Raw genomic sequence first — 72,089 nt, 5'->3', positions numbered from 1 at the left:
GCTCCAAATCTGATATTTTGGAACAAAGGAAATGACTCTATTTACCATTCTTGCCATCACAATACGAAACACATAGGGATAAGTGTTTATAAACCAGAACAACAGCTTATTAATTAATTATCTTCCAGCGGGAAGCTAAATTATAACCAGAATAAAAATTTCATTATCTATAATAATGAAGAGAAGCTATTATTTGTGTAGAAACTTATGTATTTTTTTGTTCAGAGCGTTTTCTTTCCTTGCACACAAATTGTGTGTGAAGTTAAAACTTTCAAAAAGATCTTTTTGTGAGAATGGAATCAGAATATAAGTAATAAGGTAATATTAAGCCGCATCTCCCAGGTGTGGTGGTTGAAAACACTCTCAACAACCAAGGAAACAAATATTCAGCCAAGAGTTCTATCGTAGTCAGGGCTCAAATTTATCATCCCCATTGACCTCTGTGAATCACTTTTTATGCTTCTATGCCTGAACAGTCATTCTTTCATCTTTGTATAAGTCCACTGATAAACTGAAGTTATTTCATCGCTGAGAAGCAGTCTGTCTCTTAGGACACACTTTTTGTTCTCTGCTCTGATTCGTGTGCTAATTTTAATGTGATGCAATGTGGATAACATTCATTGACTGAGATCGCCCATATTCTCACACCCCACTATGCGTGAGAATATTATACAGAAATATAAATCTTTTCTTTAGTTTTGAGGGTTGAAGGAAATGAAATTCTATCAATTTTTATTTTTACACAAAATTAAAAATTACTGATTAACACAGTATCCTAGCTGTCACCTGATGTCTTTTTGCTCTTCTGAAAAAGGCTCAAACCTCCTTTTTAAACCCTAGAGGAAGTCAAAAACCCTTCCCAAGGTCTCTGTTAATTCCCAGGAGTTAGATCACTGAGGTAACTTGAGACTTCTACATCTTGATTCCCTTGATTTTTGTTCTCCATTCTGCATATTTTAACCGTCATGTTGTGCTAACTATAACATGAATCTAAATGAGTCCCAACCTCATAGCTTGTCTTCCAAAAACGAACAAAACAAAGACAGGAAGGAAGGGAGGGAGGGAAGGAGGGAGGAAGGAAAGCCAACTGTTTTGTCACTATAAATTTGACTAAATATGTTGTGGTAAGAATTGTTATTTTACTATTAACACTTCTAAATATCTTATCAAACAATCTTGTTTTTTGCTTTGTCAGCGCCATTTTTATTAAAATAATAAATAATCCATGCTTCTAGTTTTATAAGAGGAATAATATTGGCTTATAAAGAAAAACAGCAATCCCTTGTATCAACTCGCACCATTGCTGATTACTGTTCTCCCAAACTAACTACTTTCAACTCTTAGCCATTTCCTTAGCCAAGTAATATGTAATTACTTGCATATTTTAAAGTAATTTTCCATGTATCTCTTCCTTAATTTTTCAGTTTTAAAACTAACCTTTGGATAGGAAAGTTACTATAAAAGATAAAGATTTAATGCCCTGTACCTACTCCACTTATCCCCACCATCACAGACACAGAAAACTCACAGGCCTCCTCCCATCCTCCCAGTTTATTCATATAATCCTTTCTGTTAAACTGACCTTCAGCATTTATTATTATTATTATTTAAATAATATGCACTATATATCATAATATATATAATTCTTCTATAATATATATATTTATTTTTCAAATATTATTCCCACCTGAAACTAAGCCACCTAGTTTATTAATATTATACTTTATTATAAAATTTTCAATTTTACCTGGAAAAATTTAATAATTATATCCCTTTCCCATTTTCTTTGTTTTCCATATACTTATCACTAACTCATTCCCTATCTTCTCAATAAAACTGAAAATATATATCAATACATTCAAATACATTAGATATATCATTAGTATATTTTCCCCCATCCTCCCCAAAATCTTGAAAATATCTTTCCCGGATTATCAGTTTTCTTGATTCTCTATGTACTAGTTACCCTCCTGGAAAATGACACAAGTCTTATTATAGAACTCCCTTCCTAGGAATTACCTCTGCATCCTTCCTGGGTTAAATCATTTGTTCCTTGCATTCCATATCTTTCCCTTTTTTGGGGTATGCCCTTGTTTTGGTGGAGCATATCCTCTAGTAGTTTTTTGAGAAGGGATGAATGGAAGATAAGTTATTTGAGAAACCATCTTGCATTTCTGAAAATGTCTTTATCCTACTTTCGTATTTTGTTAATAGTGTTGCTGGATACAGAATAGGTTGAAGATCATTTTGTTTCAAAATTTTAACGTACTGCCATGAAATTTTCTAGTCTCCAATTCTGCTGCATGGAAGCCCAATGCCATCTTGACTCCTGATCTTTGGTATGTGACTTGATTTTTCCCTTCTGGAGGCTTTTGTGTTTTTTCTTTGTCACCAATGTTTTGAAATTTCACAATTGCTTGTTTTAGTGTGAGTCTTTTCAAAATCATTGTATTGAATACTCAATGGACCTTAATAATCTAAAAACTTATGTCCTTCAGTGTGGGAAAATTTTTATTTTTCTTTGATAATTTTCTCTCCTCCATTTTTCTTGTTTTCTTTTCTCTGGATACATTAGATGTATGTTCTTCTAGTTAATCCTTTAAAAAATACTTTCCTTTCCATTTTTTTACTCTCTTATCTCACAGATAATATTGTCTTTAGGTTTTGGGGGGGTTTTCTTTGTTTTATTTTGGTAATTTTTCATCTACTCATTGCATTGTCATCATTTCATTCTATAGTCTCTTTGCCTTGTATGTTTTCATCTCTGTCTTTGATGTTAAAGGCTTTTCTCAAACGTCTGGTGATCCTGGGATGTCCATTAAAGAATGAAGCACTAAAATGCTAATCAGAGCTCTTCACACATAAGTTCTCTGTAATGTGAACCTTTCACAAACTTACCTTTCCACCAATCTTTTTTCCTGGGAGTATAATCCTGGATGCCAGCATTCTGGGAGTCAAGAATGGCTTGATGGAGGAGAAAGATGGAGGATGGAGGAGAATCTCATCGTTTACTAGTCTGATTTCGCATCATCTCATTTTTTCCAGTGTGGCACCTCACTCCTTTCTCTCAGCTCTGTCTGATATCCCAAGTCCAGAAAGTAAAGCTCTAGTTTTCCACCAATGTGATAAAAGAGTCTAGGAATCTGTATTAATTAGGTTTCTCCAGAAAAACAGAACCAAGAAGATATGGATATAGATATAGACATAGATCAGAGGAGATTTATAATAGGAATTGGCTCATTCAATTAGAGAGGCCAAGAAATTCCATGATCTGCTGTCTTCAAGATGGAGAACCAGGAAAGCTGTTTGTATAATTCAGCCTGAGTCCAAAAGCCCCAAATTAAGGGGTTGGTGTTGTGAGTCCTGGTCAAAGTCGGAAGGCCCAAGAACCAGGAGTGCCAATGTCTGAGGGCAGGAGAAGATGGATATCCCAGCTCAATCAAAGAGAGCAAATTTGCCTTTCCTCTGCCTTTTGATCTATCCAAGTTCTTAACAGATTGGATCATGCCTGCCCTCATTGGTGAGGGTGATCTTCTTTTCTCAGTGTGCCAATTCAAACGCTAATCTCTTCTGAAAACACCATCACAGACATACCCAGAAAAAATGTTATTTTTTGACTATTGAGCATCCCTTAGCTCAGTCAAGTTGACACATAAAATTAACTATCACAAGCCCATCCCATGTCAACTTGATACCCCTATGCATCTCCTTAAACCATATTTAATCTCCAAAAAAGATAATAACAAAGTCATAATTCTACCTAATTAGTGGTAGTGATACACTATCCTGGGGATAGTGATACAACTATCCTGGGTATAACCAAAAACTCACTACTACCTTCCCCAGAAAAAGAGGTAAGTTCTTGAGTGATGTTTACTTTTCTACTAAAACCCCATAACTTAAATACTATGATGTAAAATTAACAATACTTAAACACAATGATATCAAGTCAATATAACTTATGCTAAGGAAATATGAGAAGAAAGAAAATAAATATATTTACTTAATCTATGTGTATATACGCACAAACTTATTCATAACGAAATAAGGAAATACTCATGACAATTACAGAATTTGTTTCTGTAACTGGTCACGAGGTCATAGCCGGTATTTATAACTATCTTCTTCTATTACCCATTCTGTACTCCCTTTACCTTCAGCAAGAACCTCAGCTGGTCATGGTTCTTTACCTAGAGTCACTCAAACCTTCATTCCTGAAGGCCGTTAGTAGTCCTGCCTAGATTGGGTTGTTGTAGGTTTCCACTGATCTTATTCACAGGTTGTGGTAGTACTAAGAGACAGCCTAAAGAATCTCCTGTATTCCTGATATACTCTTTCTTAACTCCTTTGTGGAGTAGTAGTCCAATTTCCTCTTGGGAATCAAGATAAATCACTACAACCTATGCTATAACTACCTTCTTTGCATGTTGATTCAGAGGCATGAGAAACCCAAAGTGGCTGAATGGCAGTCTTAAATTCCAATTCAATGAAATCATTATTGTTTCTCTTGGTGGAAGCTTTCCCGCCTCTGGGACTAAGACCTCTAGGCCAGCAGAGCATAAAGTAGCAGGAACAGAAAGCAAAAAGTTTTCTAGTGGTTAACTAGGGGTAATAGTGAGTGGAACCACCTCCATTTCCACCCCTTGATTCCTGAGTCTGTGAATCCTGGCTATCAGAGAAACAGCACCGTATATTAGACACTGATTCAGAGCATATAGGCCTTTGGAGAACGTTGCCTCAGCCCTGCAAGGTATTGCCACTTAGCTGGTGCTGTAACTAAGTCTTAAAAAGGCCGTTTCACCATTCTATCAATCTAGCTGCTTCAGAATGGTGGGTAACATAGTAAGACCGGTGATTTCCAGGAGTACAAACCTATTGCCATACTTCATTTGCTGTGAAGTGAATTCCTCTATCAGAGCAATGTTGTGTAGAATACTACAATGGTGGATAAGGCATCCTGTAAGTCCACAGATGGTAGTTTTGGTAGAAGTATTGCATGCAGGGAAGGCAAATCCATATCCAGAGTAAGTGTCTATTCTAGTAAGAACAAAACACTGCCTTTTCAATGATAAAGCAGTCCAATGTAATCAACCTGACACCAGGTAGTTGGCTAATCACCCCGGGGAATGGTACTATACTGGGGGCCATTTTGGCCTTGGTGAGTGGAAGTCCATGTTGCTGAGCCCATGTGTAACCACCATCCCTGCCACCATAGCCATTTTTTCATGAGCCCACTGAGTGATGACAGTGGTGGCTGGGGAAAGAATCTGACTGGTATCCACAGGACGGGTCATCTTATGCAATTGATGATTAAAATCCTCCTCTGCTAAGGTCACCTTTTTGTGAGCATTCACATGGGCACACATATCTTAACATTTTTTGCCCATTCAGAGAGGTCAATCCACATACGTCTTCCCCATATTTCTTTGTCATCAATTTTCATGTTCCTTCCAAGCCCCTGACCACCCAGCCAAATCACTGGCCACATACCGTGAACTAATATATAATAGAATGTCTGCTATTTCTCCATCCAAGCCAAGTGGATAACCAGGTTCACTTCCTGAAGCTCTGCTCACTGGGAGGATTTCCTTTCACCACCATACTTCTGGACTGTCCCAGAAAGGGGCTGTGTTGTTGCAACTGTCCATTTTTGGGTGGCGCGTGCATAATTGTGAAGAACCATCTGTAAACCAAACTTGAGTCTTCTCTTCCTCTGTCAGTTGTAGGGAACTTCCCATGAAGCCATAAATACAGGCTGGGAGAGAGAAGAAAGTGCAGCAGGGATGAGTATCATGGACATTTGAGCCACTTTTTCACGTAACTTACTTGTGCCTTCAGGACCTACGCAACCCAATCACGTATATATCACTTAATCTTAATCTTGGAGTCTTACTGTGCATGCCAAACCATATGGCTTTGTGCATCAAATAACACTCAATTTATGATGGGCGGCTCAGGTCTCCTGGTAACTTGGAGGTGTATGGTCAAGTATTCAGTCTCTACTAAGGCCCAGTAGCAGCCCAAGAGCTGTTTCTCAAAAAGAGAGTAGTTATTTGCAGTAGTTGGCAGAGCCTTGCTCCGAAATTCTAAAGGCTTGTGCTGCAATTCACCTTTAGGAACCTCCCAAAGGCTCCAAGTAGCATTCCTATCTGCCACTAATACTTCAAGCACCATTAGATCTGCTAGATCACATGGCCCAACTGACGGAGCAGCTTGTATGGCAACCTGGACTTGTTGCAGAGCCTTCTCTTTTCTGGACCCTACTCAAAACTAACAGCTTTTTGAGTCACTTGGTAAATGGGCTGGAGTAACTTACCCACATGTGGAATATATTGCCTTCCAAATCCAAAGAAGCCCGCTAGGCATTGTGCCTGTTTCTAGGTTGTGGAGGGGCCAGGTGCTATAACTTATCCTTCACATTAGAAGCGATATCTTAACATGCCCCACACCACTAGACACCCTAGAAATTTCACTGAGGTAGAAGGCCCCTGAATTTTAGTTAGATTTATTTCCCACCCTCTGACATGCAAATATCTTACTAATCAGAGTAGAATAGTTGCTACTTCTCCCTTACTAAGTCCAATCAGCATAATGACATTGATATAATAAATCAATGTGATATCTTATGGAAGGGAAAGACAATCAAGATCCCTGCAAACCAAATTATGACATAGGGCTAGAGCACTGATCTACCCCTGAAGTAGTAAAGTGAAAGTGCATTGTGAACCTTGCAAGCAAACTGCCTCTGGTGGGCCTTACAGACAGATATGGAGGAAAAAAGCATTTGACAGATTAATTGCTGTGTGCCCAGGCACCAAGGGATGTGTTAATTTGCTCAAGCAATGAAACAACATTTGGTACAGACACTTCAACTGGAGTTGCCATCTGGTTAAGCTTATGATAGTCCACTGTCATTCTTCAAGATCCATCTGTCTTCTGCACACGCCAAATAGTGAACTGAATAGGAATATGGTGGGATCACCACCTCTGCAATTTTCAAGTAGTTGATGGTGGCACTAATCTCTGCAATGCCTCCAGGAATGCAGTATTGCTTTTGATTTATTGTTTTCCTAGGTAGAGGCAGTTTTAATGGCTTCCACTTGGCCTTTCCCACCATAATAACCTTCACTCCACAGGGCATGGAACCAATGTGGGAATTCTGCCAGCTGTTAAATATGTCTATTCCAATTATGCACTCTAAAAGTGGAGAAATAATCACACAGAATGGGTTCAGGGACCCACTATGAAATGGAGGTGAGCTAAAACTCAATCACATGACTTCCCTAAGTCCCTACTGTGATTGGAGGACCACAGTGACATTTTGGGTCTCTTGGAATCAGTGTCAGTTTAAAACCAGTGTCCAGGAGTCCCTGAAAGTTCTGATTAATTCCTTTTCCCCAATGTACAGTTACTCTGGTCCAAGGCTGAAGATCCCTTTGAGGAAGGCTGGGAGAAGGATTAACAATATAGATTTTCTGTAGCATACTGGGGTTTTTCCTCAAGGGGACCCGGACTCTCCTTCATTCAGGGTGTCTGGGTCTGTAAACTGGCTCAAGTTTGAGAATTGCTTGAGAGGCCATGACTCTCTGTTTTTATGGTTTGAGTTAGACTTTTGTTCGTTTGACCTAGAACTTTTCTGCTTATACAGATCAAGTAAGAGTTTAATAGCCTTCCTATCTATTTCATTTCTATGAATGCTATGATTAACCAGCCAAAGCTATAGGTCTGTTCCTGTCAGACTATATGACTGCTGCTTTGACTCTGCTGCCCATTACGGTAACCACATCCACCTTGCCTTTGGGGATTGAGTGCCTCCACTTGGCCCCTGCCGTTCCAAGATCCAATTCCTTCCATTGCATTTAGGTTTTCCAATGGAGTGGCTACAGTTCTCACTGTAAGGTTTGACCTACAGAGAAGAATGATCAAAGAGCCCTTCAAAAATTCTAGGGCTCCTCCCACAAATTTATTTCTTAAAGTGTTGGTGAAAAGCATGCCTTCTGGACCTTCCCAGTGTGGAGAAGTAGGTCTCAAATGACAAATCCACTCCTACATTCTAATCTCCCTAAGCCTCTGAATCCCTTCCTCTATATTAAATTGAAGGAGGTCAGGCATTTACAATTTGCTCATAGTAGACCATCTTTTGGTTCACGTTTCAGCCAACCAACTAAACAAACTGTTGGAGCCCTTTTTAACTCTCCAAACTGCAACATTAAATGCAGAATCTCTGTTTAGTAAGTCCATATCAATAAATTTGGCCTGATCCAACTTTATGTTCCTTTCACCATTAACCCCCAACCTTAGTATACATTCCCGCCCATGTTCCCTGGATTTATGCTTGTATAAATTAGAAAATTCAAGTAGTTCTTTTGGACTGTAGTATACCTCTTGATGGGTCATACCTCGCCTTTAGGAGCCTGCTGGGTCTTGAGTTTAGGTATAGATTTGGAAGCAAAGAGAGGTGGTGGGGGTGGCTTCTGAGGAAAATCAACATTGTCTTGCATGGCAGCTGCCTCAGGAGAGGCCATTATCATTTCCTCAAGCAATGAGGGGTCAATGCCAACAGACAGAGGTGGAAAGGCAGGTATCACTGTGGGTGGGGAGAACACTGCAACCAGGAGTATGGAGGTCACTTCTGCTGGGGTTGGGGAGGCCACTTTTCTGGGAGTGGGGAAATCTCTTTTACTGGCAAAGAAGTTTCATCAGAATTTGGGGGCTTAATGCCCCCAGCTTAATCAGGATCTTCCCACATGGTCTCATCCCCACTAACTGAATCTCTATTTTTCCTTATCAATTCCCTCACTTGAACTGTGGACGCCCTGTGTGCCTGAGAGTTCAACTTTCGTAATTTAGCCAATAGGGGGATAAGGTTCTGCATTTGATTTTCAGAGATTTCAGCCCTGCAGCTACAGGAGATAAGGCTCTCCTTCAAAGCACACGGAGAACATTTCAGATCATTTATGCAACATTTGAGCTGGGAATTCAAATCCCTGAGCTCATATTTTTCTTTCATTCTTTATCTAGCAACATTAGGAGTAACCAACCAACACCGTTATATTCCTTAGTTTTCCAAAAATCTTTGAAAGTATCATATACAGAGTCCCTTAGCTCCTTATGAATGGTTGAATAGGAGTATCCAATGCATATATTTTGCGTATCTCTATAAATAGTTCCCACTAGGGACCATCAGTTCTCTCTTTACTACTAGAAATAGAGTCATAGCATCTTTAAATCTAATCATATTTAAGATCCAATTCCAGAAACCCCAGAACCAATTCAGAAAATTTGTCCTTAAAGCTCTGCTCCTCTAGAACCACTCTTAATACCACAATCCGTATTAGTCAGAATTCTCCAGAGAAAAAGAACCAATAGGATAGATATAGATAAGAGAAGATATATATGAATTGTCTCATGCAGTTTTGGAGACTGAGAAGTCTCAACCATGCTGTCTACAAGCTAGAAAAGCTACAACCAGGAAAGTCAGTAATGTAATTCAGTCCAAGTCCAAAGCCCTGACAACCAGGGGAACTGATGGTATAATTCCCAGTCTGAGTCCAAAGGCCTGAGAATCAGGAGGCCCAGGATGCAAGTCCCAGTCCAAGTCCAAAGGCTTGAGCACCGATGTCCCTGGGCAGGAGAAATGGATGTCCCAGCTCAAACAAAGAGCACCAAGTAGCTCTTGCTCTGCCTTTTTATTCTACTCAGGCCCTAAAGGAATTGGATGATGTCCATCCACACTGATAAGAAAGATCTTCTTTACTCAGTCTACTGATTCAAATGCTAATCTTTTGCAGAAACACTTTCTTAGACATACCCAGGAAAGATACTTTACCAGCTATCTGGGCATCCCTTAGCTCAGTCAGGTTGACATATAAAATTAACTATTACAGAATCTGATGCTTTGAAAGACTTTAAACTACTCCTATTTTCAGCCCACTCTGCCCTAGGAGAGGTAGGATGATCTGTGGTGCAAATCAGGCTTGCTTCTTGTTTGTTCTACCATGCAGATCTAACCTTCACCTCTCTCTAGCTTGTTGGTTACCACTTGCGCTTCCCACTCTATAGCTTCCAAATATCGACATCTTTGCTATATCTCCAGTCTCATTCTTTTTTGTCATTCAGTGTTTATATCTTTTTTTTCTTCCTTGACTGTCATTTTAGTGAAGTACTCTGAAGAAAACAAAGATAGAGAACTGTCCATCATATTTAACCATGAGTCTTTCCATGCTTTTCATATATTTTTCTTATCCTTTGAGTGATAATTTAGGATATATTATCTCTTGTGGTGAAGTCACAAGATTTCTTCATTTTCACTTCAGTTTCTTTTTTTCTTCAGGGACTATTCACAAAAGCGAGCATGAGCAGGCATAGAACCTTCCCTCAGAATGATCACATCTCTCCTTGTCTCCCAGAGCTGTCTGTCTCTCCTTACACTCAAAAGGCAGAAACCAGGTAGGGGACCCAGCAGTGGCCTGGGCCCAGGGCAGTACCTCATTGTGGTGGTCAGGCTGGAGGGAGGCACAGGTTGGGTGCTGGCATTCACAGGGGCAGGTGCCCAGGCACAGATAGGCATGGCCAGCCAGGACCACTGGGCATCTGAAAGGCAGCCATGTCACTTAGGCCACAGAAGCTAAGGTGCCCAGCCTACCTGCACTTTGACATGGCCCATTGGCCAGGAAGAGCCTCCAGTCTCCAGGCACTGTTCACATTCTCAGACAATCTTGTTCTTAAATGTTCTTTAGCTATACTGCCATGTTGCCTGAAGTTTCTCCTGTTTTCTCTTTTCTGACGACCCTGTCCCCAAGCTGCTGTTTTACTGCATGTGAAAGTGTTCAGCTGTATCACATATTGTCTTTTATCTCTAACTGACTCATGGAGACACGTTTTACATAATCTATGTTTAATCTAAATTGCCACTGATTGTAGATACATCATTATATCATTCCCCACTAAGAAGAAAGGCCACCAATTATAACTTGAAAACAACTTAAATTGTAAAACATCTCTTGATTTTAAAATAGAAAAAAATGGGAATTTTTGGCATCAATGAAATGTTGTAAAAAGTTTATTCTGGGTTTTTTTGAATAAAATATCTTTCCTTAGAGAGATTCTGGTGTCGACTAAAATAAGAAAGTTTTCATAATAATAATCTAATTGAGGAATAGCAATTTAAGTATTCTTATATTGAATTTAGTTCATATCTAGAATTTATCAAGATCTCTAAATCAGGATACAGTCAAGCACTAACACTCTTACTCCTGGAGGCTGGCCCCATGGCGTAGCATTAAGCGCACGCACTCCGCTGCTGGTGGCCCGGGTTCGGATCCCAGGCGCCCACCGACACACCGCTTGTCAGGCCATGCTGTGGCGGCGTCCCATATAAAGTGGAGGGAGATGGGCACGGATGTTAGCTCAGGGCCAGTCTTCCTCAGCAAAAAGAGGAGGATTGGCATGGATGTTAGCTCAGGGCTGATCTTCCTCACACACACACACACACACACACACACACACTAAATTAATTAATTAATTAATTAAAAAAAAACTCTTACTCCACAAATGCAGAAAAATTTGAAGCTATACAGTTTTCATGAAGGATATTTTGCATTGCTTTCAAGGTATTAACAGTGTTGTATTTAACTAGCTGTACTTTTTAAATTTTTGATTAAAAAATAAGTAACCATCAATTTAGCTTGTTATTAGTTATTGAATTTGTTGTTGGTTATTAATGTAGCATAAAAATGTGTGGAGTAGCATATACTTTTCCTCCATGTATACTTACAAATCAGATGTATTCATACATGTCCACAAATTTGCTTATAAAGTGAGATTTCATTGTTAACATAATACTATTTAAATAATGTGAGACATTTATATTATATTTATATTTTATGTAAATATTTATATATAATAGATATTTTATATTTATTTACAAATAAATTTATAAATAATGAATTATTGGAATTTTATAAAACATTTTATAAAACAGTATATAATCTAATATATAGTATATATTATTATATAAAATATGTCATATTATAATCTAATATATAATGTATCTTAATATATTAGTCTATAATCTAATTTTATATAAAGTGCTAAAAGACTACATATGTTACTAACAACATTTTTGCTAAAGCTTTTTATCTTTCTGTAAAATTATTTATTTGTCACCATGTTTTCCACATAGAAAATAGAAATATATAAAAAAGGTAAAATTTCAGATTTCTTGTACTACTTAAGTGCCACTGCTCCAAGTTATAAATGAGAAAATTCACTACAAAATTCACACTATCTTGTCATTTACAAATACATAATTTGAATTTTGTGCTCTTGTCATTTTCTTATCTACTCAGACATTTTTGTGGTGGATTTATATTCATACTATGCACTAAGAGTAAGTATTTATTTAAATAATATATTTAATATGAAGTTAGCATAAATTCCTTAGTGATTGAGATTTGATACCAGTTGTAAATAAGCAACTCACATACCTAATGGAGAATCAGGGTGTCACTTCAAATAGATCATTTAAAATGGCATGTGGTCTGAGAAAAATTTCTGTAATGTGGTGATAATATTAAACTATACAATATAGTTTGCATGAACTGTAGTTGTGTTAAGTTATATTGATGCCTCTCTTTTACACAGCTTAGAACAGTTTTATTCTAAGAAAATAACTTTCAGCATCCAGCACAACAGATTCTGAAGATAAAATATTCATAATATATCTTTTTAATCCCTGAAGAGAAGTCACTTTAAGGGGCAGTGGCCTGTGAGCAGTAGCCTCTGATTCGAGAATTGGAGAAGGACTTCCATTAATACATGTGAAGAAACTGGTTAGCGCCTTAGACACACATGCACACAAAGTATAAAACTGGATAAAATTGTCAAAAAGCATCCTTTCAGGCTTTGAAAATTGCCAAAGGCGGTTAACAAATTAAAAAGAGCATAATCTTGGAAAACTATAGAGCTTTGGGTAAGAACAACACTCTGCCCCAAACTTGCCTGAGGTTCCCCCCATCAACAGCTTCAGTTCAGTTGGAAGAACAGTAGTGTTACAAAGGTGGAGATGGCAGGGGATGGGGATAAAGGGGGAAGAGACCAGCGCCTTTGATTCCAGAGGAGTGAAATTGATTTGTGGTGGAACACAAAACTCTGTGATGTTGTCAGTTAAAAGTGACAAACTTGGTAGAAAATGAGAATGGGAAAATACCCACAGCATTGCTAGCCTATGATAGCAGTCCCAGTTGGAGTAAGCAGGAGACCAACCAAAAAATTCACAAGAATATCCTGGCAATGAGAGCCACATAAGGGATTAAAATGTTTGAACATAAGCTCTGCAGAAATCATTGACCACTAATCTATGCAACCACTAGTAAGCCAGGGGGAAAAATAAACTGAGCAGAGACATCAGCAACTATACACCAAGGAGGAGATACCTGCTCAAGACAAGGTTGACATAAGGGAAGCCATGCTGTAGAACAGAAACCCTATTGTAACTTTGAATGAACTTTAATTAACTAGCCCAGCTGGATACGCACCCTCTGGAGATCTAACTGCTCTGTAGATTTTACGACCCCTGCTTGTGCATGTACCTCCCAGCTGCGATAAGATGATAACTTTGTTCTTTTGAGTTCCTTAGAAATGTGATGACTTCTGAACAGAGAGTCTATGCTGATAGCCATCATCAAGAAAACTGAAAGATTTGGTATGGTGACTCCCAGTCTGTAACACCAGAGGGTCAATAGTCCTAACTCCCTCCCCTATAACCCACCAGCCTATACAAGTGCTGTAAGATTTTATGCCCCCTTAAGATGGTTCTTTTGGACATTAGTTGGCCATCTTCCCAAGAACAAGAAATGATGAACAGCTGTTAAAGATTTTATATCCAGAAAAATTATATATCTTTATAAATGATCTTCTTAAACGTAGATTATAGTAGTAAAATAGGTTAACTAAAAACACTCATATTATTTTTGCCAAAAATGAAAGACCATATCCTCCTAATAATGAATCTTAGCCCCAAAGAAATTTAGAAAGTTAAATATTCTCTCAAAAAGCCTTTCAAACCTTAGGTTTATAATACTTTCTTTCTTCACAGCTTCTGCTCTCGTCACCGTATATCTTCAACCAGTTTGACGTGGAGAATACATGCACTTAAGGACAAATAATCATTCTTTTAAAATATTACTACACTATATTTACCACAGTTCAATAATATTTTTCAGGTTTTTTTATTCAGGCAAATGTAGATAAAGGCAAAGAAAAAGCAGAAATCAATTTACCCTGCCTGTATTGTACAGATAATGGAGAACCATTAAAGGTTTTTAGAGTGGAGAATAGGATAAAAGATGTACTGTGGGGAGATTAATCTAGTAGTCTGTGTGTATGGGATAAATTAATGGTTGTGGGAATGAGAGTCAGTTAATAGATATCTGTTAAGAAGTAATTCTGTGACAATAGTGGAATGACCCGATCTGTACAGACAGATTGAATTAGAAGGAATATTAGATGCTTTATTGAAAGTAAAAAGTGAGGTAGAGAATGCTTAGACCAAAGAGAGAATGGCTGATAGGAAAAATGGGAAACTGTGAACAGAGGTCACTATGCAAAATTCTCTATGATCTGATCTCGAGTAACTTCTCCTGCCCTGTCCTTTTTCTCCTGTACTCAAAGCCGGTGCTCCTGCCAAACAGAATTGTGTGCTGTTTTCTAATTATGTCATGAATCTGTCATCACTGAGGATATTTACTTGAGACGTTCCCTGCACTTTGAAGTGCACAGAACTTTTACATTCAAGTGGATCATTCATTCCTTGAGTAACATGAAATAGACATTTATTAAGGTACTGCGTGGAGAGACAGTACTATATTCTGTAAGTGGCAGCTTAGTGGAGAAGTGATCTAGTAAAAGAATGATTCTAGTAGAGCACGGCTAGTGATCCCATAAAGGTATGTGACAGTATAGAGCAAAAACACCACTGCTGGCAGGTGAGCAAGGACCAGGGAGGCAGGAGTCAAAGGAAAAGGACAGGAAGGCCTCGTCTCAATGAAAACAAGTTAGATTTTATCCTTCAAGGTCCATTTTTCTAAATTTGTCTGATAACAAAAATCACCAAGGCTACTTAAGAAGGGTAAATCTTTCAGGAGATTCTGTGTTGATGAGCCTTTGAAGAATTTTAAACAAGGAAAACACATAATCAAGTTTGGATGTTTGTTAGAAAATGATGTAGGCAGATGTATATAGGAAGGATTGAGGGGTGTGGATTTTAGCAGCAGGTGGAATAGTTGAGAGAAGTAATTTAAGCATCTAGAGTTGTGGGACTGGAGATAAAGGGGAAGATCTTTGCAATACATATTTGAGATGTGGTATAAATGGCTCCTGCTCATTGAAACTTTCGTTGATCCTTTTTAGGTAGAAGGGTTCTCTCTCTTTTGAATCACTGCGTCTTGCTCATGTAGCTTAAAACATATTGTTGTGAATGATCATTATTTGTTTACATTTTGCATCACTGCCATCTTCCAGACACACATACACACACACACATGCATGTCTCTGTGTGTGTGCACAAATACTTATGAGTGTATTAGTTTATAAGTTTCTTTGAGGATGTAAGATCAAATTTATTCAAAAATTAAAGTGTTGTATGGAGTTGTTCTGCTTACTGAACATTTGAATTAACTAAACCTACATGATTATAAGGATAGCTCTTAAACGGAAACTTGGTTGAGGATAGGTCTGTATAATAGGCTAGAATTCAGCTTCAGGGTTCTGGCTGAGTCACTAACTATTCTTTTTTAATGATTTTACCCTTTTTCCCCAAGTGTAAAAAGAGAATAATAATGGTTACCTCCCTCAAAGGGGTGTTGTGAGGACTAGCCAGTTGACAGTTTTAAACTATTTTGAAGATGGATTGTACTATAAATGCTCCAAAGAAAGTTTTTAAAAGTACAATGGAATAAAACCCTTGAACCATAGCATTAGGAAAGTTAGTATGTCTTTTAGGCTGGCAATCTTCTACCAATAAAGAACTCTATGAAAATTAACTCCACAACATTCTTTATTTTCTTGCCTCTTTTCTTCTTTATTCTTCTGTAGCTAATATCTTCCTAGTGACTCCATTCAACAGGAAAGTTCCAGTTATGCCATATTTTGAAATAGATGTTACTGATAAAGAAAGAAATGCAATGAAGATTATAAAATGGTCATTAATCACGCTGGAAAATTTAGTCTCTTCAATGTAGCATTATATTCAGAATTTACCAGAACTATTTTAAAATTCATTTTATCATTGGAAATTCAAGGTTATAGTTGTAGTTGCATGGAAACAAATATTCACTTTGGTGTAGAAATATACTTTAATAATTTTCCTAACACATAAATATCAGAACTAGGTCAGAACTTCATTTTTTGAAAAAATTACCTGTCGTTTTCCTTCAAATGCCAAATGAAATATTCAAAACTCTGAAAAAGTTATTATTTTCTCATTCATTCTTACCGAGAATATTTACAGACTTTACACATTTACATACTCTATTTTAAAAACAAGAACCTATGTGCATATAGGTTAAAACAGAAGAATTGCATGCTGGGCAATTTTTGTGAGAAGGAAGTGTTCATAATGAAACAGAATGACCAACTCACACGTGCTTTAACAAGGCCAAGATACGTCTTCACTATTCTATGTTCGGTAATTTAGGATATGGCCCCATGATTCAGACTTTTCAATCTTTACTAAAAACAAGAAAACAAAAACTGAGATTAGAAAAAAATTAAAATAAAATTTCTAGGTAGAAATAAGCATTCTACAATTCACTAGTTCTTGTCACAAAGAACATGTCAGACATTAGCTATTAGATTTTCGACCTGAATAGTAAAGTCAAAAAGGGCGTATTTATTTCTTAAATATATTATAGTACATGATTAAAATAGCAGAGCAAAAAATCCCAAAGTCTAAAATATATTTACTTATTTTTAATAAGTAAATTTATTTACATCTAGTAAGGTGTTTTAGTCTTAAATCAGTATTAACATTGTTCATTGAAAAATGTCTTCTATTTTTAAAGATCACTGAGATGTTCATTACATATTCAGTAAATACCTAGAAGTTAGGTAGACATCATGGTGAGTATATTTGAATGATATGACTATATCCCTGGCAGCCAGTAATTTAAGTAGGAAGAGAATATTAACAGATGTGGACATATTAACAAATAATTAAGTGATATACTGAGTATTGGTGACAAGCACAAGTGTGTGATATAGAAAAACTAGAAATGAACTTTGTGGAGAAAATAGGCTTTAGAAAAATTACAATAAGTTCAATGGGCTAAAGGAAGATTAATGGACATTTCACGCAAAAATTAAGAGCAACTTGATGTTGGTTAAATTTATTCCTACATTTTTATTCTTTTTGATGCAATTTTACATAGGATTGTTTCCTTTATTTCTCTTTCTGAAAGTTTATGTTAGTGTATAGAAATGCAATTGACTTTTGTATATTGATTTTATATCCTGCACCTTTACTAAATTTGTTAATTAGTTTTAACCATTTTTTGGTGGAGTCTGGGAGAAAATATTTGCAAATTATATATCTGATAAAGGGTTAATATCCAAAATATATAAAGAACTTACACAAGTCAATAGGAAAAAAAAAAAAATCTGATTAAAAAGGAGGTGAGGAATTGAATAGACATATTTCCAAAGAAGATATATAAATGGCCAATGGATACATGAAAATGTGCTCAACATCACTAATCATGAGGGAAATGCAAATTGAACCACAATGAGACATCATCTTATACTTGTTAGGGTGGCTATCATCAAAAAGATAAGAGATAAGTGTTGGGGAGGATGTGGAGAAAAGGAAATGCTCATGTACTGTTGGTGGGAATGCAAATTTGTGCAGCCACTATGGAAAACAATATGAATGTTCCTTAAAAAATTAAAAATAGAACTATCATATGATCAAGCAATCCCATTTCTGGGTATATATCCACAGGAAGCGAAAACAAGATATCAAAGAGATATTTGCACTCCCATGTTCATTGCAGCACTATTCACATAGCAAGGTATGGAAACAGCTTAAGCATCTATGAATGGATGAATGGATAAAAATGACATGTATATATATACAATGGAATATTATTCAGCTATGTGAAAGAAAGCCATCCTGCTTTTTGAAACCACCTGGGTGGGCCTTGAGGGCATTATGCTAAGTGAAATAAGTCAGACAGAGAAAGACAAATATCACATGGTATCACTTATATGCAAAATCTAAAAAAACTCAAACTTGTAGAAACAAAGAGTAGAAAAGTGGTTGCCAGGAGCTAAGGGGTAGGGAAAATAGGAAGAGGTTGGTAAAAGGGGACAAACTTTCAGCTACAAGATGAATAAAGTCTGAGGATCTAATGTATAACATGGTGACTATAGCTGATAACATTGTATTTTATAGCTGAAATTCGCTGAGAGTAGAATGTGAATGTTCTCACACCCCCCCTCCCAAAAAAAGATAAATATGTGAGGTGATGGAAGTGTTAATTAACTAGATGAGGGGAATCCTTTCATAATGTATACGTATACCAAATTATCACAATGTACATATTAAATATCTTACAGTTTTGTCAATTATACCTCAATAAAGCTGGAAAAAAAGAGCAAGTTGAAAGTCAGAGAACTAAAAAATCTATATTTTATAAGTGGAGAGCACTCGGGATATACAAAGAATCAAATGGAACAGCTGTAAGAGACTTGAGTTAGGTATAGCAGGTGTAGACTTTAGAAAATTAGATAAACAGAATGCAAGGTTGTTGAGCATTTCTGTGTTAATCACCACTGTATTTCCAGTCCTTAGAATGGTTTCACCCTATAGTAGGAGCTCAATAAATATTTGCTGACTCAATAAATAAATGAAAGTTGGATTTGTAACTTGAAGTGGTAAGCAGTACGGATCAATCATAGCTCCTTGAGCAGAAGAGTGGCAGGATGAAATGTGTTTAGAAAGCTTATATTTTGGCAGTGGTTATTTGAGATGACACTAGAGGAATAATTACATGGCACTGTTGATGGAAACCTTTTTATTGGAGGTTGCTGCTTGAGTCAGCCATGTTTTGAACATCTCATCATCTATGCTTTCAAATGCAAAAAAAAATCCACCGTTACAAATACTATCAATGGATTCAATCTGACATTTATGCCTGTGATGTCTTGCTGACCTATCACAGCATTTGCATTATACACAAGCAATGAACCGAGGAGGAAAGGCTTTGTATCCACTACGTTTGGCAGCAAATCTATATAAAACAAATCCATTCCATATTTATATTAAAGTTAACATCAGTGTGCCCGTGTCTGCAGAAAATAGAGGGCCAAAGAAGAAAAAGTGTTTGCTCTTAAATTTTAGTCTTAAAACAAAATGAATACAAAAACTAAGACAAAATGACAAAAATAATAAAACACAAATATTCTGCCCTTCCATTAAAAATATGCTTGTTAACATAGAGCCTAATTTTGAAAGAAATAAGAAACAAGAGGCTCAATATTCAAATATTTGTTTTGATTAATAAAAAACAATAAAAAGTTAATTTCTTCTTATTTTTTAGTTTCATCTCAAATTCCTTGTACTAAATACGTTCAGAATCGTGATAATCTAGATATCCTGATTTTATCATTATTATAAATTGTGAATAATATTATTATGTTAGTAATAATTTATTTTTGTTACTATTAACAATACTTTACACTAAGATTTGTATAAGGCTCTATTTTCACATACATTATTTCAATTAGCCTCAGTAAGCAAGGTGTTTGGATGGGGCACATGTTATCATCATTTGATAGATAAGGAATCTCCTAATCAGAGATGCTAGATAATTCCGTGTTACCCAATCATAGAACTAGAGTCTTCTAAGTCCTCATTTATTTTACTCTGTCACACTGCTGTTCTTCCTACTGCTTTGCTTTCACTAGGGACTTCTTTTCCTTTTTTTAATCTCTGACCAAAATTAAAATTTACCACTGAAATACTGAACTTGTCCGAATTCATTACTGACCTAGTTGAGAATAAAACATTTTGTCTAAGCTTAAATGGATGAAATTCTAATTTATTTTCAACTTGGGAACAGAAGAACTGTATTACATAATTTAATTATTACTCTGCATAAACATATGCACTATAATATAGCCTGATCATTTCCCTCACTCATATGGTAAAAGGGAACTTAGAAGCAAAGGGGATCAACTGAGCAATCTTCAAAAGGTATTTTGGAAGCCATGTTTTTAACCTATGTATATCTCTAAGCCTTGACATAGATAGTTCTGTGCTTTCCTAACTAGTGACAAATTCAGATAATTACCATTCAATAAATATTGTGCTACTCTACAGAACTCTTCACTCTTCATTTTTTGAGTAATCAATATTGTTACCCAATTTTAGCTCCTAATACAAGAGTTTCAATAGGTGTTGTTTGCTATACAACTGGAATTTTCACTCTAAAGTGTTAGAGTTTAATTTTTATACAAGTGATAAAAAAATGGCAAAAATTAACTTCTACCCAAATAATAAGCTCCCCTCCTCTCATGTAACAGAAATAACATAAACATCTTGAGATAAATTATTAAATTATCATAAACAGAGTCATGTCAGAGACAGGAAAAAATCATCCTAAATACATAAAATCATTCTAGCAAGAATTGACTAAAACTTCATTGAAGTAATTAACATAATTAAGAAAAAAATGTATTTCTTTAACAAGAGCTCTGCTTGGCTCTGGAAACATCAGGAAAGAATCTTTTGTGCCTGCTTATTCAAGCACCATGATACTTGTTGCCTGATCTTAATAAGCAGAAAAATCCATATTTGGATATGAATGAATCAGGTTGTCTTAAAAGAATGATGCTTTTACACATTCAGATCACAGTGACTTTCCTTCTTCTGATTGTGTGCTTACCAAACACATTTCTGATTGTAATTTGACTTTTAGTCTAGCATATGTAGATAGCTCTTAGTCATATCTGGGCCTTTAGTGTAGCTTGCTGAGGGAGAGAAAATGTGCTGATCCATCTTTGAGTTCAGGCATTAAACATCTGTCTCTGGGGGCTTGGTTAATGTGAGCCTGCTCTATGAGACAAATCTATTCTTAGTGTGTTGATACATCCAGTCCTTGTGCTTGCCAAGGCTAAAGAACTGACTGCAGGCAGCTGCAGAGAACACTCAGAAATAATGAGGACAGATGAGGCATCCTGGAGGGAGCCAACGCCTTTCTTGTAACCCATGTGCCCAAGGCAACTTCTATTTCAACTTCAATATTGAGCATTTACCGCATATTCAGAATCATGATAACATTTCTCGAGAATTCAGTTAGAAAACTTGGGCCCTTTCCAAGGATCTTAAAATCTCATTTTTGAAATAATTTTCTTCTTGTTCTATGAAAGGCGATGATTGAGAAGTCTACATATGAAAGACAGCATAACCTTAGGATTAGAATTTCATCATAAGAGAAAAAGCACCATTCCTTTACTTTACATCAGCAGGCAGGAAGAAAACTTTTCCCATTCTATTTTCATACAGTGACCAGAGTGATCATCTTAAATCATATTTGCTAACTGCTCTGTTAAAAAGTGCAGACTTCTGTTGCACTTAGGACAAAGTACATTATCTTGAATATGAGCTTGCATCTGTCTCGTGCCTAACTACTCAGGCCCATCTCACTCTGCTCTACCCCTTTCTAACTACCCTTCAGTTACAATGACCTTGTTCTTGGGTCATGTTCCCTGGAAATGGACTCTGAGAAAGAGACTTGGGCTCACGAGATTTATTGTGGAGTTCTATTGGAGCTGCAAGGAAGTAGTAGGTTTAGGCGAAAGAACTTGAACATGGATACAGTTAAAACCAAAGCTTCAGTTGGTCCCACAAGGAGCTCTAGAGCTTCAATGTTGTCCTTTAGAGTTGTCCCAAATTGAAGTAAGGGGCCCAGGCCTGTTCCTCCACCCTGAAGGGATAATTTAGAGTGGCTCACAGCATCCACCATGTCTGGTTTATCTGCACAGACCAACATCTCTTCCAACTCAAGGGCTTTTACGTGTTTTTCTGTTCCTTTTGTCTGGAATGCTCCCCTCCTCTGCCACCCCACCACTATTGCCTGGAAGTTCTGGTTCATTTTTCAGGTCATTTTGGAAATACAAATTCCTCAGAAAGCTTTTCTTTGATCCCTAAGTCTAAATTACATTTTTCTTTTAAACTCTTTCATAGCAACCTGCTATTGGTTTTTATATAAAAGTAATAAAATGTGTAATTATTTTCTTCTTGTGTGGTATTTGTGTTAGTTTTGCTCTTCTTCATTTGTATTATATTGAAATCTTGAAAAGCACAGCTTTTGTCATATCTTTATAGTTAGCACATAGCCCCGGTGACTTAAACATCACTGATGCTTAACAAATATTTTTAAATGAATGAATGAGTTGTGGTTCTTCTTTCCCTTAGACTGTAGTAATTGCTGACATTTTCCATTCCCTATAGTGATTTAAATTTAACATTTTTTTATTTTTCTTGTAAATTGCATGCTGTTTATATTAGAATTGCCTCTGATATTCTAACATGTAAGTTCTCAAATTTGGCTTGCACTAGAATCATCAGGAGGGTTTGTAAGAGCCCAGAATGCTGGGGTCCACCCCCAACATTTTTGCTCCAGTACATCTAGTTTAGGGCTCTGTTTGTATTGATGATGATGCTGCTGTTCCAGGGATGGCACTTGGAGAACATTCTCCTAGGGAAACTTTCAGATGAATACAGCATTGCTTACAGTAATTTGGGAAATATTCTTATCCTTATGAAGCCATATTGTGGGATAGGACATGGGCAACCATATGCGAAACCCTATTTCAAATTTGAACGTTTTTGGCAAAGACATATGTAATGAGATATAAAATTGTATATATCAGATTATCAAAATTTAAAACAAGAAAAGTTATTGAAGTAAATGGGGAAAATACTACCCATTCTGTTCTGTAGAAAATAAGAGAAAAGCAAGGGAGATGTAGTCACCAATATGACCATTTTTCCTTGGCTATCTACGACAACCAGTTGACGGGAATGTAAATTCCAAGAGCACATTTTGGTGGGGGGATAGCATACAAATAGAAGTGAAAGGAGAGAGGCATATCACAGATAGGAGACCATTTTGATAAAAAAGAGTGGGAAACAGTTTTGTCAATCACCATAGACAAAGAGAACTATATTTAGACAGAACTTGGGGAAGCTTTCTGTGTACTGCACTGAATCAGACCGGGGTCTCCATTGCCTTTATGTGCACAAGTATTTGTATGAGTACACATATATACTTGTCAAGAAACCAATTCCACCAGTCAACAATTCAAGATATGACAACACACTGAACAACCAATGGGTCAAAGAAAAGAATCAAAAGAGAAATAAAAAAAAAATCTTGAGACAAATGAAGAAGGATATACTACATACCAAAACTTATTGGATGTGCAAAAGCAGTGTTGTTTTTTTTGTTTGTTTTTTGTTGTTTTTTTTTTGATGAGGAAGATTGGCCCTAAGCTAACGTCTGTTGCCAATCTTCCTCTTTTTGCTTGAGGAAGATTGTCACTGAGCTAACATCTGTGCCAGTATTCCTCTACTTTATATATGGGATGCTGCCGCAGCATGGCTTGATGAGCAGTGCATAGGTCCATGCCCAGGATCTGAACCCATGAACCCTGGGCCACCAAAGTGGAGTGCACGAACTTAACCACTATGCCACTGGGCTGGGCCCCAAAAGCAGTTTTAAGAGGGAAGTTTATAGCAATAAGAAAAGGAAAAATAAGTTTACAGCAATTAAGAAAAGAAGAAAAAACACAAATAAACAACTTAACTTTACACCCTGAGGAAGTAGAAAAGGAAGAACACATTAAACCGAAAGTTAGTAGAAGGGGGGAAATAACAAAGACTAGAGTGGAAATAAATGAAATAGAGAATAAAAAGACAATAGAAAAGATCAGTGAAACTAAGAGCTGGTTTTTAGAAAAGATAAACAACATAGGTAAACCTTTAGCTAGATTTAGAAGGAAAAAAAAGAGAGAGAGAGGACTCAAATAAATAAAATTACAAATGAAAGAGGAGACATTATAACCCATACCACACAAATACAAAGGATCATGAGACTACTATGAATAATCATATGCCAACAAATTGGATAACCTAGAAGAAATTGTAGGCCCACAAACTGGATAACCTAGAAACCCAAATTCCTAGAAACATACAACCTCCCAAGACAGAATCACGAAGAAATAGAAAATCTGAACAGACCATTTACTAGTGAGGAGATTGAATCAGTAATTAAAAACCTCCCAATCAAGAAAAGTCCAGGACCAGATGACTTCACTGGTGAATCCTACCAAACACTTAACTAATACCAATCCTGAGCAAGAAGAACAAAGCTGGAGGCATAAACTCCAACCTTCCTGATTTAAAACTATATTACACAGCTATAGTAAAACATATGGTATATTATCATCATAAAGACACACACAAATCAATGGAACAGAATAGAGAGTCCAGAAATAAATCCATACATATTCAATTAATTTTAGACAAAGGAGCCAAGAATACATAATGAGGAAAGGACAGTCTCTTTAAAAATGGTGTTGGGAAAACTGGATAGCAACATGCAAAAGAATGAAACTGGAGCCCTATCTTACACCATACACAAAAATCAACTCAAAATGGATTAAAAACTTGAACTTAAGAACAAACTATAAAACTCTTATAAGAAAACATAGGGGATAAGCTCCTAGACATTAGTCTTGGCAATGATTTTTTGAATATGATACCAAAAACAAAGACAACAAAAGCAAAAATAAGCAAGTAGGACTGCATCAAACTAAAAAGCTTCAGCTCAGCAAAGAAAACAATCAACAAAATAAAAAGGCAACTTACAGAATGGGGGAAAATATTTGCAAACCACATCTCTGATAAGGTGTTCATATCCAAAATATACAAGGAACTCATCCAACTCAATAGTAAAAAAATAAATAACCCAATTAAAAACTGGGCAAAGATCTTGAATAGGCGTTTTTCCAAAGAAGACATACAAATAGACAACAGGTATATGAAAAGGTGCTCAACATCACTAATCATCAGGGAAATGCAAATCAAAGCCACAATGGGATATCACCTCACACCTGTAAACAAGATTACTATCAAAAGGAACCCCTCATACACCCCTGGTAGGGATGTAAATTAGTGCAGCCACTACGGAAAACAGTATGGAGATTCCTCACAACATTAAAAATAGAAATACCAGATGATTCTGCTATTCCACTTCTGGGTATTTGCCTAAAGAACAGGAAAACACTAATTCAAAAAGATATATGCTCCCCTGTGTTCATTGCAGCATTAATCATGATAGCCAAGGCATGGAAACAACCTAAGTGTCAGTGGATGAATGGATAAAGCAAATGTCGTGTATATATATATCCGAGATATATATATACATGTATATAATGGGGTATTATTCAGCCTTAAAAAAGAAGGACATCTTGTCGTCTGCAACAACATGGATGAACCTGGAGGGCACTATGCTATATGAGAGAAGCGAAACAAAGGAAGTCAAATACTCCATGATATCACTTATATACGGAATCTAAAAACACACACAAAAATTAAACTCATAAAAACAGAGAGTGGAAAAGTCGTTGCCAGTGGCTGGGGAAGTGGGGGTGGGGAGGGCAGGGAATAGGGAGAGGTTGGTAAAAGGGTACAAACTTTCAGCTCTAAGATGAATAAGGCCTGAGGATCTGATTTACAGCAAGGTGACTAGAGTCAATAACAACGTATTGTATAATTGAAATTTGGTAAGAGAGTAGAACTTAAATGTTCTCACCAAAAAAAAGTAAATATGTACAGTAATGTATACATTAATTAACTTAACGAGGTGAATCCTTTCACAATGTATACATATATCAAACCATCGCATTGTACCCTTTAAATATCTTACAATTTTATTCATCAATTACACTTCAATAAAGCTGAAAAAAAATAAAGGCTCACTAATGAAAAAAAAAAGATACGACAACACACTATGGCAAGGATATGGAAGTGTATGGTAACTGAGAGGAGAAAAAAGTCAGGTCACCGCTGTAAGCGTCACCTGTGACCGGGAAGTGCCTGCATCTTCTCCTTGTCCTCTCAATCTGACATCCCTCCACACACGCGCTGTGGGTTCCAAGGCCCACTGACAATCTTTCTTATTGGCTCTTTCCTTCATATCCTAGTAAATAACAACATATTCTAGATTTTTAATATTAATTAGAGGAAAAGTGAAAATCAATATAAGAGTAAGACATTATCAATTTTCACTTGGTCACTGGGTTTAATAAATAAGAAAATGGAGTGTAGAAGATGGTATTTTTCTCTAACACCGAAGTAGTTGTTAATAAAGACTTCTAATGCTTAATTGAGAGGCTCTGAACTTTAATCAACTCCAACCGACCTCACTTTAACAACATTGCAGTTTATTTAAAAATTGTTTCCCAATGGAAATACGGAATAAGTAATGCGCTTTAAACATCATTACCTTAGAACACTCTGCCTACAATCATGAAAGTGAGTGACGTTCTCCAGGGCCCCAAGAATACAGAAGCCTAATTAGATTTAAAGTAGAGGTTAAAAAAAAAAAGAACACAATGGGATTAAGAGGAAAATAGTATTTATGATTTTTTCCACAAATTTGTAAATGAGCAATAATTCTTGGGGATCAAATATAAAAATAGTATGGCGAAATTTGATAAATTTTGCTTGTCTTATATGAAAATTCTATATAGTCAGGAGTTGATAACTGTCTGAGAATATGATCACAAAGGCATCCATGTCCAATATTTAGTTCATTAACAAATGGGAATTTAAGAAAATTTAGGATATGTTAGCTTTGTGCCTGGAAACTCAGGAAAATTGGATTAGAGCAGTCTGTAATACTTTGGAAGAAACGTGTAGATAAAAATAAAACATTTTATTAGTTAGCTATGCTATTGCATTAGAGTTCTCCAGAGAAACAGAACCAGTAAGATATATACGTAATTATGAGGAATCGGCTCATGTGATTGCGGAGGCCGAGAAGTCCCACACCCTGTCAACCTGCTGTTTGCAAGCTGGAGTCCTGGGAAAGTTGGTAATATAATTCACTCCAAATTCAAAGGCCTAAGAACCAGGGGAGCCGATGGTATAAATCCCAGTCTGAGGGCCAGCGATGAGATGTCTCCCCTCAAGCAGCGAGGAAGGAAAAAAAAGCAGTGAGTTCCTCCTTCCTCCACCTTTTGTTTTATTTAGGCCCTGGATGGATTGGATGATGCCGCCCACACTGAGGAGGGCAATTTCCTTACCGAGTCCACCAATTCGTATGTTAATCTCATCCCAAAACACCCTCCCAGATACACTCAGAAATAATATTTAATCTGGGCACTCCACGGCCTGTCAAGTTGACACATAAAATTAACCATTACTGCAATGTAGCAATAAAAAATATTTATTGAATATAGAAAGAGCCTTTTATCTGATATGCAAATCTTCATTTGGATGTTCAGAAGTCTAAGCTAAATCTAAGTTATTTCTCTCCTTGTAAATTTTTGCAAGCCTCAGTTTATTCTGAACATTAATCTTCCTGACACTACCCTTATACAGGTTCATCATTCCTGTTTAGAGTGGGCATTGGCTATGTGCCTCATTCCAGAGTTTTCTTTTTAAAACAGAAATTCATCAGAGAGCGCCATGCCTGCCACATTTGACTCCGAGGTTTCTTTAAATCTTCTTCATCCTGATCATATGTGATTAGTCAAAAGCTACTTATTTTAAGTCACTAGAAGCCTTCTTGCCAAGGACAAGCCTTTATGTCCTTTTGAAAATATCAGGATCTTTTTCCTTCAGAATTTTTGAAAAGTTTTTTCTTTAAATTCTATCTAATGAATGTATTTGTTCCTGCCAATTCATCTCTATCTTGTTTGTCCCTAGGGTTATTACATTTCTTCCAACATACCTATAAATTCCATTTCACTAACAAGTCATTGCTTTTAAACAGAGAAATAGCCTTTCCTCTTATTATTTCCTCTCTTTTCTGAGTGGACAACAAGACCTTCTTTTATATACAGAATGAAGGTTTTGATTCTGTAGGAAGATGCTTGGTAGAGGGGGAGACGAAAGCAAGTGACTGTAGCTATGCAGATGAAGTAGGGAGTAGTGCAGCTTTGAACTGGTTATTTTAATAAATCATCCAATAAATTATAGCTAAAATAATAACACTAGCAAAATGGATCAATACATTAAATATTAATATAGTTGAATTGATAGCAAAAATTAGTCTTTATTATATTCCAGGGTCAAGACAATTTCTATTTGTTTTTATTTTTACATTATTTTATTCAAAATGTCTTTATAATATCAATTTTTCTATACTGATAAACTTTTATTCCAATTGTATAATTCTTTTTTTTTAGAAATTGCTAATAACCAGGTATTTTGGAAGATAGGATTTTTTATGGTTGTAAAGTAAACAGATATTTAGAGAGCTATAATATGTTAATAAAAAAGTTATCTAATTTACTTTACATGGTGTGTATGTTTTAACTTTGGAACTCTGATTTATAAAGTTATAACAAGCAGAAACATACTTTTTTTTCTGTGAGGAAGTTTGGCTCTGAGCTAATATCTGTTGCCAATCCTCCTCTTTTTGCTGAGGAAGATTAGCCCTGAGCTAACATCTGCGCCCTTCCTCTATTTTGTATATGGGATGCTGCCACAGCATGGCTTGATAAGCAATGCATGGGTCTGCGCCTAGGATTCAAACCCGCGAACCCTGGGCCACCAAAGTGGAGCTCAAGGATTCAACCACTAGGCCAGCCCCAGAAACATAATTTTAAGTACTATAGTGTTGCAATTTTAAGGCATATATTTGAGAGTAGACCCTTACTTGAGAATCATGAGAAACTAGAAAAATAACATTATAGTCTCTTTTTTGGTATACGTTGAATATGATTAAGAGTAATTGTGGCATATTAAAATTATAACTGTATTTTTAAACTCCATTTCCAGAGAACAAATGCATTACTTGGAAACATGAAATGTTAACTACAGGTAAATATTTTATCTTTCTGTGTTTTCACTTATATACTGCAATATTTTCTGCTACACATGACTAAATATTCCTTCTAAATATCCGTGATGCATTCCTATTAACAGGTAAGTGCTAACCAACAAATGAACACACATCTCACAGCACGTTGAAGCTTATAGTGTGGTGGAATGAGAGAAAATAAATAAATACGTATATGCATTTGCAAATTAATGTGCTGAAGTGAAAAATAAAAGGTTAGGCCAATGTAGATTATGTTTTCATAAAAGGCCTATCTAACTTGCTAATATATAAACTGAGAATTGAATGATGGAAAAGATACAGAGAGTTGAATGGAGCTTATAGTAGGCAGAGGGAACCACAACATGGGACACATGTAGGGTGGAAACAAGCATCTTGCTTCCATACCCCGTAAGCAGGGTGAGCGAGGGGGTGGCCATTGTGGCTGGAGGAGACTTGGGGCAGACAGCACTGCGTTAGAGGCTGTGCTGAGGAATTTTCGTTTTATTCTAAGAGTAACAGGAAGTCGTTGAGGTGTGAGAAGCAGAAATATGACAATGTCCGATTCATATTTTGTTTGTTACAGAAGAGATCACTCACTTCAAGAAAACCTATAGTAAAAGATTCCTGGACTAGAGGACGTATAAAATAAAATTCTCAAAAGCACCTCAGGAAATAAAGAGTAAGTATTTAGAATTTTAGAATGGACTTATCTACAGGGCACCAAAAGCAGAGGGCAACTCTTCTAGTTAAATAGGATTTTTCTCTCGTGCCTCTCCTCCCTACTACCTATTCAAATTTACATGCAGTCTGTGAATGGAGGGAAAGGAGTAAAAGAACAACTTAGGGAAACAGGCCTCAACTGTAGGAGAAGAAAAACTTTGAATTAGATGAGATGTTTTTTTTTTTAATTATTTGAGTGGACATAATTTTAACACCTACAGGTGACAATAAAACTATGGGACCTACAATCAAGTGGAAAGTGCATAACTAGATAACAGAGATACAAGTAAAGGCATTCTTAATTACACCTTATTGAGCCTATCTCTGTAACTACACAATACATTTGTACACTGAAAGTGCAGGAAGGAATTGGTCAAGTTTCACAAGTTGGAATTAACATTACTTTTTACATCATTTAAGTATGAGCTAATTTTCTTTAAACCCTAGGTTCAGTATGTTTGTAGAATGTGAGTGCCATGTGAACTCCACTAGCATATAAGCTTCCTGAAGACAGGGTTTGCCATTCTTGCTCATTTGCTGTACCCCCAGTGCCTTGAAGAGTACATTGAACATAGCATGTTACTTAATATTAAATCAACTGGAACAGACTACGTAGGACTGGCTTATTCCTATCATCCTCAGAAATTTTCAAAATAAAATTCTCTTATGTGTAGTTGAATTTGACGATTAAAAATATAGCTGAAATCCCTCAAAGAAGAAATCTATACAAACCTCCTTCTAAAATATTTTAAGACAACACGATTGATATAGCAAAACATCTTTATCAGGAATTTATTCAGATCTTGTAACCACGGGCTCTATAGGACCAGTTCAACTGACCCCATCTTGTCAGCAGAGTAGTTAAGAAATTGTCTTTCAGAAAATTTGCAGGGTCATGTAGCCAGAGCATGCACAGAAGAAGGAATCTTGACCTGAAATGAACACGGAACCAAAGATTCTCCTCCCCGTGGAACCAAAGGACCGGGACATGACCAGAACTTAGAAGTCAGACTCCTCAGAAGTGAGGGGTCCCTCATTCAGGAAGATTTGGTGTTAACATTCCTTCCCCACCTTACCATAAATGTTTAAAACCTCATCATAAATGTTTAGAACCTCATCATAAATGTTTAGAACCTTACCACAAATGCTTCAAGCCCACCAATCAAAATCTGTCCCACCAGTGTTTCCATGTGTCAGCCTCTTCTCCTTAACCTGTTAAATTTTGCCCCAAATCCTGACTCAGGGAGACAGATCTGAGGGTACACACCCTCTGTCTCCCTGCAGATCCATCTCGCAGAATAAAGCTTTCTCCCCCAAAAGCTGATGCCGTAATTAATTGGCTTGTTTACACACATTGGGTAGGAGAACCCCATTTTTGTGCAGTAAAAATCTCCTCTGGGAAAAGTACTATTTATGATTCTATAGAGCATGTAAACCTACAAAAACCACAGTCCTGTCTTTAATGATCTAAAATTTAATTGTCTAATGGGAGTGTTAAGACTGTCTTTAATTCATTTGGCAGGAATTCATCCCAGCCCCTTGGGGAAAAGTATTCTTTGTATGATACCATGGAACATGTAAACATGTACAAGTCAACCATACCCTGGAAAGTCTAAGGATTTAATAGTAAAATTGGAGAATTGTGAGCATCTCTGGCGAATTGGCAAGATAAGTCCGTTTGATTGAGGGGCCTATGTGAAAATTAGTTCTAAGGCAGAGAAATCCAAACAGGTTAATTAATTAACATTGCCTAATATTACGAGGGTGCAATTTGGTGACTGTCATTCAAAATTGTGTCACAGCCCATGTCCAGATTTGGGGAGAGCAGAGCTTGGTGAGTAAAATGGAAAAAGATTTTTCACTAAACCTCTGTGAGTCACTGATGCCGTAAGCAGTACTCCTTTGGTGCTCAGGTGAAAGAATAAAGTTCTCAAGGGAGAAAACTCTGCCTTTTAACTTCTGCACCAAATAGAATACAGCTTTTGTACAAAAATACTGCTTCAATGGATACCAAAAATGTCCAGACCACTGGCAGTAACAGCAGTGTTCAGTGCAGTTTGGCTATCGCTGAAAGATTCAGCATAGTCCAGAGGAAGCAAAAGAAATGACTAGAGAAAAAGTTATATATGCTAGGAAACCACAGTATCTGTATCTGATGGGACATTGTTGTATCCCAAAATGGAAACCACACTTGATGTTTATGGAATATTCAATGGAAGAGGCCAAAGAGAGAGATTTGAGGGGAAAAGTGGCTGAAAATCGGTAATACCTGGTGGGTAAATGTCTGAGAAATGCCAAATATATTCAGATGGGGACTTCACAGGGACTGCTATAGGAGGTGGCTAAAAGAATCATTGAAACACCAGTTTCAGCTTATAGGTATATCACTTGGAATATACAATTTATTCATTCTTTATATTTCCTTTCTTCTTAGTACCCATATCTCAATGAATTGACACCATCAGCCACTGGATTACCCAAGTCAAAAAACTGGTAGTCATGTTAAATTAAGCTCTTCTCCTCACTCTACACACAATGCTGGCACCAACTACTGTAGATTTTACCTACTAAAATGTCTTGGCAAATGCTGTAATTTAAGCCTTTGTTATTTCCCATGTGAATTGCAACAGAATTCTGAGTAGCTCCCCTGCCTCCAATATTTTTCCCTATCATGCTCCAGTAAGATCATTGTAGAAATCCAATTTTCATAATTTCAGTCCCCTCCTTAAATCCTTTAAGATCTTTTCAATAATTTCAACATGAATTCCAAATCCTCAACATATTGTCAAAGTTCTTTCAGAAACTAAACCCTGCCTACCACTTTTTTCTAGAATGCCTCAGCATGCATATTTTCCTGAATATGCTTTACTCCTTTTTATTTAATAATTTATACAAGCTGTTCATGTGTGTTCAGTTATAGAGCATACCTGTGCCCATTGAATCATTAAATAGCTCATTCATAACCGTACTTCAATTTTTAGCTTAAATATCTCCACCTCTAGGAGGGTTCCATCTTTTTATCTCATCCATAATAGTAGCAAGGCACATTCAATTACAAGTAGAAACACGAACCAGTTTTAAAAACAGATTTGGAGGGGAACCAGAGGCTCAAATTTCAAGGAACTTGTCTCTCTCTCTCTCTTTTTTTTTTTTTTTGGTGAAGAAGCTTGGCCCTGAGCTAACATCTGTGCCAATATTCCTCCATCTTGTATGTGGGATGCCACCACAGCATAGCTTGACAAGCAGTGTGTAGGTCTGCACCTGGGATCAAAACCCATGAACCCCGGGTGGCCAAAGCAGAGCATGTGAACTTAACCACCACACCACTGGGCCAGCCCTTCTATTTTTTTGACACAGCTTTTGTTTTTGTTGGTGAATTAATTTAGGGGCCAGAAGTGTCATCAGAAGGCTGTTCCTCTGGACCTCTTGTCTTTGCTCGGTCTCTAGTTTCATTCTTCTCCAACTATGGTCAAAGAGACTTCTGGCAAACCCACATTCATATCATCCCAGCTTAGTAATGTCAGTTCTTTCCCAATGTCCATATCTCAATCCCAACACCGGAGAAGACTTGGACAGGCCTGTAATCCCAGACCCAAACACAATGTCCTTGGAGTTGAATACTTCTTGGCACTCTCGGGTCGCAGGCTCACTCAGAGGTGGTAGACGAATATAGTACCTGACAGTCTCATATCATGGTGCATTTCTCATTGTACCATGTTTTTAAATTTCTCAGATTCTCTGACAATAAATTCCTCAATGATAAAATATTTGTTTTTTCATTTCTGTATCATCCATATTTTGTGAGGACAGGCAAAAAATAGGCATTGCACAAATATTTGATAAATAAGAAATCATAGATTCTGAACCATTTCTTCTCTTAAGTTGCACTTAATTGGGATCTATCTTTCCATCTGCCTTTTTGTCTTTTATTGAACAATGGAAAGAACTAATTTTGTACTTGTTAAAATTCTTTATTGTATGAATTATTTATTACATGTAAAATAATCAGTTTCATCATATTTAACAGTAGCTTTCCCCAGAGACAAACACCCTTACAGACCTTAATATTAAAAATGATCTTTTTATCAATCTCAGGACATCAAGTTTGAAAAATTTGAGTATTACCATTTAATTTACATGATGTATTGTATATTAGAAGTAGTTTTGTTGTTGTTGTTGTTCGTCAGTGTCTATGTTGAATAGCTTTATAAAAGAACATGAGTCTAGCCACAGCCACATCAATTTTTATGACTATATGGCAGAGGAAAATGCTTGTGCACTAACAGTTATTATGAGTACACTTAAATCATTATGGAATTGCATTAATTTCTGAATAAAGTGGCACCACAGATGGATGATTCAAGGAAAACCAGAGTCTCTTGAAGTCATTTCATTCCTCATTATATCAATCCGTCATTCACTGCTGCCACTCATGGACACTTCTCAATCTGAAGAAAAGTCATTATCAGTCTGATAACTGGATGAGACTTATAAAACAAATAAAACAATAATTTTAGTGCATTTAAAGTATTAAATTCTCAGAAGACAAAAAAATTTGATTTATAACTATTTTGAGGCTATTAGCCATGGAAATTCCAAAACATCTTTAAATTAATTTTTTTAAGCAATAGATAATTTTCCGTTATTTTTCCCATTCAGTACAACAATAATTACAGTATAAGCAAGTATGCTAAGCTTTATGAAAAAAGTTTTTTGATATTTTATAGATCCAATCTGAATAAATATATGTAAATAATATGTGTGTAATTTCATATCACTTTCCAAAAGAATTTTCTCTGTTTCTTCCTACATGTAAAGATGATATTTACCGTACTCTTTCACCTTCATTAAGGAAATGTGTAAAAACATACTTAATCCGCGTTTCACTTGAGAATCTTCTCCTTAACATCATTCCAGACAAAAGTGCATTCAGTTGCCCATGTCTGGCCAATTATTTCTTCCAGTGCTCACCCATAACAATTAGTTCACTGCTGGACACTTGAAACCAGATGGACCAGTCAGTATTTCCTTAAACTTTTGCCAAACTATTATTTTTCAGGAAAGGAACTGTAAGGGCAATAGAGGCATATAACTACCAGCAGCAGTCTCTCTGGCCATTGTGGAGAAAGGTTGCCTGAAAACAATACAGTCATGTGCTGCATAGTTACATTTTGGTCAATGATGGACTGCATATATGATGGTGGTCCCATAAGATTATAATGGAGCTGGAAAATTCCTATTGCCTAGTGACTTCATAGCCTCAGTAACGTCATAGTACAACACATTACTCATGTGTTTGTGGTGATGCTGGTGTAAACAAATCTTCAAGTCCTTCAGGAGGTATTCCAGAAGAAGGCATTGCTATCATAGGAGATGACAGCTCCATGCATGTTATTGCCCCTGGAGACCTTCCAGTGGGACAAGATGTGGAGGAGGAAGACAGTGATATTGATGGTCCTGACCCTGTGTAGCCCTAGGCTAATGTGTGTGTTTGTGTCTTAGTTGTTAACAAAAAAGTTTAAAAAGTAAAAGAAAAATAAAAAAACCTTTAAAATAGAAAAAGCTTATAGATAAGGATATAAAGAAAAAATATTTTTGTACAGTTGCACAATGTTTTTGTTTTAAATTAAGTGTTTTACTATGAGTCAAAAAGGTAAAAAAAATTAAAAAGTTTATAAGTAAAAAAGTTACAGTAAGCTAAAGTTAATTTATTCTTGAAGAAAGAAAAATATTTTTTTATAAATTAAGTGTAGCCTAAGTGTGCAGTTTATAAAGTCTATAGTAGTGTAGAGTAATGTCCCAGGCCTCCACATTCACCCACCACTCGCTCACTGACTCACCCAGAGCAACTTCCAGTCCTGCAAGCTCCATGCATGGAAAGTGCCTTATACAGGTTCACCATTTGTTATCTTTTATACTCTATTTTTACTGTACCTTTTCTATATTCAGATACACAAATACCATTGTGTTACAATTGCCTACAGTATTCCGTACAGTAATATTCTGTACAGGTTTGTAGCCTAGGAGCAATAGGCTATGCCATATAGCCTAGGTGTGTAGTAGGCTGTACCACCTAAGTTTGTATAAATACCCTCTGTGACGTTCACACAATGACAAAATCAACTAAAGACGCATTTCTCGGAACACAACCTCGTTGTTAAGTGATACATGACTGTGATAACAAGGGGGATCTAGAAATGAAGACTGATGATCTTGGATCAGGATATGTCTGAAGCCAGCCACACTTCCTTCCAATTATAGTAGATTAATATCTACATGGCAATATTTACTATATGTCTACTGATATCCATAGCTTGACGATGTAGTAGAGGTGGATTCCCTGAACCTGATCCCAGGAGAATGTAGTCTCAGGCCTCAATGGTAGAGCTTTTCTCTCTTTGTAGGAACTTCCAATTTTGCTTTTCTCTCTACCTCTCATACTTTATTCAGGATGGTTTATTCATAAAACTTCTGATTCAAAAATACACATAAGAGGTATATTTCTGAAGTAGTAACAACAATGAAGCTACAGAACTACTGATCTTTTGAATTTGAATCTCGTAGGAATGAGGAAATCTACCTACATTTTGAAAACATTAGACAGACAACTCCTGGATTTAGATTGACAAGGCAGACATGTTTTCCTTGGGCTAAAAACAGAAAAATTTGGAAAGCCTTTTGCTTTTATTTTTGCTTTTGCTTTTCTTGCTTTTAATCCCAGGCTAATTCTCAGTCCCTTACCCTGCGCTCTAGGCTACAAACTTAAAACCATCTCATGCATTTTTTTCTTGCAAATCAAACGTTTTCAAAAAATAAATGAAAATGGGGCAACACAGAAAGTTAAAATGATTTTTTTTATGTGGCTTTTGCTTTTATTAAAGTGATGAGGACATATATATTAGACTAGCTGTTGGAGATTCTCAGCTGGTTTGCAAACCCAAATTAATAAGCATGAGAAACTAATATTGATAGTAGAGACTTTACCTGCAAGGACATAATTGCCCACTCCAGTCATTGGTGGGGCCCCAACTTATCCCTGGTTTCTACCTACATGGAGGACAGTCCTTGTCAATTTTCTCATCATTGGAGGGAAAAAGATTTCAGATCACAGTAAGTTAGTAATAGGCATCACAGTGCAGGTAGGCCAGTGGAGTTCCCTTTGTCCACAGCCTGCTATCTGTTCAGAAGTAAGCACTGCAGGAGCTGTGGCGTCAGAGAGGATGGATTTCTTCTGCTCCTTCACAGGCCAATCCCATTTGAGATGCTGCATTGTCCTCTGCATACTTACTACCAGTGCTCCATGACTTAACAGATCTCGCCATTGCATGAAGACCTCTTTGGATCTGGGTAGTGGACTCAAGGAAAGACTGAATGACAACGGGCATTTTAGAGGTTGACTTGCATGTCCCAGTGCCTGCTACTTCCTCAGGGACCTCTTTGTCTTCTAACCTACTTGTCACTTGACCTCACTTACTTTTCTATCATACTTCTCAGCCTTTTATTACATACTCTCTTGTATTTTTTGCTTATTATTTTACACGAAATATTTAACCTTTCCAATTAAAATGCTAGACTTTTGAATGTATAAATCATGTCTGACTTTTCTAGTGTATCCCTTGCATTGCCTAAGACAGAGCTTAAATTAAGAATGCCATTAACCTGCAGTTGACTCATATGAGGGGAGGAAGGAGGAATGGGCACTTACATTACTTACATGACGTTCCTGGTGGGCACTTACAGAAGGAAGGTAAAGTTTAGTTGCATTTTGCTGTTCTTTTGCTTCATTTAATTTCCATTCTCAACACAATTTTATAACAGTTCTTCACCACAGAAAGCCAAATTTTGATACATTTGTTTAACGCAAGTTAAAAAAAATGGATTGCACGAGTCAAAATTTTAAATATTTCCAAAATTGCAACTAGAAATTTTCCATAGAACAGTGGTGTTTTTCCTTTTTATAAACAGAACATGGAGATACAAAATTATTAACACAAAGGTGTATTAAAAAAGTCAATTCTTATATATAGCATCAATAGCTATAAAGAAATAAGATGGGATAAGGGGATAAATGGGACTAAAGGGGAACCATCTAGATCAATATTTTTCAGGCAAAAATGTTTTTTTTTTAATATCAATAAAGTTAATAAACCACTAGCAAAACTGATTAAGGAAAGGAAAAAGAAATGAAACACAAATGACCAGTATCAGAAATCAAATAAGAAGTATTCTCTACAGAGCCCTTAGATCTTAACGAGATACTTACACCACTTTGTGAAATACTTAGGGCAACAAATTAGACAACAAAGGTCAAAACTCACGTTATAAAAAAAATATATAGATCAATATTTTTTAGCACATTTCTGTTTCCTTCTGCAGACTTTTGGAATCAGCTTGAAATATTTCTGAGAAAAGAAGTGTGCAGATACCTCATTTCTTTTCTACCAGTTCTTTCCTCTTACCTAGTTCTACCAGTTTTGTTAGATATTTGGATTATTGTATCTTTGCTGCAATTAGCAAAGTGAGTGTTATTCAAACTTCTTATTTTGATGTACTTACCAAGTAGCAAAATTTTTTAATTCTACTTGAAGCTTATGGTATGACTGATAACTAGCCTTAAAAGAGTTTTTGACAAACAATGTACTTTTTGTGGTGTAGTTGACCATTTCCACAATGATTGTCAGGGGACACTCAGACTTATACAAGCTATTTTGATCAGACAACCACTACATAAATGAAAACAAGTAGAGGAAGTAAATTTGTGCAAACATAGTGTGCTGAAATAAATTAAATTAATGTTTGATCTGATGACCATATCATTGAGATTGCTCAGCTCCCGAGGAAAAAAAAAATAAAGGAACTACAATAGACATATTGTGTTTGTTTATTTATGTATTTATTTTTTTGTGAGGAAGATCAGCCCTGACCTAACATCCATGCCAACCCTCCTCTTTTTTTGCTGAGGAAGATTGGCCCTGAGCTAACATCCATGCCCATCTTCCTCCACTTTATGTGAGACGCCACCACAGCATGGCCTGACAAGCGGTGCGTCGGTGCTCGCCCGGGATCCGAACCCCAGGCCAGAATCAGCAGAGTGTGTGCACTTAACCACTATGCCATGGGGCCAGCCCCCATACTATGTTTACTTTGAGAATGAATTACTTGCTTGCTTTCCATTTTCATTAAAGCTGTGCTAAGAATTTTAATGCTAATTTTTTTGATTCTTTTATATCGTAATACTCTAACATTCAAGTATGCCCTTTATCATTGTTCAAGATATTGACTGACTGTTTACTTTAGTTATCTTCACTTGCTAGTTTTTAATACTACCAAAGATAGCATTTTATAAGATTAAAGATTAAAAAATTAAATATCCTCTTAAAATTACCATATAAAAACAATACCAGTTTATTTGACATGTCCTGATTTCCTATTGAAATATATTATCTATATTCTAAGCTTACTTGTAAGTATTCTGAAAATTTTAATCAACAAGAATAATTCTTGTCTAAGACAAGTCCTGATGAGTTTCTTGTTTTTTAATTGATAGAGAAGTGCATTTGTCTCTTTATATAATATTTTGGAATAGTTTTGCCCAAAAATGAACAAATTATATTTCTTAAACTGCAAGTGACTCATGTTTTCATGATTTGACATCTCTGATATAAGAACATAGTTAAAAATCAATGACATTTTACTGTTATAATTGGTAGCCTTTTTTCTTTCTCAGTAAAACAGAAAATAACATTGTCTTACAGTTGACAAAATCATAGTTTCCATAAAATTAGGTAATACAAATATTCAAACAAAGGCATAAAAAATTACTTTGAGGTATCTCATCTTCCTCAGATTTAGTTCCATAGACTCTGAATTTTGAGACTCAAATTCTTTATGAAATGGTTATTTTTGTAGTTCAATTTTTCTCTTCAGTAAAATATACTTCTTGCTTAAGTAAGAAAGCATAAAACTAGAACTCTTACTTCTTGGCTCACTATTTTTTAGAGCAATGAGCAACATTCTCCCAAATAAGCCTCTTCACATCTTGGCTCTTAAAGGAATCCTTTATCTAGGAAAAGCAAGATTGTTTGTGAAACAAGATTTAAATTGTGAACCCCTTAGGAAGACATGAAACTTTATTTTTCTGTTCTGAGTAATGTATATTATTGTTCCGTATAGTTCTTTTTTCTTTTTCTATATGTGTGTTAGGTATGAATATTTAATACATACATATACATAAAAACAAATGTATTATGAATGTAAAAGTGAAAGACTCCTTGTAGGAAGAAAGTATACGTTTTCTGTCATATTACTTTCTGGACTGGGTTCCCCATTCTTGCCAAGTGCTTTGGAAAAGCCTACACTGAAAAGCTCTGCAAGAGCTGATGTTAATCACACCTTTTAGTTGAGGTATATTTCGTCAGGTTGGTGACAGTGATTGGTTCTGACTTAAGATGGTCAAACTAGAGTGGAATTCTGAACATTTAATTTATTAATCATTGATAAATAGCTGGAGAAAGAGAGAATCCCTTCCCACTGGAAATCAGTGTTAAGAGATGCAGCATCCAGAGATCTGGCAACCTTCTTGTGACCGGGAGAGACCTTATTACTTTGGTGGAAAATATTAACTTCTGTGGAAAAATTTTCTCAATGGACATTTTAATTTTGCAAAGTAAAAGCAAAAAATTTGTTTAGAGACAAAACAATGCACAAACCTCTCATCTGCTCTACCAAACTAATAGATCTGGTTTTACTAAGTAATTAATGAGTACAACATGAGTATAGATAACGATGCCTATGTTTCCTTTTAGACATTCTTGTGCCTTTATATGATATTATGCTATCCTTGAAAAATACTTTTTCTTCTTGATGAATAGATAGATAGATAGATAGACAGATAGAAAGATGCAAAACTTGACGAATAGCAGAAAGATCCTAAATGGCAAAGCCACCCTTAATTGTAACTCTGAAGAATCAGTGCATATCCTCTCATTTCCTTGATTTTATTAATACTGGGGAAAGGAGCCTTCTTGGCTTTATACAATAAACACACACACACAAGTATAGATTTGTATGGTAAATTGTTAGTATACATTTTTTTCTAATTTTGTAATCTTTGTGCAAAAGCCTAACTACTATAAATTACTGTAATTTTGTGTAATTATTTATATTTATATGTATTAAATTAAATGGAATTATCACTAATCTTCAAAATCCCAGCCTAATAATCCATTCAGCCAAATGGGAATATTAAATTTTATGAGAAGTAGGACTTAAATATTTAACCTATGTTCATTTCTGAAATTATGTCTATCTACCTAATACATATACATATATAACTGAAATGATGTATATATGTTTATAATTTAACACTAAATTTAAACAGAAATGTTTTTTAAAAGCCACACTACAATACAAATAATACTTATTTTTTTATGTTTTTTAAGTAGAAAAGTCTTAGATTTTAATTCATACATCATGATAAAGGTTACACTAAAGCATCATTTTCCCAGATTTGTTGATATGCTTATTTAAATATGTCTAGATTATATTCTTTATCCTTAGGCAACACATTCCTTGAGGGCAAATCTGTCACAATTTAAATATCATTAGAATAATTTACATTAAAAGGAGCCCTGGGCAAAAAAGTAATTAATGAGTATAGTTCACTGATGGAACTAATGTTGAGATGAGGAGAAATCACAGATAAAACTGAAATATAAATTGTCATGTTTATTCCAATGTTTCTCGACTTCTAATTTTCAATATGAGTTTATCATTGTCTATCTAACACTCAAAGGCATAATACATTTATTTAACTTACATTTCCTGAGTGTCAACTATGTGCTAGGCACTATTCTAGGCCCTGGAAACACTTCAATGAATAGAATGGATGCATCTTCTGCCCTCATGAAGTTTCTACTCTATTAGGAACAAAATCCGTTCAGTATATAAAGCAATATTTGTTTGTGATAAGCATTGTTGGAAGAAACAAAACAGAGTTCTAACACTGCATTATTTTAATGAGGGTAGTTAGAGAAGACCCCTCTGGGAAAATGACACTGAGCAAAGACCTCAATGAAGTGAGTAAAAGAGCCATGCAGATGTCTGGGCAGAGAGAATACCTTGTAGAGGGAATACCAAGTCAAAAGGTCGTAAGATGGGACAAGGTTAGGCATGTTTGATTTTTCACAAGGCTTAATGACTCATAGTGCTAAAATATATTGAATTCTGAATCTTTATACATCTAGCATCATTATCTGAATTTTGGCTGACATATCTACCATTGTTTCAGATAGCTCTTATATAATATAGTTTTGTGTTTTTTTTTACAGTGGAAAGTAAAACAAAATATGTTAACTTTTTGAAGTATTTTAGACTTTGAAAAAATCTTGATGGCGATTTTTAAAGGGTATTTGAATGTATATATATTCAGTTATTAAATTGATTTATATATAAATGTTTGCTGGTATTTCTTAAGTAAGTTTAAAATTACAGTTTTAGCTCCTAAGAAGCTACATAATACTCTCAGACATTTTTCCTACAAATTGAATATCAGCTTTTAGACATGCTGATTTTTATATATGCTTTGTATTTCAGCTTGACTTTTTGAGCTCCTTCTATCCATCTGAGAAGATTATGGCTCAAGTAGCCAGTGAGCCTTCAGCCTGGACGCTGGAATACAGGCACAAAGAGCAAATTTGAACTTTACCTGCAGCCTAGAGCTGAGACTGGCTGAGCCAGCATACCCATGAATGAGAAGTAATTGATTATTGCTTTGTTTCTTTTTATGACAGCAAAAATATATATATGTATATATACTATATATAAATTTGTATATACATATAAGTGCATGCATATAAATTATGTGTCTGTGTGTCTGTGTATATATATATATATGTAATTGTAATATATAAAGCCATCTCAACGTACCACAGTTGAGCCTTGGAGACCAGAAACAAGAAATCCTAGTGATCCAAATTGCAGCTCTGGTGACTTGGCCTTTTGTTGTCCTCTAGGAAATGGGAGTCTTATTCCCTACTGCCTTGACTTCCCCTTGATCATGACTTTGCTTCTCTCTCTAGTCTCAGATTCTCTTACTTTGTCTGTTTTTGTTTTTATCACTCCCTCTCTGAGTATCTTACATTCAATTTTCCCTAGAGACTAAGATTTGATTGAATCAATCAGTTCCTATGGAATATGGATCATTTATCACTCATGTTGAGCCTAGAGATGGCTATCTTTGCCTAGGATGTTGATTCCTCGTCTAATTCATTGTGCCTCTTAATAAGAATGTCATATTAGACAAAACATGACATGCTACATAGAAATAACTGACTACAATATGATTTGAAAACATCTGCAGAAAGAGGAACTATGGGATCTATGTAAGAGAGACTCCTAACCCAGATGGATAGAAAGACAGGGATCCACAGAAAATAACCAAACGGTGTCTTGCATTTCCTTGAATATAAATCACGCTCTTGTTTAGTAGTAAAGTACACAGTGATCACTTTGAAAGCATAGATCATGGATAAACAATTTTCACATTCCCAGAGCCCAAGTACCTGACACATAGTAGGTATTCATTCAACATCTGTGGATGGAAGGGATGGAAAGAGAGACAGGGAAGAAGTTAGGATGCAAAATAAGCAATTCATTCTTAATAAGCCTTTAACATAGAACTCTCTTACTAAGCCTTTATGTTTTATTACTATATCGCAATATGATCTTTGGGGATTCATTTTAATTCATTATTTCATTTTTCCACCTTTGAAATAATAATAATAACTTTTACTTACTCTTCAGAAATGTCTGATGATATTCAAGGCAAAAAAGAAATTATTTTGAGCTCCTTGGGAAGTCTTATCTAAATTTTAGGCCACTGATATCAGTAGTGTGTTATAATTATTGTTGCTAAGGGGACTTAAAGGACTGTATAAGTAAAATCTTCTGAATTTGTTCATTTTGCTTGAGTTGGAATAAAATGCAATGAAAATTTTTCATTTTTAACCAGAATGGCTTAAACATGAGACTTCTTGGATTAGAAAGAAAAAATAACACAGCCCTTGATATTACACCTCGACCCATCAGCATCCTCTTGCCATCACTGGCACCATGTTGGACTCTTTTCTGAGTGCAGAGGCAAGTTGTCTGCTGGTTCTTTGGCCTGAATTGGCCTGTGTCCTTTTGAGGCTCCCCGCCTAAGGAGTATAACTTTGCACAAGATTGAATACACATATGCAGGGTACCGAACTGATTCTCTCTTCATTCCTTGTTTCACAAGTCTAGAACAAGATTAGTAAACATTCCTACTGCTCCACTGTATCCTATTAAGATCACAAAAAGAGGAAATGAACCAAAAAGTGGTGATAAAAAAGGTGATAGCCTATGGATAAATGAGTGAAGAGAAAGGGTGTATCTCCCTTTATTCAGGACACACTTCCTACACCATCCATAGAGATTTCTCTCAATTTTATGTAAGGGACTTGTGTCATGATTATATAAAGGCACAATCAAGGTTACCTTTTGTAATAAAACAGGTGATTCTTTTTATCTGAGTATAAATATTTAAAAAAGAACATGAAGAAAAGTTGTCATATTATCTTCTGTATATATATTATACCTTTAGGGTTCACATGATTTATGTAAAATAGATGAGACATTTAAATGTTTGAAATTACCTTTACAATAAGGCTGAACTTCAGAATAAATACTATAATTATGACAAAGAATAGAAAGCAATATCTTCCACATTCTCAAGAACACATGGCAATTAAGTGTGTTACTTCTTTCAAAACAAGTTGTTAAAATAAAGCAATCTTTCAGTCAACATAAAGGAATAAAGTTTGTTACACCATTTTAGGTGTTTACGGATATTAGGATTATGCTCTGTTTAGCCCAATTTATTTTAAAATACTGATTACCTAATAATTATCAAATATATGACAATTTTAACCCCAGTTACTTATGTATATGATGTTTGTTTATATGGGGCTTTGGAGACTTAACACTGGTTATGCCCAAATATGCACAAAGATCTCCACTAAAAGTCATCAGAAACAATCATAATTTGCAGTATTTCCACCCTGACTATATCATCTTTACTATTTGAATAACACACAGGACTAATCTTGTCTGAAAACATTTTGCCTCAAATTTAGTGATCCTGTTATCTATTGCTCGATTTAAAAAAAAAAAAAAAATCCAAAATTTAATAGCTTAAGACAGTAACAACATTTATTTTGCTCAAAAATATGCAATTTGGACAGGCCTCAAGGGGGACAGCTCATTTCCATTCCACGTGGCACACAGGGTCAGAGACTGAGAGCTAGAATCATCAGAGGCTCACTCACTCGCGCGTCTGGTACTTGAAGCTGTGTTATCAGCTGGGATTACCACCAGAAAACTCACATGTCTCCTTTCTATTGTGGAATAAGATGAAATCAAAAAGATCCCTGACACAAGATGGACTCTGTGTGGCTAACCGGGACCTCAAAACAAAATGGCGAAGACTGACGGGATGCAGACACATACTCCGTTCTAGGAAAAACCACAGAATGCACTCTTAAGCTTTGACTCTGCCAAAGTTCCTGATCTTACAGAAGCCCTTAACAGCCACGTGGACTTCACCAATAAAACTGTGACCCAGCCAACCAATCTAAGCTGGCTTGAAACCCTCATTTGTGAAAGCGGAGCTGAGTGGAACTGTCACGGACTAGGTGCCTTGAGAAACTCAAAAGTGAGTTTGGAAGCAATTAACTGTTTTTCCAAGTTGTTTCTTTTCCTTTTGTGTGTTAAGGAGATGTAACCACCAGCCATCCTGAAACTGACCAAGTGAGGCGCTCAAAGGAGATATAACCGCCAACCATCCTGAAACTGACCAAGCCTCACCACAAAAGCTATGCCCATGACCTTTGCCTTGTTTTTAATGCAAAGATCTCTCCAGGAGGAGTTTAGGCCTCATTATGTGGAAGTATTTTCTCCAATGGAGCCTGTGCAAGTTAATACCCGCCTCTCCCTTTTGAATATTCATTCCCCAACCAAATAAAAATTCCTGCTTTCCTTTGTTCGGGGACACCATGACTTTGGAAATGATTCCTCATGGCCTCCTATTTGTTGCGAATACACTTTACTTTGTGAGACAAATTCCACTGGTGTAGAGTCTTATTTAACTCACCAGGAGGCAAGCCCACTTGGTTCAGTAACAGAACCTGGGTGAGAACTTTTTCTATAAAGGCAGCCCCTTTCTTTGTTCTTGGGAGTGTACTTTCCGTTTGCCACGTCTCCTGGGTTTGCAAACCGTTTGCACAGTAAAGCTTTCCTGACTAAAAATTCTTGTACTGTGGAGATTTTTGTTGACACTATGTAGCAGTATGGTTTCTTCAATACGTGGTGGTTGAGATCCAAGAGTGAGCTTCACAAGAGAAAGATAACGGTGTAGAAGCAGTATAGTCATAAAGTGACAGTTCTACTGTATTCTATTTCACAGAAGCAAGTTACTGAGGCTAGCCCATATTCAATTGGAGGGGATTAGACTTCACTTTGTAAGAGCATAAGAGATGGAATACATATGGGCGTGGCCATGTTTGGAAAATATAATTTGCCATAATTTCTTTAGCTTGAATAAGTACTGACCTAGCCTAATTCTACCCCTCTATCTCACATTGTTCTGTTTGTTGTTTGCCTTATGTTTTTGAAGAAGGACAATTTATCTTGTTCCAATTACTTTGAGTGAGAAGAAAGTATTTCCTGGGAAAAAGATGATAAAACTATTTGTTGTCTATCAAGTAATAAAGCTACGACTTACAAGTGGCTATACTCAGTTAAAGAAAACCATTATAACATTTTTGGAAATCCCAATATTTCTTTCCTTCATCTCTAATGTCTGATTTATATAATATTTACTGCAAAAAAAAGGAGACTCATAAGGATTAAATTTAATAATAACAAAATAACACTCCTAGGATTGTAAATAAAGAAATCATTGTTCTCTGTAAACCTATCTTTGGTTAGTACTTTTTAAAAAAAGTTTACATAAGTGCCTTTTGAGGCTGCTGATGAAAGTACTTTGATGCTAAAGTTATTCTCTCAGGAATATTTTAAATTAGCAATCTCTGTTGTTTCTTGTCACCTGTAGCTGTGGCAAAAGACTACTTCCGTATAAATGAATGAGACATGGCATCATAAAAGATTTATTTCTGCTGCCCCATTTTTATTATTTATTTCTAACATTCTGCCCATTTACCATGAGCTTCCTCACATTTCAGAAACAGCTAGTCATCTTTGAGAACAAATTGTGCTATTTACTTCTGTCCTCAGAGAAAACGAATGGTTTAGTGGGTGAGATGTCCAGAACAATAAGGAAAACTTGTGCTATGTATTCCCAACAGAAGAAATACATCTTCTGTAAATAACTCCCAGCGCCATCACGGCAGGTCTCAGAACTGCACAGAGTTATATATATTTTTTTCTTTATATAACTTTAAAACCTTTCAAGAGAAAAATCAACAGAATGCTGTTATGGAGATACATGGACTCACTGCAAAGTCATGGAAACAGAATATTCGTAGTAACCAAAGTGTTTTAGTTATGTTTCTATATAATTTAGTACACCCACGTATATTGGTATTCAACTTCAGTGACAGAAAATACTTTAGGTGAAATGAATACAACTAAATAATATTAGAAAAAGAAAAATAATTTTCTTTTGTATACAAATCAGTGAATTGATTATAAAGCTCAATAAATTGTTATGGTATATATTATTTCAGTCAGAAAGAAGAGGTAGGTTCTAGCATTTACTGCCTCCATACCACATGCCAGACTTATTTGATAGAATACTTACATATTTATAAAAACCTAATTTTCACAGATAGTTTGTGGTAAACATTTTTATTCTCATTACACAGATGAGAAAATTGAGATTGATAGAGGTTAAGCAGCTTCTTTCCCTCCCCCAATCCCCCAAAAAAGAGATGAGAAAGTGTTGTTCCCAGTAAATGGATTTAGTTCATGATTTGGTGCAGTTAAGAGGTAAAGTGACCTCTGAGGGTACAAAGTTTGGGTATCTCAAGACTACTCTCACATCTGACACCAATTGCAAGTTTCAGGGTCACCAAGACCCCTCTTAGATTCAATAATTTGCTAGAAGGACTTTTCACTCAGAAAAGCTGTTTTACTCATTGTTAGGACTTATACACTGAAAGGATATAGATTAAAATCAGCAGAGGAAAAGTCCATAGGGCAGGGTCCAGGAGACATCAAGGTGTAGAGATTCCAATTGTCTTCTCCCAGTGGAGTAGTGCAAAAAACACCTATTTCTCCCAGCAACAATGTGTGACAATATGCATGGAGTATTACCAACCAGGAAAACTCACCTGAGCCTTGGTGTACAGAATTTTTATTAGGGCTTGATCATATAAAAATGATTCACCACCCACATGGCTGACCTTAGGCTCAACCCTTGCAGGGGTTGAGCTGATACTGAGTGGTCCAAAGTCCCCCACCATAAACCACATTGTTAGCATAGATTACCAGGCATGGCCAGAGGCCACCAGGTAAAGAAGGTAAGACATGAGAAGAACCTCGAAATTACCTCCTAGAAACCAGGGCAAAGGCTAAACCTCTCATTGGTCAAGGTTAATTCTTTGCTGCACAATTATCCTGACACAATAAGTAAAGAGTGGAAGCATACTCCCTGATATATATCTTAATGATTAAGCAACAACAACAAAGCCTTACAAAATTTCCAAATGGGATAGTTTGGGTGTATTTTCTAAATGATCTATTACATAATACCTCTTCTCAATTTACCAAAGATTATTTCTTAGACTCTATTTTGTTCTAAATTGTATAGCAAAGGAACAGATTTATATGAATCCTACCATGAAACTATCTGACAGATTAATGCAGTTCCTAACTTTACCAAAAAGTATAGAACCATGTATATTTTGAGTTAGAAAAGACCTCATTATCATGGAAGCCTCTTGTTTTCTACGTGCTCTGAGACACCAATCTGTCATTGCGATTTTTCAAACCATGATTATCCTGTAGTGAAAACTCCACTCCAGAAATCTGTACAAATTGGCATAAAACCGATTAGGAGTCTTACCTTCAGGAAGAAGATTTGAACAGGGACACTTTGTATTCTTCCAGATCTATAAGCTAGACTTTCCTAAAAGAGTATGTTAATTTTATTTGAAAGTTGAGTTTATATTTTAGTTGAATTTATTTTTATGGGAAGACAAGTTCTATTAGAAACTATAAGTATAAAAAATTCTCTATGACATTCTGAAATGAGGTTTTCAGATGCATTTTTAGTTACAAGATCAAATTTAGAATATAGTCCTGACTCACTTGTTGTATCCTATAAAAATATCATGTCAGCAAAAATTTCATCTTCCTCATTATACACTGATCTATTACTGTGAATGCATGTGTATGTTTCGAATGAAATGAACACTTGGGTGTGATGGATCTAATTATATAGAGCATGTTTTGGTTAAAGAATAACATTATCCCACAGAAATACAGATTTCAAAGAGAACGGAGAAGTTTTCCTAGGTAAACAGCACTTAAAAAATTCCACTGTCAAGTGCCTTGGTATTAAAGTTGTGCTTTTATTTATTTTTTAAATGTTGTTATCTCTTCTTATTAAATGACTATTATTAAATTAATGTTTAGCAAAAAATGAAGTTGGAAAACTATGACTGTGCACATATACTCCTACTCCCCATGCTGTTATTTCTGACATAAGATTTGTTTTATGATTGAGCTATTAGTTTTAAAACCCTAGACTAGTTTCTTTCACGTCTATCTCCTTTCTGATTACTCAGTAATAGAAATTGTTGTATTCCTATTTATTTGAATTGTGAAGAGAGCAATTATTTGGGGAATGGAAGTGCTAGGGAGATTTCCAGACTGAATGGAGATAAAGCTTGCTGTTGCCAATGTCAGATTACATTAAGTTATTCGGCATCATACAGTTAAAAAGGATAACAGATCTTGATTCATTTTGACATATATGTCTGGTCTAAATATAATCTGCAATGTGTGTCATGCTGCCTCTCAGATTTAAATGGAACACCTTGCTCCCTTGGGAGTGGTACAGTATGCTTTATGAGCTTTTCCAGATATGTCATACTGTTCATTGTGAAATTATGAGCACAGACATTGAGTTTACCATAATAAGTGAGATTTTACATGAGGGACTTTGTTATTTAAAATAAGAAAGCAAGCAAGATTTGGCCTTATGTCACAAATACGTCAAGCTTCATATTAATTATAATTTTTAATTCCCCATATAATTGGATAGTCACATTTTAATCATATGGGAAGAAACTCATGAAAGTGGGATATGCAGACATTGTAGATCTCAGTCCAGATGGTATTTTATATTAAAAAAGAAGAAGAAAAAGATTCTTTATGACTTAAGTCTGCAGAGTACTACTGGTTCTGCCAAATGATGCTGTGAAGAGCTTCTATATGAAATGAAGTTCTAAGGTCTGTAAAGGTAGACAACAAAGAGGACTTTTCATGCATAATTCAGAGTGTTGCGTGTAATTCAGTCTTGAATTATAATTAGATTGACCCATCCAAAATTGTTGATATTCCACTATTTTTGACCTCCCAAAAATGTAAATTTCATATGGCTCCACCTAATAAAACCATGGGTAGATACTTGTCTACACAGTTCTTTTTTTCAGGTGTGTCTTTACCCAAAACTTTGTCCAGTTAGGTTATTAATAAATGCTTTTTGATGATGAGGTCAGAACCTAGATTAAGGTATTTCTTAGAAAAAATCACAACAAAATTGCTTGGTGTGTAGTAACTTCCAACATTATATTTTTTCTTTTAATCCATACATATCATAACTTCCTCAAACAGTCACTTGACAATAACAGAAATATGTCTGGGCAAATACTTAAACTAAGAAAAAAATATCTTGAAGATATTCAAAATATTATTTTTCTTAATTGAGGAGATTCATTTCTGTAGAATTTATGAATATTAGGACTCCAATGCACACTGTTATTTAGAACATGTCATCTTTATCATCTTCATCTTCAATAATATCAACACTATATTACAGTATGCAAGTTCTCCATTTTAGAAATCTAAAATGCTATAAAATAAAGCCTGCAACTGATAGAAATGAGAGGAAAGCAATCATTGATTTGAAGTCTTTATTAAAAGCTTTTTATGATCCCCAAAGAGAAATTTAAATAAATATGTATATAAATAAACAACCAAATGCCAGAATACTTCATCAGATATAAATTATAAAAACTATAAGAGCACATATCAACATTATAATAGCTGACAGGATAATTGAATTAAGACTCTGATTAATTACATTAAATTATACAAAAAATGTTTAAGAATGGCCAGAAAATGTTCTTTTATTTGAGTACTAAATACGAGGTTTATGAATAAAAAGAGAGAGTAACATTCATATGCTGTATAGGTTCATAAGTTCAGTGCTGTTTAATCAGGTATGAAGTCAGTGGGAACAGAGAAGAGAGGCCTCAGTAACTAACTTCCTTGACCTATACACTTTGTCTGCTAAAAAAACTACCTCCTCTCCTAATTGCCTGTTTGGATATTTCCATCAATATTTTGAAGCCCTAAACAGATTTTACAATGGCAATGTTCGTAGAGTTCAAATTGTTTGTTAAATTTCAAATCTGAATAAGAAATGTATTTTTAAGAATTGATTAGGCAATTTTTAGAAACAAACCTGGGTTTCAAAATTAATTATATTATGGTTTTATTTCATTACTACATTTTAAATAACCATAATGTAATTAATAGTTGATGCTTCATCATATTTATTGAAAATCATTTCTATTATTGGTCAAAATCACTTATTTATATTTTCTAAGAAATATAGTAATATTTATCAGATGATCTTTTAAGTCACAAACCAAAGCTGAAAACCGTTATTTAAAGGGGTAGTGAATATAACCCATCCAGAAAATTTAGGTTTATAAAAACACAAAACCATCAATTATAGTGGAACATTTGCCAATATTGTCTTCTGATTAACATTGGATTACTACATGTGTTTCATGGCTGCAGTATTGAAGTGACTATTATTTTTTTGCTCCCTACTGTCAATAGTATTATACATTATCTTATTATGTTTTGGTGTTTTTACTTACTAAGTCTTGGGATTGCTTAAAAAGGTGAAGTCAGTTAGGGTTTACTAGCCCTACCTGCCTCAAAGAACTTGGAGTTGATGACTAAAATCAACTTTATGGTTTGGGTCTGTATTTCTCTTCTTTTACATTATTTTCAAGGATGGCCTTTACCTTATCCATAGTGCACTTTGTGATGTTTAATAAGCCTAACATTCTCTTAGACATCTATATTCCCCTTCATTGTACAATATCTTGGAGATCTCTCTAAGCTTTAGAAAGACTTAAGATAGAAATTTATCACATTCTACTTATTTACTATACTAACCTCTCATAACCAGATATCACCTTTAGCTTTGATGCATGGCTCCTAAAAGTACTTGAGCAGTACTTGAACAATATACCAATGTTGGGACTCATTGGTTGGGGCTGTTTGTCAAAGAATATTAAAGCCCAAAGTAGAAAGATATTAACATATGAATACAACACCTAAATTTACTCCTTTCCTTCTCTTAATATAGTGCTGCATAACTTATTATAGAATATAGATTTTCATAGTGTTGAGAAGGGGACTAATTTGGCAGTGTTGTAAAGGATATAATTGGTAAGGGATTTGGACTATTTAAAATGTATTATTTTGGGGGCCGGCCCAGTGGCGCAAGTGGTTGGGTGCACACGCTCCACTGTGGCGGCCCAGGGTTCACCGGTTTGGATCCCGGGCGTGCACTGATGCACCGCTTGGCAAGCTATGCTGTGGCGGAGTTCCATATAAAGTGGAGGAACATGGGTGTGGATGTTAGCCCAGGGCCAGTCTTCATCAGCAAAAAAAAAAAAGAGGAGGATTGGAAGATGTTAGCATCAGGCTGATCTTCCTCACAATAAATAAATAAATAAATAAATAAATAAATAAAATGTATTATTTGGTGAACAAAGCAATAGAAGCCATAATAGGTATCTCAATAAAGCTAGACTATATCAAGAAGTAAATGTTTCCAAATTCAGCAGACTATACTTGTTTTTATTGTCAGAGTATTACCTTCATAATCATTGTGTAGGCATGGGGATAAAATATCATCTAAGATAATTATATTTTATAAAAATAAACCGTAAACTTGGCTTCTGATATGGCCTAATAAGCTTCTACCATATTGAAACTCAGATAATAGCTATAAACTGATTAAAAATTTTTTTAATTACTTAGAGGCCCAGAAAGTAAACAGAAAGAGGTATATTCTATTGGGAATCCAACCTTTGGGAGAATGAAATAATATGGGTTGAGTTATCCATTTTTAGGGAAAGTGACAATTGGTACTGCCCAGAGTGGCTAGAACTCTGATAATATGAAGGAAGAATCCAAGAAGAGAGAGAGCCAGAAAAGAAAACTTCAAGTTAAACTCTGCTCAACCCTCTGGATGACAAATAGAATAAACATAGCTGGATAACTCAAAGCAGCCTAGCTAAAGATAAAAAAACTGAACCACAATTTGAGCTGTTGCCCAAAAGACAAGGTTTGCAGTTTTAATGCAGCCATAGCAATTGCTTGCTAAAACAAACACACAAACAAAAAACACATCAACATGCTCCAAAGGAATGTGATAGAATCCAAAGTCTCCATAACAACACATTTACAATGTCCAGGATGTAGTAAGAAATTTATTGAGCCAGCCCTGATGGTTAAGGTTCAGCATTCTCACTGCTTCAGTGGCCCAGGTTCACTTCCCAGTCTCAGAACCACACCACCTGTCTGTCAGTGGCCACGCTGTGGTCGTGGTTCACATAGAAGAACTAAAGGAACTTACAACTAGGATATACAACCATATACAACCATGTACTGGGGCTTTGGGGAAAAGAAAAAAAAAAAAAGAGGAAGATTGGCAACAGATGTTAGCTCAGGGCAAATTCTTCCCTGCAAAAAAAAAAAAATTTCTCAATGTATTAAGAGCCAGGAAAATGTGACCTATTCTGAAGAAAAGAGACAATCTCAAGACAGCACAGATGTTAGATTTAGCAGACAAGGATTTTAAAGCCTATATTATAACTGTGCTCAAAAACAAAAGGAAAATATGATCACAATGAATGCAAGGATTGAAAATCTTAGCAGAGAATTGGAATATATAAAAACAACCAAATGGATATTTTAGAACAGAAAATTACAATATTTGAAATAAAAAATATACTGTGTGGGCTAAAAAGCAGGATGGAGATGTCATAAGAAAGAGTAAACGTCAAAAGATTATTTATAGAAATTATCCAATCTGAAGCAGAGTGAACAAAAAGATTTAAAGGAATATTTTAAAAGAATTAAACTTAGACATACTGGTCAAGACAAGAAAGTGTTTGAGTGAAATTTTCCTAATTGATACTAAACTTTAAAATATATGTGCTATTTCATAAAAAAATAAAGAAGTAATTAAACAACATTTATTTCCTATGATCTATTTCTTTAATCATTATTCAGAAAAACCAGTGTTACTTTATCAATCCTCATATATTTAATGTTATAAAAATTGTAGGAAAATAAATATTTTTCAAATATAACAAATAGTTGCACTCTTTTTACATTATACTGAAATTGAAATAGTTTTGGCTGAAGCTCAAGAAAATACATGGCAAGTATTTCCAAATGCCAAGAACTTTTTTCAAATGTATGGAAAAATGTAATGAATACCAAATTTAATATGAAATTGGTATTTAATTACTTATTATTTGATCTTGCATTACTATTTTATATTTTTGTAGCTAGTTCTTTTCAGTTTCTTTATTTTTAACTTTTTATTTCAATTGATACAATATTACTATTTTATAATATTATGATCTGGTATATAGTCTATATGTAATTGAGAAGGAGATTTTTAAGGAAAGCTATGGTGTTCTCTGAATCTTCTTCCTTTTCTTCCATATGAAGAAATGAAAAGGTGTGCTTTTAGTTTCAGCTCAAGCCTTAGAAAGGTGCTCTGATGCGAGACCCAGGGAAACTGATTTATATCTTGGAGATTCTGCTTTATGTTTGCGAAATCTAAAGGACTGGGAACTGTGGCTGGCCAATGTTCCAATGATAAAGAGAGGTTGCTGAGTTGGTGACTGCCAATGTTTCCAAGACTTTTGCGGGGAGGGATGGGGTAAAAGGGAAGAAAGGATGCATGAGTTTTTCCTGTGGATCACGTGTGGAGTACTCTAGACAGAGCTGGTGGGAGGTCCTTCTGGACTTGGACCAATAAGTCTGCCTAGCAGTCAGGGAGGTCTCAGCGAGTAGAAGCTGGGGGCTGGTCCCGTGGCTTAGTGGTTAAGTGCGCACGGTCCGCTGCTGGCAGCCCGGGTTCAGATCCCGGGCGCACCGCTTCTCCGCCCATGCTGAGGCCACGTCCCACATACAGCAACTAGAAGAAGCTGCATGTGCAGCTATGACATGCAACTATCTACTGGGGCTTTGGGGGAAAATAAATAAATAAATAAATAATTATTAAAAAAAATAGAAGCTGGATGCCAGAGAAGCAATTGTAAGTGACCGGTGAAGAAATTGTGTCTTTCCACTTTAAAAACTAAAACTGCAGGTGAGAAATGACCAGTGTTGGGGTGTTTTCAAAGAACAGGTAGCAGCAGACATGAGAGAAAATGTTTATCTTTGAACACTAACCAAGCTCAAGCCGTGCAGAGATCAGTTGTGACCGCATCAGTCAACACACACGTTTTCTACTCCCTTCCTTTTACACTGCCTCCTGCTCCAAACTTGAAGCAGGTAAAGTAGCATGTTGAGTGAGGGAGTGGGAGTGAAAACTCTTATTTTTACTGGTTACGCTTTCCAAAAACGTCACAGAACCAGAATTATGACTATGCGGTAAAAAAAAAAAAACTTCCATAAATACTCCAGCTATGTGCTCCCTCAGTATTTTTAAACCCTCTGAACAAACAAGCTCATTGGTTAACTCTCTGGCCAAGACTGATGAAGCAAGTTACCTATTCTGAGGCGGCTCTCTTCTGAGTTTGGGGATCACAGGCTCTGCGATTGTCTACCTACCACTGCTAAGCCTTCTCCTTTGTAGGATCTTAGCTTTTGCTGTAGACTACTGCAAATCCCAGGAACCCTCCATGCTTTGCTGCTTAGATCACACTCCCATTGTATAAGCACTTTTCAATTTCATGTGAATACATTCGAGTTGCTGCACTACAATGGTCCCTTAAAAAGATTTCTGTGCTTTACAAAGTCAGTTTTCTCCGTTTTTTTACCTTTTCACTTAACGTTACACAAATGTAGCATTCAGCCATATAAGAAATTTCCTGAGGTGATTTCTTTCATTAGGAAAGTTGTGTGTCTTTTGTACCTTTCTTCAAAAATTGACCTAGGATGACCTTGGCCTTAACCTTTTAAATTGCTACATCGTGCTCTCACCTATAGGATTTAAATTACAAGAGTTTAAGTACTGCTTTAATGAGCAGACCCTCTGCTACAGAAAAGCTTGAACACTGACAGTGCGTCGTATTTCTAACCTGATGCTTAGTATTTAGGTCTGTATATTTTTCAAAGTACAGTGTGAGTCACTTGAGGGGGTCTAGTAAATGTGAGTTGAATATATTGATACTGATACTGATAATGGTCAAGATTCATTAACATGTGAACTGGATAAATAGATTTCAATTGGCAAAGACTGACTAAAAAACATCAACACTAGATGTTCTAAGGTAAAACCAAGAGCAGCAATTTCTTCAAGTACAGCCCAGTCAACTTTGCCTTAATTTCTAATGGATTACCCATTACGTTTTCCAGAACTTATTTAACTAATTTTCCACTTTCCAAAAGTCTGACCCTTTGTTCTATGCAGATGACAACTCTCTTATTACATTGAAGGGATTGGGGAATTCATGTCAGTTCTCTCAATTTTTTCCTTTCCACCTCAAAATTTCTTTGCATTTTTCTTCTCACAGAAAAGATTTTCCCTCACTTTTTCGAGAAATGTGCATTCTTTTTCTTCAGATTTTATAAATAATTTCCTTTTTCTTTTGCATGTTTTTCTATTCATCCACCAAATCCATTTCAACTTACAATTTTTTCTTAAGTTTTCCTCTTATTAAGTGAGTAGTTGAGGTTTGTTGGCTGAACGTATTCATTATGCATTTACTTCTAAACCCTTGCTTCTCGGCTTCTGTCTCTATCACTTTATTAAATGGTTCTCTTAAAGGTGACCAATGATTCCTCTTCTCAGTCTACATTCTCTTCGACAACCAGGAGCCATTGACCCTACTGGTGATTTCCTCACAGCTCAGTTCCATTCAGCAAGTAGCAGTTATCTATCAATTATCTTCCTGGAACAGATTTATCCACATAACCTCTGATTTTCTTTTCCCTTACATACATCCTCAAGTTACTTTGGTGATTTAGGGTTTCAGGTCAATTGAGTATCAAATGAAACCTTAACTACACATGTTTAATTTCTCAGACAGAAGACTTTATCTTGTGCTTTCAAGGCTGATATCTGCAAGAATACCCCTTGCGATACTTTCATGGTAAGGAAATTCACTTCTTCTGATGGACGTCTCTAATTCACACATCAGCTTTTCAGTGAGGAGAGATTAAGAGAGGAAAGACTTCTGTTACACTTGTGCTAGAATATCTATGAATTCCCTAAGAATATATAAAACTTTTGGATGCTCTTTTCCAATATACTGAGTTATATGCTTTTAATTTGGTTATTGTCTCTAGCCTAATCCCCAACTCTTTGAAGTTTCACTTTTTCTAAAAATGCCTCAAAAAAAAATCTTTAAACCAATTCAGTTGCCTGCTTCTTGAAGAGAGAATGCATTTAGAAAATCTGTTTATCATGACATTTACATAAAATCACATAACAAGGTAAACTTAAGGTTTCTAAAGGTTATTTACAGTAGTCTCCACATAGGGGGATTGGATGATGTTAGCACATATTATCTAAAAGTTTAACTAATATTTAAAAAGTCAGGGGGCCGGCCCGTGGCATAGTGGTTAAGTGCGTGCGCTCCACTGCTGGCGGCCCGGGTTCGGATCCCAGTCACGCACTGATGCACCGCTTGTCAGGCCATGCTGTGGCAGCGTCCCATATGAAATGGAGGAAGATGGGCACGGATGTTAGCCCAGGGCCAGTCTTCCTCAGCAAAAAAAGAGGAGGATTGGCATGGATGTTAGCTCAGGGCTGATCTTCCTCACAAAAGAAATAAATAAATAATCAAACCTCTTTTCTCTTTTATGCGACAAAGATCTATAAGATAACATGCCCAAGGGTAGAATTTTGCAAGTACTATTGAGTGTATACATTTAATGAGCTCTACATCCATTTTAAGTATTTATGATAATTTTCAAATCTCACAAGTATTAACTACCAAGGTCATATGCTTTCATGCGATTATTTGTGTGTAGTCTTTTCCTGTGCCTAGGTCCTTCCTCTTGGCAGATTTAAGTAAATGGGTTATTCAGCCCTACAGCACACCATAGTATTTATCTAAACTGGTACTGACTATGCAAGTGTCATTTGGGATTTTTGAAATGCCCGTGTTAAAACAAGAATCCTACATAATCAGTTTGCAAATCACCCTTCATTATTCCAAGTTTAATTTAAGAAAATAATGCCTAAAGGAACTCAGACTAAAAATCTGCTCTTGGTCACACTGTTACCACAGGGAATTTATATTCTATCAATTTCTTTAGGGCATCGTTGCCTTAATTTAAATTTTAAAAATTGAAGGATGAGTTTTTAAAATTACGCTGTGTATTTGCAGAATTGGGCATCTATTTTATCTTTATGAAATATAAGTAAAAGTTCCCAAACATTGATAGCTATCATATTTTTGGTAATATTCATTGTTGTTTTTCTCAAACCCAGGGATAAGAAACCAAACAAGCTAACAATAAATAATATCCTTTTGACACATTTTAACATCTTTTTTGCCGACTTTTAAGGTCTCTTCAATAAGTTTATTTTAGGCATATGTTATCTCCTGTGGCATGAGGTGACAAATATCAATGAAACTGGGCAACCTAGAAATCTCTGAGACCTGGAACTCCACTGTTCCTATGGGTAGCATACGTCATTGGGAACCTGAATCATCTTTTAGCGACTGAAGGTTAGACATTGCACGATACCTAGAAAGGATAATGCGGGAAAACAGGTGGAAGTCCAGACAATATGCATAAGGAACAGCCAAGAAGATATGACAAAACACTTAAGAGAAAGGCTAATGGAGTCCAGCAACAGGAAGTCTAGGAGTGGGAAGGAAGCAAAGACTCAATAGTCAGCCAGCAAGTCAGAAGCTGTGCCACAGGGTCTGAGCTCAGACGCTTCCCCTGAGGACACAGTGAGAGGTAAGAGAGTGATCCTCAGTGACAGGAGAACAGGGCAGAATATCGAAGCAATGGCCCAAGTTTAGATAAATAAAAAAGCATCAGAGTAGCTAAGGCTGGCATACAGGCAAATTATATATCTCAGAACAAGCAAAAGTTCAGGAATAGAACTGGGACATGAAGACAGATTGAGAGCAGTTTAGCTGTTTAACTCATTTAACCAGTTTAACTTGATGAACAGTCATTTGAATATTAAAATTTTTTTTCTCAAGATACTATTGTACCCAGAGACTTGACATAGATGAACTAATAGTTAGCTATCAAATGTATGCTGATACTGAAAGATATAGGCCTCTGTATAAGGTGTTTCAGTGAAAATATTAGCATTTTAAACAATATAATTCAATATGAAATATTTGTTTATGATGAAAAAATTATTCTTATTCTCTTTTAAAGACAATTTAAATTTTTAAAATTTTTACAGCTCTATAGGGATATAATTATCATAAAATAAATAGCACATATGAAAGTGTGCAATTTCATACATTTTAAGAAATGTCTACCCCCATGAAACCACCAAAATGAAGATAATACACATATCCATCATCCCCCTAAAGTTTCTAAGTCTCTTTTATAACCTCTGCTTCCTGCCACTCCTTGTATCCTCTTTCAGTCTTCAGGCAAACAATGATTTGCTTTCTATTACTATAGATTTTGTTTTCATCTTCTAGAATTTTACACAAAGAAGTTTATACAGTACATATTCTTTTAGTCTGGCTTTTTGGACTCAGGATAATTATTTTGAGATTTATCCACGCTGTTGCTATATCAGTAGTCTATTCCTTTCAGTTGCTGAGTAATGTGGATACACCAAAAATATTTTATCCATTCACCTGTTAATGGGCATTTAGGTTGTTTGAGTTTTTGTGAGGAGATATGCTGTGACATATGAGTGAAATGCTATGTCATACAGTACATGTATCTGTAACATTTCAAGAAATTGCCAAACTATTTTCCAAAGTGGTTGTATCATTCTACTTCCCCATCAGCAATGTAAGAAACTTCCAGTTGCTCTATATCCTTATCAACACTTGGTAGAACGAATATATATATAGAACGAATATATATATATTTAATATGTATTTTTTAATTTTAGACCTTCTTTTTTTGTCTCATGGTACCTCACAGTGATTTTAATTTACATTTCCCTAATGACTGATGACCTTGAAAATCTTTGCATGTGCTCATTCTCCATTTCTATATCTTTTTGGGTAAAGTGGTTCAAATCTTTTGTCCATTTTTTAATTGGTTATTTTCAGATGACTGATTTATTCTTAAGTGAGCTTTATTAGCTTTGTCTTTCAAAGAATATGCTTGTTGTATTGAAGTTGAATTTATTGACATGAAGTTGCTTATATATATTACCCTTACTATCATTTTCCTGTCTGTTGAAACTAACGTGATTTCACCTCTGTCATCCCAAGTATTAATAATATCTGTCTTCTCTTTTTTTCTTGATCATTCTGAATAGTTTTCTAATTTCATTGATTTTTAAGAAGAACATGTATTTTTGTTTCATTGATTTTATTTATTTTCTGTTTCTTATTTCAGTTACTTCTGGTTTTATCTTCATTAGTCTCTTTATTCTGCTGCTTTTGAATATGTAAGTTGATCTTTTTCTAGTTTCTTAACATCAAAGCTAGATCATTGATCTCAGACCTCTCTTCTTTTCTAATATGTTTGTGTGTGACATGTACTATTTAACTGCATTCCCACACATTTTAAAATAGTATGTTTTCATTTTCATTAAGTTCATAACACTTTCTAATTTCCCTTTTTATTTCTTCTTTAACCTATGGGTTATTTAGTATGGTGTAATTTGATTTTTAAATATTTGAATATGTTCCAGAGATCCTTCTGTTATTGATTTTCATTAAATTCCTTTGTGATCTGAGAATATACTTTGTTTGACTTTAATCTTTTTAGATGCACTGAGGTTTTTATGGACTACAGAATATGTTACACCTTGGTAAATCTATGTTCCCATGAGAACTTTGAAAAGATGCATATTTTTTTATATTGACTTTTTTAGTTCATTTTTTTTAAGACCAGTTTTAGGTTTACAGCAAAATTGAGGGGAAGATACAGAGATTTTTCCATACACCTCCTGCCCACACATGTGCATATCCTCCCCCATTATCAACATTTCCCACCACAGTGGTACATTTGTTACAATTGATGAACCTACATTAACACATCATAATCACCCAAATCCATGGTTTACATTACAGTTCAGACTTGGTGTAATACCTTCTGTGGGTTTTGACAAACATATAATGACATATGTCCATCGTTATGGTATCATATAGAGTATTTTCACTGCCCTAAGAATTCTCTGTGCTTTGTCTATTATTCCCTACCCCCTCTCCCAACCCCTGGCAACCACTGGTTTTTTTACTGTCTCCATAGTTTTGCCTTTTCCAGAATGTCATATAATTGGAATCATGCAGTATATAGCCTTTTCAAATTGGCTTTCTTCACTTATCAATACAAATTTAAGGTACCTCCATGCCTTTACATGACTTGATAGATCAATTCTTTTTAGTGCTGGATAATATTCCATTGTCTGGATATACCACAGTTTATTTATCCATTCACCTATTGAAGTACATCTTGGTGGCTTCCAAGTTTCAGCAATTGTGAATAAAGCTGCTATAAACAACAGTGTGCAGGTTTTTATGTGGACATAAGTTTTTAACTCCTTTGGCTAAGGACTATGGAGCACAATTACAAGATCATATGACAAGAGTATGTTTAGTTTTGTAAGAATCCATCAAGCTGTCTTCTAAAGTGGCTGTACTATTTTGCATTCCCACCAGCAATGAATTAGAATTCCTGTTGCTCCACATCATCACCGGCATTTGGCGTCGTCAGTATTTTGGATTTGGGACATCTAATAGGTGTGTAGTGGTATCTGGTTGTTTTAATTTGCGTTTCCCTGATGACATGTAATGTTGGGCATCTTTTCATATGCTTATTTGCCAAATGTATATCTTCTTTAGTGAGGTGTCTGTTAAGGTCTTTGGCCTATTTCTTAATCAGGTTGTTTGTTTTCTTATTGTTGAATTTTGAGAGTTCTTTTTATATTTTGGATAATTCCTTTATCAGATATGTCTTTTGCAAATATTTTCTTCCAGCCTGTGGCTTGTCTTCTCATTCTCTTAACACTGTCTTTGGTAGAGCAGAAGTTTTTAATTTTAATGAAGTCTAGTTTATCAATTATATCTTTGATTAATTGTGCTTTTGGTGCCATATCTAAAAAGTCTTCTCCATATTCAAGGTCATCTAGGTTTTCTCCTGTTATCTTCTAGGAGTTTTATAGATTTGCATTTTACATTTATGTCTATGATCCATTTTGAGTTAATTTTGTTAATTTTTGTCTGTGTCTAGATTTATTTTTTTTGCATGCAGATGTCCAGTCGTTTCAGCGCCATTTGTTGAAAACACTATCTTTGCTCCACTGTATTGCCTTTGCTCCTTTGGAAAGATCGCTTAACTGTATTTATGTGGGTCTATTTCTAGGCTCTCCATTCTGTTCTAATGATACCTTTGTCTATTTTTTTACCATACTGTCCTGATTATCATAGCTTTGTAGTAAGTTTTGAAGTTAGGTAGTGTCAGTCCTTCAACTTTTTTTTTCTACTTCAATATTGAGACAAGCTACAGATTGGGTGAAAATATTTCCAAATCACATATATGTTAAAGAACTTGTATTTGTAATATATAAAGAAAACTTATAACTCAATAGTAAGAAGAAAATCAATCCAGTTAAGAAATGGGCAAAAGATTTGAATAGACATTTCACCAAAAAAGATTTACAAATGATCAATAAGCATGTGTTTCATTGGATCATTTCTATTGTTATGTCTATTGTTAATATTTTTCTCTGAATTTTCTAATCTGCTATTAATCCTATACAGTGAATATTTGGAAAATTTCAAATATTGTACTTTTCCTATCTGGAGGTTCCACTTGATCTTTTCTATTTCTCCTATGTCTCTACTTAAACATGGTAAATGCTTCCTATGCTTTCTTGAAAATACGTAATATAGTTATTTATTGTTAGTGCCAATGAGTCGATTCTGGTTCCAAGTAACCCTGTGCACAGCAGAAAGGAACCATGCCCAGTCTGTTTGCACCATCCTCTCAACTTCCTGCAGTATATCAGACAATGCCCTGCTGCCAGTCATAAGGTTTTCATGGCCAATTTTTTTTGGAAGTAGTGGCCAGATCCTTCTTCCTAATCTGTCTTAGTTTGGAAGCTCTGCTGCTGAAACCTATTCACCACGGGTGACTGTTGTTATTTCAAATATCAGTGGCACAGCTTTTAGCATCACAGCAACATGCAGCCCCTACAGTGTGACAACCGGCAGACGGGTGGTGTGGATCCCTGTCCGGGAAAGGAACCCACGCCATGGGGGGAAGAGCATTGAATCTGGCTGATATAGTTATAATAACTTTTAGTGTACTTGTATGCTAAACGTATCATCTGTGTCATTATTTTCTCTGTTTCTGTTTTTAACTACCCCCCAATATCACCAAGAACCATTGACTACCATAATATTTCACTACTTTTTTTTGTCATCCATTTAATTTTCCTTCCCTCCTTTTTCTTCCTTGAGCTAGTCCTTAAATATAAGAATCCTGCATCTGTCTCTCTTCAGCTCTATTTCCTTTTTCTCTTCATAGTACACCTAAATAATATTTCTTTTCTTCACTTCAGAGAGTCCTACTACATATATCATTTGCTTTAACATTTCTGTTTCCCTGAAAGATTTTTTATTATATGTTCTCTCTCTCTATTATCCACTTTATTTATGCTCTTTCTCTGTCTAGTCATCCGTGACATATATATATGTTTTCATATATATATATGAAAACAATAGAACTCATTTTAGTCCTTCCAAATCTTTTCTTCCTCCTACACTTATTCTTGGTTCCTCTAACAGATTATAACATTTGCTTATTTTCAGCCTAGTTCATTTGGAAAAAGTTGGTTAACTTTTCTAATACTCAGTTACTTCATCTGTAAAATTGATATATTTATATCATTTCACTCTCTGAAACTTATATGAACTCCTAATACTGAACCATGCTAGGATTCTGTCCTCAGATCTTTTTTCTGTTGATACTCAACTCCTTATGTGACTTTGTCCAAGATAACAGGGTTAAGTTACTCCTGTACTTAGGTGTAAGGTGTAATCCCCACTTTAACACTCGCCTGAGTGCCAGACTCCTTTATATACTTAGAACTATGATAGACACCCCCAGTCCAAAACTTGTCATCAAATGTGCTCCTCCCACAGACTTCCTCATCTAAATAAATGGAACTCGATCCTTCCAATTGCTCAGGCTGCAAATCTTGGGGTCAATCTGACTCTTCCCTTTCTGTCTCATTGCAGAGCTAATTCATCAACAAAATGTGCTTGTTCTACTTTCAAAATATATTCAGACTTTTGAGTTCTCACAGCCTCCATCTCTATACTCTGGCCTAAACCCTACTTGATCTCTCATCAGATGGTTGGAAGAGCCTCCTAACTTGTCTCCAGAGTTCCACCCTTGTTCTGCTCTAGTCTCCAGTTATCCTCCTGGAGCATTTACTCAGAATAAACCCCTTCCCACTTCTCTGGCCTCCTCACCTGCTATTCTTCCCCATCATTCATTCTCCTCCAGTCACTTGGGCTCTACTCTTCATCTGCCTGGAATATTTTTAAGTTAGGTATTGACATGGCTCAATCCCTTCTTCTTTTCAGCTTTCTTCTCATGTGTTACATTATCACTGAGACCTTCCTTGACAATCATATATAAAAATAAAACCCCTCCTTCATCTTGCTCAGTTCCTCCTACACATTGAGAAAGAGAAGAACTAGTTTTTCCAATTATTGACTCCTATTCCATGTTAGGAGGATGACACACCCCTACTGCTGCCACATGATTTGCAGTGCCACCCCTCGGGAGGAATAGAGTTGCCTGCTTCATTGAAATCACACTTCACTGTATGACTTGTTTGATCAACGAAATTAGAACAGAAGTGGCAGTGTTCTAGTTGGAGCAGAGGATTTAATACTCATGTTATGATTTTGTTCAATATCTTGCACTTTTGAGTCTACCATGAGAATGCTTTGTCCCATGTTGGGCTCAGTTTTTTAGCCTAAATTCCAAAATGAATAAAATACATAGAACAGTCATAGCTAGAGTAGAGCCACATCTGACCCCAGTCAATATGAGGCACAGTGATTCCAGAATTGTGGATTACCACAGCATAACTTAACAGTTAAAGCTGACCATCTGGATATATTGTATATTTCCTATTTTATTTATTTATTGTCTTCCTCACAAAAGTGTCACTATCATAGGGGCACAGACATGGTCTGTATTGTTTTTTGCTCATATCCCCAGAACCTAGAATAGTGCCTGATACATGGTGTCATTCAATAAATGTTTGCATAATGAATAATTTAATAAATAAATGAGTATACTTGATTAACAGGCTAGTACAGGCAGTGCTTACTAAGTATTTGGCAAATAGTAAATTTTCAACTACTAAACCAGCATTATTAGAAGTACCATGCCTTTGTAACTTCGATAGTCTCCATAGTGTAGAGATGAGAGCCTTGCACATAGTGTGTGCTTAACATAAATTTTCTGAATATAATTAAAGTGATATTTACTATCAGTTTGTGTAATAAGAAATTTCAAACATGTTTTTGATTTATTAATGACTTTCTAAAGTAGTGTGAATTTTAATTTCTTTGCAGATTGTGAAAAAGATATACTTTAATTGACTCAAGCTGTCTGTTGATGATTTGAATACTAGTAAGTCCCCACTAGGCTCATATTGGAAAAATCATGAACCCTCAGTCTTATTAGACGTTGACAATTAAGATCAGATTTGATTCACTATGTCAACAAAGATGTACTGATTACTGTTATGTGCAGGCATCATTCAAGGAGCTGTGAAAATACTTTAAAAGTTGATTATAGATGCATATATACTATCCTTATATTGGGTATGCTAGTTGAAAGGTCCAGGATAAAGTGAAAGATATTATATTTTAACTAATATATGCAGTGGAATTCTTCTTTTACTTCTTGACAGAGATGAGGAAATAAATTATATATGGACTTTTGATTTTTTTTTTGCATGATATTTTTATTTACAGGATTCCAAGAGAGAGTTAATCATTCATTCATTCGACATATACTCATTGAGTGTGTACCAATTTCAAGGCAATCTGTTAGGATCTATGCACTGAGATGATGGAGAGAGGGTTCCTCCCCTCAAGAAGTGTCCAGACAGCTATTTCCTATAAAGATATTGTTAGAAAATAATGAAAATATTCTGTTAAAAAAATAACCCTGAAGCTGTAAATAACCTAATTCCAGGCTAATAAAAGTGGATTTATTTTCTCCTAATGAAGAGGAAAGAGGGGCCAGCCTGGTGGCATAGTGGTTGCATTCTCCACTTCAGTTGCCCGGGGTTCGTGGGTTCGGATCCCAGGCATGGACATGCACACCGCTCATCAAGCTATGCTGAGGAAGTGTCCCACGTACAAAATAGAGGAAAATTGGCACAGAAGCTAGCTCAGGGACAATCTTCCTCAAGCAAAAAGAGGAAGACTGGCAACAGATTTTAGCTCAGGGCCAATCTTGCTCCCCCCAAAAAAAAGAAGAAGAAGAAGAAAGAGCAATTTGTAAACCAATTTGTGTACCTGGGACAATGATTCCTCCGGGGAAGCCAAGCATGCCCTGAGATGGCCAAATCCCCCAGCACAGTCACGACCAGCCCAGTAACCTCATTTGCTTGCCATAGTGTGCCATAGGAATATGATCATTTTCTACATGCACAATAATGTGAAAAAGTTTGGGAAATGCTGCTTTGGAGAGTTTTACACTGTTATTGGAACGACTAAAGATTTTGGCTAGAAAGTTACATCATGTAGTTCAGCTATGTAAGAAATATTACTTACATTTACTGAAAAACTTATGACAGGCAACAGAAGACAGATGACACTAAAATAGGTCATAACCTGCCCTGGGTCTCCCAATATTTCTGTAGATTTAAACCTCTGAATTCATGGTACTTGCTCTCTACCTCCCCTCTATTTTTCTCTCTGACTTCAAAATTTTGAATTTTTTGTTTTGAATTTTTAGGTTAGTTATAGCAAACCTTTTACTCCATCTCTAAGCACTTCTGTGCCCTTTTAAAACACACACACACATCTACTTTGAACATTTATCATGGAAACATCAGTTAGTATACAAGTAATGCTTCTCAAACTGTTTTTCAAAGTTTCTAGTTCCTCAAGAGTTATATAATAAATACATATATTTTTTCCCTCCTCTAGGGTCCAACTTCAGAAGTGTTTCATAAGCTAAGTAAAATAATTTTTCTTATTCCTACAGAAACTTTCAAGATCCATAATATCTTAATGTGCCTATAATATTTATTTTGTACGTGACACTCAATGTTTTCAAATTTATTCAACCATATACATGTTTTTTGTTTTATCCCTGAGCAATGGAGTATTTCACAAGAGTAATAATGTTCAATGAAACACTGTTTGGGAAACATGGATATTGAATTATCTTATAGCTGTAACATTTTGAAGTATTGTAATGTTACTGTCAAAGATTCAATGCAACCATAAGTGAAATCTAAATGAGTTTTTGTTTGTTTGGTGGAAACTAATAAGCTGAATCTAAAATTTATTTGGAAATGCGAAGTGTCAGGAACAGCCATCGTGCATTAGTTATCAATTGCTATATAAAAACATACCCCAAAACCTAGGAGCTTTAACAATAGTCATTTATTAGCTCACTGCTTTGTGAGTCAGCAGTTTGTACTGACGTTAGCTGGGCTCTTATTTGGTTGGAGTCACCTGAACTCACTTATGCTATGAGCGTAAGCTGGAGGCTCTACAGAGGCTACATGGTCTAAGAGGGTGTCAGTCCCCTGTTGGTGGTTGGCACTGGTGGTGAGCTAGGTTCTCTCTCTACATTGTATCTCATCCTCTGGAGGGTTAGCCTAGACGTCCTTACCTGGCAGTCTGAAGGCAGCAAGAAAGCAAGAGTGAAAGCTTCAAGGCCTCCTGAGACCTAGCTTCAGAAGTCACACAGTAATGATTTCTTCCACATTATCTTTATCAAAACTACTCATGAGGCCAACCCAAGACTCAAACAGAAGGGCAACAGACTCTACCCCATTATGGGGAAAGCTGCAAAGAATTTGTGGCCATTTTTAACCCACCACAGAAGAGAATCTTCAAAAGGAATGAAAAAATTAGAAGACTATACTAATGGATATCAAAATTTATTATAGAGCTGCAGTACTTAAGATATTGTGTATTAGTCCAAGGACACACAAATAGACCAAAAGAACAGAGTAAGAATGTATAGAAAGCAATCCACACTGATTTATGACAAAGATGAGACTAAAGCGCAACGGGAGAAAGATGGGGTGTATCTGGATTTATCTTTATGTTGGCATCACTTTTGTAGGATATTTTTATTAGATATAAAATTCTGTGTTGGAAGCTATTTTCAGTGCTTTGTGTGTTTTCTATTTGTCTTCAGTATTCAGTTTATTTACTAATATATAGCTATGTATGGTTTTCTTTAAATTTTTCCTATTTGTGGTTCACAGCTAATGCCAGATCTGGAACAATCTTAGCTTCAAATTAAACAAAGACCATAGTAAATTAAACAAGGACATTAGTAAACAAGGGCAGTAGTAAGTACTAATTATAATTACTAAATTCACACTAAACAAGGATAGCAGTAGTAGTAATAGTAAATTACAACCCTTGAATATAATGGCAATCATAAGTCCACATTGATATTAAATTGATAGATAGTTAGATAGAGAGGTAGAGAGAAAGAATATTAGTCTGCTAAGGCTTCCACAACAAAATACCACATACTGAGTGGCTTTAACAACAGAAATTCATTTTCTTGCAGTTCTGGAGGCTGGAAGTCCAAAATCAAGGTGTAGGTGGGTTTGGTGTCTCCTGGGGCCCCTTGCCTTCGCTTGCAAATGGCTGCCTTTTTGATATGTCCTCACATGACCTTTTTCTCTGTGTACACAAGATCCTCATGTCTCTTTCTCTTCTTATCAGGACAGTATTCATATTGGATAAGGACCCCAATATTAATTAAGACCTCATTTAACTTTAATTGCCTCTTTAAAGGTGCTATCTCTAAATATAGTCACATTGGGGGTTAGGGCTTCAACATATGAATATTGGGAGAACACAATTCAGTCAATGAGAGAGATGCTTAGAGAGAGTAGTTTACAACCATCATAGTAAAGCTGGGAAAAGATAATCAGCGGTGCTAAATCCCAAAGTGTTGAAATTTTCATGGATAGCTGGATGTTTGTATGGTTTCATAGTACACCCTTTACAGATTGCTTATTGGTTGCAAGGAGAAAAATAATAACTATACAATGGAGAAAACAGACAATAACTTGACAAGGTGGTCTGAATTAACATCATCAATGCAGAGCAGAGGGGCATCACACACTTTCAGATGTGATACCCTGGGAAAGACAGATGGCCTTCATAATATTCTGGCCGAGGAGGTATAACTTGAATCTAACCCTGAAGAAGAATTGGACAATCCCAACTTGAAGGACATTCTATAACACAACTGCAACCTTCAAAAATGTCAAAGTCATGAAAGATGAAGAAAGGCTGAGTTACTGTTCCAGATGAAAGAAAAACAAAGATGACAACCAAATGCAACACATGATCCTGAACTGGATCCTGTATCAAGGGGAAAAAATTATAAAAGGGTATTGTTGGGCCAATATAAAAAATTAAAATATAGACGGTGAATTAAATAAAACTATTATATTGATTTAAAATTTTCTGAATTTGTTAAGTGTACCGTAGTTATGTAAGATATTATCCTTGTTTTTAGGAAATACACACTGAAAATTTTATGGATCAAAGGGCATATTAATATGTGTAACCTGAGGCTCTTTTTAGACTCAACTAGTCATTCAAACTCACAAGATCACCATAGGCCACACCTGGCACCACTCTAACCAGAAGCAGCAGGGCAGGGATTGCAGCTTGCCAGAGTCGAGTGTCTGGAATTGCTCTTCCCCAGCAGTCCTTGCTGTCCAACATCTCAAAGGCTATGAGACATGATCCAAATCAGGAGGTAGCAGGAGTTGATCTAGCTCAAAAGTCTCAGGCTCTACAGGACCCAGTATCTCTAATAACAGCTCCATAAACAGTGCTTCCAGGGTCCCCGAAAAGCATATGCCACTTATAAGAGCCAACACGTTCAGGGATGCCCAGGATATGGTTTACGATCAAGTATTCACACAATTTATCAATTAGAAATCATTTTTTACCATAAGCATCTAGTAACACAGTTGACATTCCAACACTTATCAGGTAAACCAGAGGAACAGAGCTAGAGAATTCTTCAAAGATCAAATTTTCATGCAAAAGAGAAATGTTTTTGCTAAACATTTACTCAAGGCAACCAATTCTCAGGTGGTTCATAGAAATAATAATAGTAGTTTGTGTGTGTGTGTGTGTGTGTACAGGCCTGACAATGAGAAAACAAATGTAGCAAAATAATAACAATTGATGAATCTGGATAAAGTGTCTATGAGAGTTATCTGTACTATTCTTGAATCTTTTCTCTAAGTTTGATAAATTTTCAAAGCAAAATGTTTTTTGCAAAGTGGAACATAATATCCAAAAAAAAGGGGTATATGCTTTAATGTTTGGAACAATGCAACTTTCTTTTTAAAAATGATTGTTGACAGCTTTATTTCCAACGAACCCAGATACAATACCTAAATTTCCTGGGAAAAACAGTCTCTCTTAACTTCCATGATACTTATTCAATGCACAATTTCTCTGGGCTTATAAGAAAGCTCTTACCTTTTTTAAAATCACTGATGAAAGAGAAAATATGACCTCCTACTTAGATTATGCAGAATGATGGCATTCAAAGAATGCTAACACATGCTTTAAAAAAAATCTGTTTCTTGGGGCCAGCCCCAGTGGCCTAGTGGTTAAGTTTGGCTTGCTCTGCTTTGGTGGCCCGGATTTAGTTCCAGGCGCAGACTTACACCACTCATGGCCATGCTGTGGTGGCGACCCATATACAAAATAGAGAAGATTGGCAACAAATGTTAGCTCAGAGCAATTCTTTCTCAGCAAAAAGAAAAAATTTGTTTCTTTTTTATCTACAGTGGTTTGAACATTGTAAATAAGAGTCAAATTTAATTATGCAGATGATAAAAATTTAATTATGCAGATTGTTAAAAAACAAGGCATATTCTGTCTTTCCTAATTGGTGCAGAAAGTTGCCTTTTAAGCTTTACTGCCTACAATCTACAAATCATCTAGAATTCAAGATGCTTTCATAGAGTTCAAAAGTGCAGTCCACTTCATTTCTCACCCAGGAATATCTGGATTGCCCTTAAAACTATTAAAGGAAATGAGCATGAAAACCTACATTCAAGTAGTAAGGGCAGTCAGCAGTGGATAATAATGAAATGAGATGAATCCCTTTCACTAATATTGTTCTTGTACACTCTTTACCAATCAGTTGTAATAAAAATGTAGTGTATCAGAGAAATAAATGTGAAAGTAAAAAATTGTGATATTTTAAATTCATTTTATGCTGTCCAATCACTTAATGATCCCACTTAAAGACTTTTGATCATGAACAATGCATTAAGGGCATATTTTAAAAGATAATTGTACTTTATGTTTTCTT

General features: G+C 35.7%; 1 long non-coding RNA gene across 1 annotated transcript; it reads left to right on the top strand.

The window, feature by feature from the left end:
• Nucleotides 1–29,068: 29,068 nt before the first annotated feature.
• Nucleotides 29,069–44,526, top strand: LOC147915215 (uncharacterized). The gene is made up of 3 exons (XR_015554396.1): nt 29,069–29,119; nt 29,704–29,799; nt 42,435–44,526. It is a non-coding gene; the product is annotated as an uncharacterized LOC147915215 (long non-coding RNA).
• The last annotated feature ends 27,563 nt before the right edge of the window (nt 44,527–72,089 follow it).

This window comes from Ceratotherium simum, chromosome 15 (genome assembly GCF_057802395.1).
Source record: "Ceratotherium simum simum isolate JZ-2026a chromosome 15, ASM5780239v1, whole genome shotgun sequence".
Taxonomy (NCBI): Eukaryota; Metazoa; Chordata; class Mammalia; order Perissodactyla; family Rhinocerotidae; genus Ceratotherium; species Ceratotherium simum.
Note: the sequence above shows the minus strand (reverse complement) of the source record. Positions and strands in the feature narration are given on the sequence as shown.